Genomic DNA, 72089 nt, shown 5'->3' with positions numbered 1-72089 from the left:
CCCGTATTGGATATCAGCGATGACGGTTCCAAAATCTATTTGGCCACTGGCCATGAGGTCCATCAATGGGACTTGCAGTCTGATCAAGTGACACAAATTGGGCCACTCAACGCAGGAGTTAGCAGTTGTCACTGGATTAAGGCACCTAACTATGCGTGTCTTATGACTGGCTCCTGGGATAAGACTGTAAAGGTAGGAAGTATCTTTTTTAATATATCTACAATATGTGTTGGTGTTATTTTCGTTTTCAGTTTTGGGACCCCCGAAACCCGTTGCCTATGCTTAAAAAAGATACACCCGATCGTTGCTATGCAGCCGATGTTTTTTATCCCTTCGCTGTAATCGGATGTGCCAATAACACCATTATTACATATTCGTTGGACAAAATGCCAACAGATTACATATGCTTTCAGAGTGGATTAAAACAACAGATGCTTTGCATTAGTTTGTTCCGAGATAACACGGCATCGCCAGCTGGCTTTGTTGTCAGCGGCATTGAAGGTCGTAGCTCCGTTCATTACCTGAAAGGACTCAATGACACATTTAAGTTCGATTGTCATACCTCAGAGTGCAACTTGGGATATGTGAATATATACGCAGTTAATGACGTAAAGCGTCATCCCCTAAATAATACGCTAGCTACTGCGGGCTCTGACGGTATATACGTATTTTGGGATATGCAATGGCGCAATAGGCTATTTGATAGTCTTCCTAAAGATCAGCCACTGACCAAGTGTTGCTTTAACTCTGATGGACGCATTTTTGCCTATGCCCTGGGCTATGATTGGTCTAGTGGTCATGTATATTACGATGCTAATAAGCAGCCACAAATATTTTTGCACCCTTGCTTTTCGTAAACAAGTAAAAAAGCTGGAGTTGTCCATTTTTACTAAAACTTAATATACTGAAAAAAAAATATTCCGAGAGATATATTTGGTATATCGATATAGAAATGTATATACATATAATACAATATATAATATACCAGAGTGTCAACCAAAACAACTAAGACTCGACAGCAGCAAACGATTATTAAATAATTTTTAAAATTTTTATCTGATTGCAGATTTTTAGGAAATTGTTTTTTTTTGTATGTACAAAAAATCGATTATCGGGGGCTAAAGTGGGCGTAGCAAAAATCTAAAATAAATTTGATTTGCGTGCAAAAATTACGAGTGCTTTAGAAAAAAAATTAATATCTTATAGTCTCCGAAGTCCAGGTATTCATTCAGACGGACATGGTTATATTATGGACGTTAATCAAGAATATATAAGACATATATGTGTATATTTTATGGAGTCGTAGCATCGTCCTATTGTCTAGTGGGCATAAAGTCAAAAAAAGCCTTCATCCCTGTAGGAAGCGAGTGTGAAAACAACTGCATTTATATTTTCATTTTCAGATAATCGGGAACTTTTAGATTACCATCTGTGAGCTTAAACCTTGGCAAAAGAATGATACTTCACACTTTGTAGTTCTGCAAATGGCACAACATAAGAACTGCAGAATGATGTACAGATGGCAACAATGCGCGGCGATTACGAAAGGCGTCGACTTGTAAATGGAGCGCAACTTGGCTAGAATCGCGTGCCAAGCGCGATAATGAAACAGAAAAGCCAGTTTCAGACAACTATAGTTGCTAGACGTACTTTTATATAAGTAAGTCGAAGCCAATTGTAAAACTTTGGCAGCTAGCCACAGGAGTATGCAAGTTTTGGCAATCGGTTCTGTTGGCCAACTAATCAAGCTGGAATTTGAATCGAAAGTGGCAACAGACTCAGCAACATAGTCACAGCCAAAGCCAGCGATGCGTGTAACTTTTTCAATTAATTTGGCTTAATATGAGTGTGAGTGTGTGAGAGAGAGGGAGAAGAGTTCTTAGTTCTACGCTGGCTGCCTTAACGTATTTACGGCTGAGTTATTTCAAAAATGTTTTGCATATCAGATTGAGCTGCAGCTTCGGGGTGCACTTAAACGCCTTCGTTTTAATTTAATAAGAGCTTGCCAAGGCAACCAACTGGCAACTGCAATACAAGCACAGCCACTGCATCCCAAATGAATGGAAGCTGAAAGCTACCAAAGCGCAAATGCACAACAAAAATAAATGAATAGAAAAAAACGAAACGAAACGAAAAGAAAATGCCAGCAAACACTCGCGAGTCGCGGCTTTGACTGCAGCTTGCAGTTTCGATTGCGACTTTGACTCTGACTCCGCCTGCCGCTTGTTGGTTGTTGGCTGCTGGCTGCTGGCTGCTGCATGTCAAATTTGAATTTAGCTGCAATTTTTACAACTGTTGCAAATTCGCCGTCATCTGAAAATGCATCTGCATTGGAGCCGCTGTGGTTGGCGGTAGGTGGCGGCATATGGATGTAGATGTGGATGTGTATGTGGATGCCTGAAACTGAACTGGCGGGGCAGCAAGCAGTACATGCGGCAACATGTAGAATACAGCGTGCAGCATGCAGCATTCAGTATGTGAGCCAGTCAGACAGTTGGCAATTTGCATAAATTTAGATTAGTGACATCTGACGTGAGCCTGCGATACGAGTGAGAGATGCGAGATGCTGTGAAGGAGCAGAAGCGACTCGGAGGGAGGGGATAGACATGATGCAGCATGTGAGCGGAAATATTAAGTAGGCGACTGCGCGATTGCCACCTCCTAATTCTCAGTCTAGATTAGCTGGCAAGTCGGCAAGCTGCCTGGCAATGACAATGCATATGATTTATGAACTAACTCCCTGGCGATGTCTCTTCTATGCTCTGCTCTGAAAATCAGCAGCTCAAGTGGAAAATTAATCGTATGCAAGCTCATTATGGCCTTAAGTCGAGTGTTTCTGGGGTAATTGTCGCCAAATATCTTAAATTTGCAGTCCCCAGCGTATAGAGTTATTAGAGAGTATTAACATGCGTACAAGTGTACTTGATTTCATATTAAGAAATTAACGGAATCTTAGTCGTAGCTATCGATTTTTGTAAATCTTGACTTTTTTCTGCCTTGTCTTACATCGTTTCTGTTGTGCGTCTTGAATCCGCGCTGAAACTAAGCATAAAATAACTATAAATTCAACTGCTCAGTCATATCGCCCATTTTGCAGCTCTGAATTTCTAGTCCAACATTTGTCAGAACAGTTCCCATGACAAAAACATTACAACTCAACCTATAATTTATTCAGCTAAATCCTTTCGCCAGCCACTTACAGTCTAAGAATAAGCAGCGAAAATAAATTAAATGGAAATCATTTGTCTTGCTCAACAAAATATCACGCAAATGGGCAAACTGCGACTCCGACTGCGACTGCTGCGGCAAGCAGTGAGCGGACGATGTGAATATTCCCGTTCCCATTCCCGTCGAGCACTTGACAGCCAAGTCACAACAACAAGTGGCAGCAGCAAGTAGCAGCAGCAGTAGCAAAATTTGCATAAAGAAATAATATTCATTCGTGCCGTGTATGCGCCAAAGGATGACAGCATGTCAAAATCGTCCTTGACGGCCAAACGGCCATCCCAAGTGACAGAGGATAAAAGAATTTCACAGCGAATGCGGCATAGCATTAGATCAAGTCAGAATCTTCTTCCTACATAGTAGCCAGCTTAAAGCAGTATCAATCTTAGCACGAAACTGGCTTAAAGACGCACGAAAGTATGCAAGAATTTCAAACATTTCCTCTGTCCGCATTTAACTTAACTATATACAAGAGAGAATAATACTAGTGGGCAGGCCTAGGCCGAACAGTACGAGCAGTATTTGAATTAAACATAGCAATTTCAATAGACACGCCTCCACTCCGCCCAGCACATAAACAAGAAGAACATCATACGTAGTACAAACGACGCGACGTGGCGGTCGAAACTATCTGAAATCTCAGCTAACCAGGCAAAAGCCCGATTAACAAGATTAAAAGCGCCATTAAATGCTTTGATTCGGCTACAAGTTAAGACCACGCAACCGCAGATACGCAAATGTTGCTGTTGGGCTTCGTGTTACTTGGCTTAGGTTTGGGTTTGGGTTTCGGTTCTATCTGCAAAGCAACACACCCAATAATTTATCCAGTCAGTGTTGGAGACCGAAAGTTGTTTGGCACTACTTAAAGGAACACATGTTTTGTGGCAGAGGCAGCAGAAGCATCACCTCGCTCACTTGGTTCACTGGTTTGTTCAATGTATCCGCTGGATACACGGACCACGAGTATCTGCAGCTTGTTTAAACGCATATGTTGAATTCCTGGTTAAGACGTAAATTACGTTAAATTGCTGTTAAGTAGAATTGTGCTAGCGGGCAAACAAACGAAAACACCACACATGCACATACGCACACGCACACATACACACACACTCATACAGGCACACACAAGTTGCCAGAGTTAACTCAGATACATTCTGCGATACAAATGTATCTTTGGTGCCATGCGCCGGTCTGCGGCGTCGACTGATTTGCGTGCCTGAATCCTTGCGTATCCTCACTCTTTGGCGCACAACGCTTCGCATGTTCGCTTGATTGATTTAGGTTGGGTTAAGCCCCACGGGGAAAACCGAACGAAACCTGCACACTTAATCCCAATTTGCCAGAGTACAAATCAGTTTTAGTTATTTTCCTTGGCCTCCAAAACTAAATTATACATCGACTCTGCACTGCACTGCACGTGGCCCGGCAAACAATTGTGCCTAGCCTTAGGATCGGAGACGAGTAATGTATCAAAGGTCATATCCAATTTTGTCAGACGACAAGGGTTAAGTGAATCTCCTAGTATGGATATCTTCAAATTGATTTGTTTTCTTTTTTCTCTCATGAAACTCGCAAATATAAACAGGCGAAATATAAAAGCAAAACAGTTATGTGAAATGTAAATATTTAAAGATTAAGGTAGATTAACCAAACAACTTTTTCTTATTACATGCAGTTGTTTATTTGTAGAATTTATTTATTCAATTGGATTGCATTTACAAACAAATTCGACAAACTCACAAATGCTTTATTCACAACTAAAATACTGTAAATTGCGTTCGACTTTAAAATACCCTATAAACCAGCGACTAAATTATTGATATTACTCATTTTAGATTGCGCATGCTAAGTGTTAATATTCCATTGCATGATTTGGATGCTAGGTATTCAAATTATAAGAAAATTAAATAATTTCAAATTGCATCGCATTATTTCAACCTTTTGATCCTAAATGCATTTCGTTGTAATTTCATTTCAACATTTATAAAATAGCTGTGAAAATGTTGATAAAATTTTAATTTGCTTCTAATTTTGTACAATGTGCGAAACAATAACCAAAACAACAACAACAACGAAAAGAACTCGCTAAAATGTGAAGGATGAGATGAATTTGAAATGCATAGAATATATTTTTAAATAGAATTTATTGCGAATTTCAGAAAATTGCCATAGTCTAGCATTAAATGTAATTAAACCCGAAAACAGCAACAATAAAAATGAAATTACCATTGTAAAATTGCATTCACCGAAATAACAAACAACGACTGGGACAATTGGCAACAGAAACAATGACCAACAAAGAGCAGGCAACACCAACGACACAAATGAGCAAAAATAATTTTATGGTCAATGCAGGCGGCGTTAACTTGGCTGCGGTTGCAATTTGTGAAAAACTTTCGAAATGGACGGAACGGGTAGAGAGGGAAAGCCAATAGGCAGCAAAAGCAGCAGCGGCAGCAGCAACTAATTTAAATTGAAATTAAAATTGATTGTTTTTTAAATGCGTCGCATTGCCAACGAGGCACGTAGCCAGGCGTTGACCACGAGTTGAGCCACCCACAGTTAGCAACGGGGCGAAGGAGACTTGGTGGCATGAAGGGTTTGGCATGCGTGTAAAACCGTCAAAGCGTCGGCGGTGGCGGTGGCCACGTCACATGCAACAAATACCAAACAATGCAATGCACAATGCAACATATGGAGGCTCGAAATGTGTTGCAAGCAAACAAATCCGTTAACAAATGTTGCCGGACTTCAGTGAGTAAATGCAGAAGGAACTGCAACTGGACCCAAGCCTCAGTTTGTCCCAGCATCACGTTACTTCAAGCTCAGACTTTCCCTACAAACCAAACACACACATACCGGCGTAAAGGCACTCAATTACATGTGGAAATGTTGTTTGTGTGGTTGTCACACTGTTTGCCTTGGTGGTTGTTGTTGCTATTGCTGTTGCTGCTGCTTGCAACGGCTGTCGATGGTGGCACATGTGGCAAGCGGTCTCTTATTTATTTGTAGAAAATTGTTGCTAATTTTGCACAAATCCATATTGAATTTGCTGTAGTTGCCACACGTGCAGTTGACTCGCCGATGCCTTCCCCACGCCTCGCCTCCCCTTCGCAGAAATGTGGTAACCATAATTACCACCACCATCATCATCGTCATCATCGCCACACTTATGGGCACACCAATATGGTCAGCACACAAATCTGGCATTGGTCACCCGCTTAATTGGACGCTACGCTCAATTAACTGACTCATCGATGTCGCAGCATTGTCTAATCTGTGCAACTGGCCACGCTGTCACTTTCATAATCATTAAGCATATGCAAACAAATCATATAAGCAACAAAAGCAAGCGTTAGGAGTGTATAATGAGGTGGGGTGAAAAGTTTTTCTGATAACTATACTAAAACTTTAATATTAATTTGCTTTAAGCAATAGTCAAGTAAAATCTCCTTCGACAGGCAAATTTATGAAATTCTTCGTTCAACTCCAAAATACAAGACTTTAATCAGTTATTAAGTTTTTAAGAATACTACTGCACTGTTTGGCTCTTATTCAAAATGGGTAGCGGTTATCTCCAAGTCGAGCACACTCGACTAGCTTTCTTACTAAGTAAGACTTACTTGTTTAATTTGTGCAACTAGACACGCTTTCACTTTCATAATCATTGAGGATGCCATCAAATCATATAAGCCACAAAACCATAATTAAGTGGGGGAAACTGAACTTAAGTGTTAATATTTATTTGTTTTAAAATAAAGTCAAGTGTAATCTCCTCAATTGTTGCAGAGTCTATGAAATTCTCCGTTCAACTGCATAATCAAATACTTGAATACATCATAAATTTATTTATTTTTTTGTATTTACAAATATGTATTTCCAATAAATGGTCAACTAGTTATGCAACATTTATTATTATTATTTCCTCCAATATTATGTGGCATAAAAAATGATGTATATATATTGTGATTTATTTTGCGTAACAATGTTAATTTATCAATATAATATTTGAATACGTCAGCAATACGACATTTTGTTAGCAAACTGTTAATGATATTGGAAATTGCAAAAAAACTGAACTGACCTTCTACTAAGCTGAACGTACTCTTTAAGTTTAATCTGGCTGCTGCTAAAGTGCTCTCCTATATAAACATCATCAAAACGCAACTGTACAACTCTGCTAAGCAAAAAAAAGTTGCTCCTTTCTTTAGATGGTGAGCTACATCAATAGTTTCTTAATAATTAAAACTACGCTAAAGCAATTAATTTTAAATTTCAGCTGCCTACGAGTGCTCCACATAGTATATAGTATACGGTAAGGTTGGATTCACGTCTGTGACTGTAGATGTCGGTGCGGTTAGAAAATATTAAACATCAGGAGAAGTCTGGCAAATGTCACTTAAAAAATTGAAAGGTTGCGCAGACACCCCCTGGGAGCTAAAGCAGGCACTGTTGGATTTGGGAATGGGAATGGGAATAGATGAGATGCGGTGCGATGCAATGGTGTGGGTTGTAATGCGGTGAGAGCAGCAGGCGAACCTGGGCGATGGCACATGGGGCGTATGCGCAATGTTGGCAAAGGCGAAACTTAATTAATTTGAGTAACTTGGCAGCCGGCCGGTTGGACGATTCTTCTCTCTCTCCCGCTGTGCACCACTCGTCGACTGTTAATGTTGCTGCTGCTGCCCGGCCCGTGGGCGTCTTTGTAGCGCCGGGTGTGGCATGAATTCTTAATGCATGCTGTGTGTGTGTGTATGTGGGCGTGGTCGCGCGTTTGTAAAAAAGGGCTGCGAAAGAAAGAAATAACTGGAACTGACTATGTCAACATAATTAACTTTGAAGTGAGAGCTCCGGCAGACAGCATGCAGGCCAGAACAGTCCAAAGAATCCTTCGCTTCAAACATAAACAAAAAGATACAAAAAACAACTCATACATAAGTAGGAGTACTCATATGTGATGTGTTTTATGTGCCAAAAATGGCAAAAGGTGACCAAAAAAAGGAAAGACCCCTGAAATGCAAATTACTGCGAGTGTTGCACATAATTAATTTAAATGCATTTTCTACCAAATGGCGAGCACCTTTTTGCACGGTCTAAGTGTGCGCTAGAGATGGACGAGGACATAGCATTGAATATTAGTTTATGCTGGATAGATAGTCGGGCATCACTTAATGGACTTTGCGATATTCGCATTGCATTGCATATTCTATTAAAAAAGGCACTCTAGCACGGAGAACCAATAAGTATACCCCCTACCGTAGCCTACAAGGGTATTATAATTATGTTATTGCATTATATATGTATATATTCTTGATAAGCGTCAACGGCCGAGACGAAATATGTTCTTCTTAGAGACTATAAAAGATAGAGCTATCGTTTTTCCGAAACACTTGCTATTGTTGCATAACAAGTTAATTTTAGATTTTTTTTTTCCGCTCCGGAAAATCGAAAACCTTGCTAACTTTTGAAAATATAGTCATGATTTATGGTTAATACAATAATACATAATACAATAGTAACTACAAGCTTTATGATTCTTGAAAATTTAATTGGGATCCCATCAGATAAATTTATGGAAGTTATTCGAAAAAATGTAGCTTTCAGTATATTTTAGTGTTTTTTTTTTGTATATTAATTTGATATAAACAAATAAATACAAAAGTAATACTGCAGTGTTTTGTTTTTATGGGGTATCTTACAGTCGAGCACTCTCGGCCGCCGCTTTCTACATTTTAATGATATGTTAATTATGAAATTTATTCTAAAAGAGAATTCAAAAAGAATACCGCATTGTTGAGTTAATATTTTTTTAGTATTCATTAACTGCAACTTACAACTATGTTTTTGATTGACTCCCATGACAAGTCAGCGACAATCTACAGACAGCTTATCAGATATATTTATAGAATCTGCACAATTTCATCATTCCTAAACGAAGCAGCAATAGAAAAGTTTTGCATCATATCAGCTCATTTCAATTTACCTGCACAAAGTTTTTGATTGCCCAATTTGCAACAAGAATGCAATCAGAGCACCTCCACTTTTGCCACTCAACATTCCACACATCCCAAAGGACCACATTTTGAGGATTTGGCTGATGTTGTATCTTAAGCAAAACTTAAACAGAGAGTTCACTTAAAGTCCAATTTGCTGGTAAATGTGGCTGAGATAGAGGTGTTCACTGTTGGTACACAAGTGGCCACTGGCCACATGAGTCTCGCTCTGTCTGGAGCATTTTTGGTTCTATCTCGAATTGCCGTCTCCTCCTTCTTGCCAGCAGCAACTCGCAGATAATGCTCAACAAAATAAATGGAAAAACTGACAACACTCTCGGGAGAAAGGGCGGTGGTTAGCAAGTAGGAGCAGCCGGGAGCAGCACAGCAAATGTTGACGACGATGACTTTTAAATTGTTTTATTGAGGTGCCAGTGCTGGTCAGAAAGTTTAGCAAGTGCAGAATAAATGAGCATGGAAGTCCATTTTCAAACATTACAAAGCTTCTCCAGCACCCAGTTTCTGCTGCATCCTGCATCCTGTCATCCCAACAGCTCGACCGTTATCCTGACCGTTACAGTTACCGTTACTATGTCCGCATATGTGTCAGGCATACAAAGTCAAATTGCTTGCAGACTGCAGAGCACCCAAACTCGGAAGGGGGACAAGAGCCAACATTTTGTGCCTGTCACGTTAAACTTATGGCTGTTGCCTAAGTAGCTGGCGTTCAATATGAGCGCTGACATGGCCAACAGAGAGCTCCCCGAGAACATTCGGTCACCAAATATGCTCATAAAATGTCGCCTACCTCGAAGGATCGGGATGGGGCTTTAAGCTGCTGTCAATTGGCATTAGCTGGAACAAAGTTCCCTCTTGCTAATACGCTTGCTGCCACAGCTAGCTGCAACGTCATCCTCGTGCACTGGGCGAAATTAGTGCTACGTATCTGTTGAAACTTTATATAATGAAGTTTTATTTTTAGATTTATTTTTTACTTAAAACTATTTTTTTACGAATAAGTTACTATAATGTAAAAAAACAATCAAAGCATTTCTCTCAGTGCAACTATTTCACAATCAACTGTAAAGTTAATGCCGTCGCCGTGCAGATTAAAGCTGAACCATTTCAGGTAGTCTGCTACCGTGACCTGTTAGTACCTCGTATTACCGTGTGTGTCCTATTAGCTCAACTGATTTCAGGGAATGCGCTGGGTAATGCAGCTCAGAAGCTGCGACACGTGTTCACTGCTATTTGAGACTTGTGTCTAAGGAGATGGGTTCGTTGTACATATTGAAGGTGCGAAAACAAAATATTAAATGCTATACAATTAAAGTATTTATTATTCATTTATCAATTTAAAATCAAATATTAATAAGTAAACATCGAATATTAAGAAGTCTCAATTATACTAATGAATTTCTGCCTGCTCACAATATTGGCTTAAAATTACAAGTAATAAAATTGTACAACAAATTTGTGGCCTAGTAAAGAGTTTTTGATATGTTTGATTTTTTTCGAGATTATATTTATGAGATTCACAATGTTGAACTTTTAGATTTTTTAGTGTCGAGTAATCCCTTTCCAGCTCTCTTTCGACTATGAGGCTTGAAGCTCTCGCTTACTAATTTCCCTATCGGTCTTTTTATCCTCCATTGATTTGTGCCTTCCTAACACCCTGGGACTTAACTTATTGCAAACATTCTTTTCGATTCCAGTTTGTTGCTGCATATCTATTCATTTGGGAAGCAAATAGCTTTGTTTGCGATTGCAGAATGAAACGTTGAAAGCCAATTAAAAGGCAATCATGACGAGATGGACGCGTTACAGTTGCGCTCAATTAGCCGCTGTTCCAAATCAATAACTGCACCACAATAGCTGCAACAGTGACTGCATGGCCAATGACTAACTGTAACTGGCAGCGGACCACTGACAACTGGGCGACTCTGCGCGACTGGTCTACTTGCAACTGGCAACTAGCGTGTGGCAACTGGCGAATTGCAAGCAGTGACAGTCACGGCAGCGGCAACGGCGGCGGCGTCAAACGAGCGCTAACAAAGATAAATGGCTGAAGCCACAAAATTGATTTGGTTGACAGATGAATTGTGGAGTCAGTTCGAAATCGGATGAGTTCTCATCCTACCCTACAAAGTGGAAATACGTCAAAGCTAAAGAACAGCAGCAGCAGTAACCTAAATCTATAGGAATATCAGTAGTGTGTAGTTGCAGAAGCAGCATTTAAATGACAGCAGCATTTGCTCCATCGGTAGCAGCAGCATCAATAACAACAGCAACAATAACAACAACTGCAACAGTTGCTGGTCAATGACAATAAAATCAAAAGCATATTTTTCAATCAGCCATTGAATGGCAGCAATATTTCGAATAACTGACAAAGGGGCAGTAAGGGGGGCGAGTGGTGTTGATGTGGGTGTGTCTGTCACTATGATGAGCACAGTACAATGCAGCTGCAGCAGATGGGCAATCGGGCAACTAGGCGACCAGGCGGCAGCATTCGAATATTGAATGAAGCACTTAAACGCGTTTCAGGCCGCTGACCGTCCAAATGCAATTACGCATACGCCATGGATGCCCAACGAACCCAGCGACTGATGCTGCTGTTGCTGATGTTGCCGTTGTGGCCGTTGCTGCTGCCAATTGACACTTTGACGCATAAATCAACTTTATTGTTTATTGATTTTTATGTTTGCGCTGCCCGGTTTTGCGTGTCATTTTATTAAATCTTTGTCGGAGCCGCATGCAACCCGGACTTTCAATCTTTTTCACAGCAATGTTATTTCACTCCCCGGGTCCACAATCTCACGCCGCCCCTCCCAATAGACCCTCTCCCTTACATTGCTATTTATTTGAATTTATGCGATTTTAATGAAATTGGTTCATTGTTGGCAGTTGAACGCATCAATCGCAACTATACTCCACTGTCCTCTGGCCTATACTTTGGACATGCTGAACAATTCATAAATCGATTAAAGATGTTTCTGAGTTCGTTTATTCTCTGGCTTTGTTTTTATTTGTTTGCGTCAGTTTGCATTTATGTATATACATATGTATGTTTTATATTTGCGTTGTTGTCGTTGATGGCATTTTTGTTGTTGTTTTTGGCAACCCAAAATGTCAGACCTCCCATAAATAAAAAAAAAGTCTCGTTTGAACAGATTTTAGTCATCTGCATAAAATCGTTCGTAGTTCAACTGCACATGTTAAAAGCTTAAAAGAAACTTTAAATAAAATAATTCAATTTAACTGCAGTAAACTTTAGTTTTTAAAGAACATTTTGATAACAAGAAACATCTCCTATGTGACCATTAAATATTCGGTGTTGTTAATATAAATATTTTAATATCCGCTACCCATAGGTTAGAAGGGTATTATAACTGTGTGCCGGAAAGAAGTGTATGTAACAGGCAGAAGGAGGCATCTCCGACCCTATAAAGTATATATATTCTTAATCAGCGTCAACAACTGAGACGATCTACCCATGTCCGTCTGTTCGTATGAAACACTGGATCTCAGAGACTATAAGAGATAGAGCTATAATTTTCGGCAACATTAGTTATGTTCGCACGCACATCAAGTTTCTTTCAAATTTTTGCCACGCTCACTTCCGTTCCCATAAAAAAAAAAAAGTCGCATAACAAGTGTAATTTTAAAGCTAGAGCTACGAATTTTGGTGTATACAATAATACTAATAGAATTTATGATTCCTGAATTTGATTGCAGTCAGATAAAAATTGTGAACGTATTAATTATTATGGGCAAAAACGCCTACTTACTGGAGGTCTTAGTTGCTTTGGCCGACAATCGTATATATTTTGCCGTCTATGGTATATTTTGAATGTGGTACTATATCAATATACCAAATATATCATTCGGTATATTTTTAGTATTTTTGTAGTATTTTCGGTATATTTTGAAAATAATATCACAATATTTTGCTTTTATTCAAAATGGGTAGCGGGTATCTCACAGTCGAGCACACTCGACTATAGCTTTCTTACTTGTTTTGCATACATTGAGCTCAATTAAAACTTTCTCCAATAGAATTATTACACATGAACATTGATAGTATTTTTTGGCGTTTATTCTTTAAAAAATGCATGAATCTACTTTAAAACTGAGTAATTATTTCTACCCTTACGTAAATCCCGTACAAAAGGAATCGAGCATTCATTCGATACACATCAAATGTATTCATGGGAAGAGCCAAACAGCTGACAAGCAATGCTTTGATATAATGGAAATTCCCTAAAAGTTTCCTCAGCTGCCAAGTCAAGAAACTTTTGCCTAAAACGTGGCAATGAAGCTGGAGACTAAAAAGAGGCAGAGTTTGTTGAAAGTTCCCGGCGATGGGACTGAGTTTAGTAGATATAAACGCAGTACAAATTAAAATTTAAATGAGCTGCCGCGAGTGTCCTTTGGATGGCAAGCTGCTTGCCCAGTCTCAGTATTGACACGTGACAAAGTCGCGAGGCCAATAAAAAATATTTACAATAAGCCAAATGCCACGTCCCACGGAAAGGCGTAAAATGTTGGAAACAATTTCAATAACTGTTTGGCAAAGCACAGGAAACAACGCCAATAAGTGATAGATGGCAAGAAAGATACTGCAGAGAAGATAGACGAGAAGAAAACTTTGACAGTCGACCCAGAAGCAGGAGACGATGCCAAACTAATAATACAAAATGCTAACAGCGACGTCAACGACAACGGCGACGCCGATGCCGACGTCAAGGCTAGGACCAGCATCGTTCGAGAACGCCAGCTAAGCATTAAATTGATAAAAGCAAAAATGTTGCATTTAATTGAAAAATGCTTTCAATGAATTTTGCCAACGCGCACGCAAATCGATTTCAGTTTATTGAATATTTGTATAATTTTTGTATTTGTTTATTTGTTGTATTTGTTGATGGTGCAAACAGGCCGTTAAATTGAAATTGCCACGAGGCCAAACAATTAATTGTGTTTTTATTGAAAAATGTGTAAGCTCGTTAAATACTTGAAAATAAATAAAACAATACTAATTAAATATTCCTGCATATTCCTGTATACATAGATATAGATATATATATATAGATATAGATATAGATATAGATATAGATATAGATATAGATATAGATATAGTTATAGTTATAGATATAGTTATAGATATAGATATAGATATAGATATAGATATAGATATAGATATAGATATAGTTATAGATATAGTTATAGATATAGATATAGATATAGATATGGATATAGATATAGATATAGATATAGATATAGATATAGATATAGATATAGATATAGATATAGATATAGATATATATATAGATATATATATATGTGGAAAAGTCTTTAATATCCTTTTCCACTCAACTCAGCACACACAATTCACAGTCAACTTGATCTGACCCCCTTTTTGAGGCCAAAAATTCATCAAGTGAAATCAGAAGACAGTGACATGTGACAGGCTTGCCGCCGTTGACCAATGCTGTAGTGCCACCCACAGTGACCACAAGTCAACGAGGTAATTTGCATGCAACAACAATCAGAACAAGAAGGATATGTGGACTGAAACGGTGACGGAATGCAGATTAGGCGCTGATTGCGTGAGAAGCGTGTGGTGCCAAGGCGGAGTGGTTGTGGAGGGGAGGTTGGATTTTGCTCTTGTCGGTCTTGCTGCTTTTGGCAAGTGAATGCACCGTAGACGCACAGTAGCATAAACAGTACTCGATGCCATTGCTCGCAGTCTAGGGTAAAGTAAAAAGAAAACTATAAAAAAGTAAAATTCGGCAATGCTCTGGGAACCAGGATACCGCATTCCCAATCACATTGGCAACGGCAACGGCAACGGCATCACCATCGCAATCGCCATGGCCATGGCCATCGCTGCATGCGTTACGCAAATTGAATTCGTTGGCCGAAATTTATGCACCGTCGCGTTTGCTGTACCCCCAGAAAAGAGACGCTGATGAAACTCGAACCGTAGCTGTAGTTGTAGCTGTAGCTGTGGATGCAGACGACTGTGGGGCACAGTTCGATATCAACAGCGAAGCATTCGCATTCGAATCGCTGTAACATGCAACATGCTACTGGCAACTTGCAACTTGCAACTGCGAAACGCGCATCGGGCAACTGCGGCCGACTGTTAACTGAGAAATTTATGCTTTGTTTTGCCTGGCAAAACATGCAACATCAATTCTCGTTAACTTTTCATGCACGGTTGGGCCTTGCTACATTTATAAAATGGACGCACTCAATTCTTTGGGCGCCGACTGACCGAGTGATCAAAAACGGAAAATAAAAACAAAGCCATGTGCGAAGTGTCCAAAAATTTAATACACATGAACTATATCGGATTTTACTAAATATTGCATAGCCATTTGTTTTTTATTTATGTTAGGTGAAACAGAATCAATAAAAAATATCTGAACAACAAATGGTAAATTGTATCTAACGGGGAAAGGAAATAAATATTTATATTTTAAATTGAGAACGTTGAGATAAATTAAACTAGAATTTTATCATTTGAGAATGCTATCTTCGTTTTCAACAGCATTCATAGCATGATTGAAACAGCAATAACAATTTCATATTTCTTGACTAGAATGTCACCCTAGACAATCCTATCTTCGATAGCTTTCCTGTTATTTATCTATTTATTTTCAAAACAATTTTGGTGAGAAGTGGCAGATTTTGGCATAGATGGTAGATTTGTTGAAAAATTTAACTTAGACCAACCCACTCTTTCGTGATGATGACAAATATATTCTAAAATTAATTCGGAAATATCTCAACGCCTTGTAGCGATTCCTGGGTTGAGTCTAATCGGCTTTAGGCACAATTTAGCATTGCGTACAGTCGATTTGTTGAGAACATAAACCACAAATGCCTTTGATTAAAAGACATACAAGCAATGAAATATAAGGAACTGAACTCTGTGTTTTGCTATGCATAGAATTTGGTGCTTTGGTGTGTGAAAAGACGGAGAGTCTCGAAATAATATGCAAAACAGGCCCTGACCTTCGTGACAGGGCGCTCAACGACACCTACAACAATTGCGAGGGCCATTCAATAAAAATGTAAATTAACTTATCAATTACAACGCCAAACAACAATAAACTCCATGACTACTACGGATAGGGAAACTGGCAACTGGACAAGGCAAGGGAGGGGAGTATACAGGAGGGAAGGAAGGAGAGAGGGAGGTACTGTGCGCGTGCCCCATACAAATTTTGTTGTTGGCTATGGCGGCGACTTCATCTTGTGGCCACTGTTGAGTGCCAGCGACGGGCCTCTTAACGATTCTCTTATGCAAATCGGGCCACGTTAAAATATTCGTGCTCATAATTTTTATTTCCGTTATTCAAGTTTCAAGATTGTATTGCACACTTTCTGGCATCGTTGTCGCCTCGACAAGGATGCTGCTGACCGAAATTCTCTTCATTTTTAGCCCCAAGTCCTTGTGCCACCTTTCCTGTTGTCGTTACGAAAATTTGCCTTGCTAATAGACTGAACTGGGGGCCAAGCAAAGAACTACAAGCACAGACACCGTCACAGGCACAAACACAGACAAGGCCAAGTCGAACCTGCCGTAAAAAGTTGAACGCCTGTCGGAGTCGCAGTCGCAATCACACTGTGCCGCGACCTGGGAAGAAGGAGCAACGCAAAGATACAGCTAGCGCGACAGCGTGAGGACTTAAGAAGGACATAAGTTACGACTGTCGGGGGTGCATTTATTTTAATATTTTGCTGATAACACACCGCCAGATATCTTAATTAGATAAGTGCGCTGTTAACTACACCCTGAACTTGTGGAATTTGTACATTATGTTTGCTCACTTGCCTTGCAAATCTAATAAGCTTTAATATTATTTTGAGCTTGATTTTATCAAAGATCAGCAAAGTGAATCTAATGATTAGTATATTACACTCTGATATTCATTAGCTGCCTTAGGCAAAATCGAATATATTATATGTAAGTTCGTTTTTTACTTCTTATTGTTTTCCTAAAGGTGTGGAAGGAACTTTGACTAGGTGAATGTGACTTCTATTAGAGTATTTATAGTCTTTCTTTAAGAGATTGCTTTCTTAAACGTGTGGACCAGTGAAAATGCCAGATACATATACTTATCATTTAAGCCGCCTACACACCGACAGCATTTTCACACAATACCCAGGCAACACATTTGGTGTAGTCTGGAAATTGAAACATCACAACGTGCATAACCATCATATGAACATAATCACAGGCCGCCAGCAGTTGCCGCAGACAGGCGGCTGGCTGGTTAGTCGAAGTCAGCTTGGCCAGGCAGTGACTGGACATGAACTGGATGATTCTGGGTATGGTGATGTTCATGGCAAAGGCAATGAAGATGGGAATGGGAATAGTGGTCATGCAAGCGCATTTTCTCATACACATAGTTTGGTGGAAAGGCTTTTCGGCTGGGCCAGACAAATTATGGGCACGATTGCGACTACCACAACGACTACTTGTTGGATCCAGAAGAGCTCTTAGAAAGGAGACTTCCAACTGGTGCTGGCCACTGCTGTTGGCTTGGCGATAAGCATTTGCGTGATTAATGAAATTTGATGCCATAGCCAGGAGAAGGGCACCACTAAAAGAAAAAGAGTTGTGAACCTTGTGGAAGAATTAGGCAGGCACATGTTAGCGAAAGGAAGGCTCTCTAGTAGTTAAGCCTTGCCCAGTCCCCCTTTCCTGTGCTCTATTCCATTCCACAAACAATTACAAGCTGGCTGACACAATCGTACAAAGTCACTGAAGAAAGGGTGGGCATGGAGGCAGCATGACTTATGGTCATGGGGGGCATGTACACTCAGTGGGCGGGCCAGCTGCTTGGTTTGCCAAGCATTGCGTTGTGTTGAGTCCTACTAGGCCTAATTGGCTGTCTCATACTCCAATTAGAATTCGTAATCGCGCACGCTTCGCCCATTTGAATTTATATCGAAATTTAATTTAATTAATAGTGCCCCCAAGTCGGTCGTATTCAGAGCGATACTCGGAGCGAAACTCTTGGCCAGGTGTTTATTGTGAGCACTTTTCCTTGGCCACTTCATTGTTATTGGCCAACTCGCCTATCGCAGCGGGAAGTGTCAAAAAGTCAACTCAATAACTGTTTATTTTACTGGCATATTTCCAATTTCCATCTGTGGCCTACTTGCAACACGCCGCCTTGTGCATTGTGGCATGCGCTGAGCTATGGTGTGACTCAGGGCCACTCCAAGAGGTGAGTCGACCAACGGACTTCGCTCAGCTTGGCGAAATTTGAGCCTCTCTTTGCATGTTGGCCAATGTTTTTGCTCTTATCGCCAGCCGAACGTCGGTAGTTTATTTGCCCACTCAATTTAATTTCCCTTTGGTGTTTACATATCTTAATACTCATGAAACTTGCACAATCACAAGCATAAATTGATTTAATTTGTGCAAACATATAATATTGAATATGGGTAAAAATTTTTGATTTGGCAGCTGTAGAATATAAACATTTACTTTTATATTATTTTCTTAGCTCATCGTAGGAACTATTTCAGCTTTGTCAATATTAGATAGAGCGAAACCATTTTACCTATGCACTCTCTTCGGTAGCCTTCACTGTCAATTTATGTTGGTGACGTTCGTTGTTTGACTTGGTGGCAGCAGCTTTGCGGTTTGCTGCTCTCCAGGCTGCCCGCCCACCTGATATAGTGATCGATATTCCCAGCAACGTTGCGTTATCTATAACGACTGGATACCTCATACGCCTACATGTTTTGGGTACACGCCCATTTGCTACCGTTTAGCCAGATTGATTTCATGCCAACCACTGCACGACTCGACTTGATGATCATTTCGTTGGCGGTGCATTTCCACTATACGGTGGCAGCACCGCCCACATCTGTGAGTTTTCCCTCTGCTGTTGCGGCTGTGGCCCATCAATCAATTTCGAGTGCGAGTGCGAGGACGAGAACTGCACTTTACTTGCTTTCTGGCAAAATGGTGAAGACAACGAACGAGGTGTGCGAAGGGAGTGGAGAGGAAGGCAGCTAGTTGGACCCTGAGCGCTTTTGGTTGTTCAAATTGTTGCGGCATCATTTTTCATATCCGCTGCTGCCACAGCTACAGTAAACACAACCAGCCACAAAAAGCCAGAAAACAATATCCATTCGAATCCGCTTCGAAGCCAGACGCATGGAATTCGAGTAGCAGCTAACAGCGGGAGCTGTTTGCAATTGAACATGAAGTAGTGAACTTAACCTGAACCTGATGCTGCTGGTCCTGAAGCTCGAAGTTCGCAACTGTTAGGCTCTGAAGCTGATGCGAATACGTGATCGCAGTTTTGTTTTCGCTCCTCTCCGTTTTTTTTTTTTATTCATTTCTTTTGTCTGCACCTTCAAAAATCGCTTTGTTTTTATAGTAACCAAACTATCCGCATGCCATTCACCTGCCCCTCTCCAACATACATATATTCCTCTGCAGAGGGGCAGCTCCATTTGCTCGCTGTGCGCAGCGATTGTTTCGTTGCGCGCGAATTTGTTGCAATTTCTCATTGTCAGCAACGCGTTCGCCGGTAAATTTTGATTAAACGCTCCACGGGAATTCACTTTACTGGCCGGTTTCGCCGTTTGCGTTTCGAGTTACTCTTCCATTTGTTTTTCTCTTCATCTGTTTTTTGTATTCTTTACGTTTTGTTGGGTATCCGATAGCAGGACCCCTTGTCCTTGCCTCTTTCATTTGAATTTGATAAATGCTTCTTGCGGCTGAGCGATATGTTATGCAATTTAGGGATTTGTTTTTCGATGTGATACCGCGAAATAAAACAACGAAATTGTTACTTTAATGCATCGCCTGTGTAAAAAATGAATAGGGAATTTTCAAATCATTTAGGTTACTTTAGCTGATGCGATAAAAACTGCTTTGTATTTATCTGTCCAAGTGATTTCTTAGTTACGTTGCTATTGAATGTTTACCCGTATGTAAATATTATTGAATTACTTTGATAAGAGTAAATTTAATTGAGGATAATTAATAAATATTGCAGTATAATAAACAAATCAATCATTGTGAGTGTAGTGCAAACGCGATTCATAGAAATTGATTAACAATTCTGGAGCTCTAAGCTTCAATTCTTTGGCACAAATAAAATCCGGGGTCTTTCTACCCTTAAATCTTACGGCAAACACCAATTGTTCTTCGTAGTAGAAGCCAGATACAATATAATCCGGTTTTTGATTACGATTAAATCCATGATTTTCCGTAAGTAGAGGTTTCTTATTATCCTTTAACGACCGAACTAAAGACCTAGCGACTTGAGTGGCAACACTTTCTTCCGCCTTCGCTACAGTTGATGCCGCGTTCTTTCGCGGGCGACCCTTTTCATTGGAAAATAAATATGAAAAACAAAATAAGTTAATAAACAAAAAAAATACATACACGCCGTTTTGGTTCAACAGGTGCCTGAAATATTGGAGTCTCAGCGGCTCTTCCATAACTATTTGATATGGACATGTGATCTGGAAACGATATTACAAATTATGAATTTACATTAACAAATTTGAAGTTGAAGGACCAAATATGTAAGACAACAGCTTACCGTAAGCAGAGTTCGCCATTGGTTTCTGATAGGTAGCTTTATAACCAGCATAAAGCTACGTGTGAAATTGTTAAATTAATACTTGGACTTTGCTTGCTTTTCATTTTAACTTACTTGATTTACACTTGTTTTCTTTGGTGGCATTTTCCCTTAAATTAATTTTTCTCACAAAACGTGTTGACAACACAATGCCCGAAAGAGATGAGAAAAGTAAATTCTAGATTTATCGATAACAAGTTGGTGACAAAAAGTAAAGTGAGCATATATTTCGTCTTATTGATCCGATACATTTGCAACTAGAGAGCGTCTGATTGTTAAAATTGGAAGTGTGAAGTTCACATTGTGAACTTGCGAAATCCGATTTAATTCTCAAGCTTATCTGGCAAAAAGCGTTAACTCTTAATCGTAAAGGCCTACAGTGTTAGCACATAGTACCTCATTCATATTTATCTTATCCATTAACCGTAAATAAACCATTATACATTTAGTTATTACATTTCATAAATAAATTAAATTAAAAATAATTATTAAAATTAAATTTTGTACATTCCCAAAACATTATATCATTCCCTGATCCTCCAACTCGAATACATTACACAATGCTAGAGATTTCGGAAAATTTAGGATTGATTTTAAATGTATTACAATTTCTTATAACTTATTAAATAGCGATAAGAACACTTATATATCTACAGTATACAATTCATTTTAGTTTACCTTGTATGAAAAACTTTTGTTCTCTGCTAATTTTCAAACCAACAGCAACCTAACTTGTGTAGAACGCATTAAAGAAAATTGATCTGGAAGAATGTAAACCTTTGATAATAAATAATTAGATGTATGTATATATTGTTACTTAAAAAAAAAACAATTGAGTAAATAAATGAAAAAATAAATTTAAAATAATAAAGCAATGCTTCTTAGCATCGAAATATTTACACAAGCTTATACCACCTCTCAGCATCCGCAGTATAGGGTGCACAAAAGAGGCCAATGAAGTAGATCCGATTAAAGTGCAGCGCGTGGTTGCCGAGACAGCAGAGACCCAATAACATGCTGTAATAATAATTTTGCTCCAATTAATCAGCGTTAAATCAGCGAGCTGACATCAGCCGACGCGATGCCTGATGCGATTTCATTCGATATAAACCAATTGGCGCCTTTGTTTTGCCGATTTTCCTTTTGTTTTTCATTATGTTGTTGTTGTTGTTGTTGTACCCGCTGCTGATGCGGATCAATGTCTGGGAAAGCGGCAGATGCCCAAGTCTATGTCGAGTTCCATTAAGCTTAAACATTAAAGCACAAACATGAAAAGTGAATTTCGTAATTCTATCGAAACAAAGGAAACGTTAACATTATTTTTAATTGAATTTATAGATCATGGTATCTTTATAAAGAATTTAAATTAAAAAGCTTTAAATTACTAGTTTTTATGTATATTCTAGCTATGCATCTCATAGAAAAGTATTTCAAATATGTACATATAATATAATTCTTAGTTGTTTATAAATTAATAAATATTATGCACATCTCTTACTCACAAAATAAAGATAATATGTGAATCGAACGAACATACGTGAATAATAAGTATGCCAATAACCAGATTGCAATTGAGTTCAACTCCATCAACAGCATTGACATTTGATGTGCCTGAAGTGTTTTTGTTATGGAACCTTTGACTTGGGCTTGTTATTTTCTTTTATACCTTTTTGCGCTTTTGTAAATACTTTAAAATTGTTCGGGAAGGGTCGGTTCTTGTTGCTTGATTGTTTTCGATTCGTTTGAGCAACTGATTTTCAACTTAATTGCTTCGTTGTAGGTCTGTCTTTGCCAACGGCCATCCATCGAAGATCCATCCTGAGTTGACTGTCTGTCAGCCGTAGGTGGTCTCCATAACGAGGTAATGAAATGTGAGTTGAAACTAAATTGTTGGCTCAGCAGTGAGTCAGAAGAAACTGTCAAAAGCAACATCTTCCACTTGTAAGAAGAAAAAACAACGAAAGAGGCATGCAAATTGTGCTGTAATTGCTGTCATCATTCAGATAAAGTGTTTTTCTTGCTGTTGAACATTTGTAAATGCCAGCGAAAGAACAACAAAAATACATTAGCCGACAATTTGCTCAAAGATCTTGTACTATATATCGAATTTCGATAATTGAGAAATTGGCACTTGCCACTTGTGGATATTATAATTAATATTTATAAAATATAAGAGTAGCAATAAATTCTAATGAAAACAACACATTGAAGATAATGGTTTGGAATAGGTGATTAGAGTTTCTGCATTTGGAGAGAGCATTAAGAAATACACTGATCATGATAAATCAAGGAGCTTTCTCGGTTATACAAATTAAGACAAAGCACTTTATCGCAAATGTTGCATTTAAAACAATTTTAATGAAAACTGTTTTTATATTTCATTCAATTTCTATTTAATTAGTAAATTTATTATTATTTCTATTAGCATATTTGTATTATTTTTATACAAATTGTTTTTTTTTTAATAAATACCTTAATACAATGGCGATGCCTGCGCTGCGATGAATCGATAGCGGTCAAGCTATTCATCTCTAGAAAGTGTATGTCTCACGTCACATTCTCTAATAAATCAATTGAGCTTATAATTGTTACAATATATTTATAATTCTATAATTAACGCCATTTACAAACGTCGCATAGTTTTTTTGCCGTCTCTTTAAAATAATCCTTTGTGAAGCTCAAATAAAGTCAGCAACAACGCAAAGGCAAAAAAGAGAGAAATAAAAAACGTGGAATAAAATTTGTTGATACGGATCAGCAATTAAGTTCCAGTTTGCAACGCATTTGGTTTAGTCGCTCGTACGTTGGGGCTTTGCCTTTGGATTTGCTAATTAACACATCGGTAAGCTCGTGTTGGGTTTAATTAATGACGCCCATTGAAATTTGCATACGATTGTGCGAAATGTGTCCTTCTGGTCTTGGCCAAGAACAGGTTTTCGTTTATATTTAGACCAAAAAGTAAGATGCAGCTGCTCTTTTATGGTCTTTAAAAGAGCACGTTTAATTTGCTGTAAATGCAGCAAAAATCCAAAGAAAAAACCAGTTGAATGCGTCGGCAGTGGACCAAGTCAACGGACCTGACCCTCGTGTGTAGGTGTCGTTGTCATCAGTTGTTTGTTTCAACTTGGCCTCGACTTGTCAATATCACTTACATCATCTGATTCGATGCACAACTAGACTGACGACGAGCGGTGTGGTCCCCAAGACCCGAGACCAAATCTAAGCAGTCCCATGTCACTGGCCACTTGCCTGTCAGCCAACGGCGCCTACGGTTGACACTTTTTCGCGCCGACACGCCCGCTAATCTGCTCATGCATATCATCAGCAGACGCAGCAGACGGAGGTCGAGTACCCGGCCAAGCCAAGTGATGACTTGACACTTTGCGTAGCGGCCCAGCTGGATGCCAAGAGGCAATCTGTCGCACAATAATATTCATATTAGACCTGAGCCCCAGCGAAGATATCGCTTACAACTTGTGCTCTCAACTGGTAATTTCATTAACATAAGTATATCTATGTATTTGTATTTACAGCTCATTAGCCCGATAGATCATTTGGTTGAGCGTTGACACCTCTTTAAGATGTCTGCTTCGAAGAATAACCAGAAGTAAGCCATCGATAAACATACCCATAAACCAATCTTGACACAACTCTGTGTTTACTTTCATAGCCTCAATCAACTGGCATCTGGCAATGACAGCATAATGGTTGGAATACTCTTTAATGATGGCGTCATTATAGCCATCACCATGACAAGCCATCTCATATTCTATTTGGATGATCGCATTTAGTAAGCTCCTTAGTTAACTGTCCAACTTTGTTGTTAATCACTCGATTTCCCAGCTGTTGCGGCAGAAGCACTGGCTACGATCACGACTCATTGGTGGAAGTGGCAACCGAACTGGAGGAAATATCATCGCACACAGTCGGCTACAAGGGAGCGTTGGTGGCTCAAGCATTGGAACTACTCACAAAGAAGTATGAGAATCTCCAGGATTGCGAACTGCTGCTGGCAGGTGAGGATGTTTGTGGCCTGCACTTGTTTACGGTGACTTCCGATGGCTACACGGGCGCGTGCTTTGCAGCCTTGGGACCAGGAGCCGATGTGGCCAACGATTACTTGGCTAACAATTGGAAAAAAGATATGAGCCTACAAGAGGCTGAATCTCTAGTACGCAGAACCATTGCCAAGAGTAGAGGATACAAAGCCAAAGTTGATCTATGCATCGTATTCAAGAGTCACTAAATATCAATGATCTGCATTGTAATAGTTCCTATATGACTGATTATTGTAAAACTTATTGTACCAACAAACAATTTGTATTGGTTGAGCTTGAAGCGAAAATAAATTAGTTGTTGATGCTCAGCTGGCCCAGAACGTAATGTAAATAATTAACAACATTTCTCAGAGAATCGCCTGGGCCTGGTTCTGTACGCTAGCATAGATTATCTGCAGCTTTAATAAACGTCCTGGCTCGCTCTCTTCTTGGCCCAGATGACTATCGCATTCGCTGGAGCCCATTGCAGGTTTAATGGCAAATGGTAAATGCAGAGTAAGCACAAATGATTTATGCGCAAAGGCAGCATATAATTAATAATGATTAAAAGCTGGCGCCCATCAACAGGCCCCAGCAAATGGATTCTCTTATAAGCAACTCGATTCCATGGATGCAGTATATGAAGCACTAATCGCTATGGACATGGGACATGGGACATGGGACGACCAACGCACAACGCACGAATGAACCAAAGCAAAGCGACTTTCCTACGAAATGAAAAGTGGTATAGTCAAGATCAAAAATCCACTGGCGCCCTGGAGACGACCCGCTGTGTGGATTAACATGAATTTATATGTGGCATTTGAATGTTTCATATTGGCCACGAGTCGACTTCAGACATCAGACTGCGAATTGAGAGAGACTAAAAATGGGTCTGTGCGTGACCAGGTTTCATTTTCATTAGCCTCGTTATCCGCTTGAGTCGTGGCCAACGTTGCCAACATCGTGGTGTGTGGTCGTTCCTCCGTTTACAGCACCTGGGTGGCATTATGTTGTCAGAATCACGACTCTCCTCTCCTCCACTGCACGGAGCACGGAGATACTAAATGATTTTGTGCTCCAAATTGCAAATGAAAGATCATTTTTTGCGGTGTCACTATAATAATAACTTTAATAACTTATCATCTTCGATTGCTACAATTATAAGAGACGTTTTTTTGTATTATCTTATTACGCCCAGTTGAAAGTGATATGCGAATGTAAATACACACATATTTAATTTTGTTCAAATATGTAATTAAAATTATCGCAAATTAATCTATATTAACAATACAACACGTTATAATAAAAGTAGCCGAGCTGTTAATTCATACGAATTTTTAGTAATTAAAGGCAGAGACTAGCAGATTTAAATGAAAATTAAAAATAGTCAATTTAGTACAAACACTAAAGGCTTGACTAAACCGATTTTATGATTATACCTATTGTATTAGTGTGGCGAATAGGAATATTATAGCTTTGAAACTAAAAATGTACAATCTTCTATTTATGGTTATGCTGCATATGAAGAGATAAAAAAGAATAATTAAAAACTCATATTTTTATCATCTGAGTAGGAAAGCAGTGTTTATTAACGTTTTCCAAAATTAATTATTTGTATCATAGCGAGTCACGTTTTTCAAGAACCGTCACGCCAAGCTCAGACTGAATTTACTAACACTGCGTTCGTTAAGTTTTCTCTTTATTCAATCGTTTCTTAACACTAACAATATTTTTAACCAAAATACGGCCACCTTTTTAGAAACATTGCCGCATGATCAATGATGCGGTCCTGATGGGGTGAAAGGTTCTACTAAAACAGCGTATAATACTTAAAGGTCATGTTAATTTAACAGTCGTATGTATTTAAACTTAACATATTAACTGTCTGCTTCATGACATATACATAATAACATCTATAGACAGAAACCCACATTTTGAATTTCTAAATACATATTTATCCAAACAATTAAAAGACGATAAACCTATGAGATAGTTAACCGAGAACCTACAACTCTACGTTATTCTTGAAGATCCTAAATCATCAATGTATTTAGTAATGTGAATCTATGAACTCAGACTTCTTGAGCTATACACTCTAAACTTATTCTCTTTAAAGGGCGAAAGAGAAAATAACTTTACATATGAAACTAAATATTTCTTTTAATTGCTTTAAAACTATTTTGTTCGAAAAAATAAAAATATTCCTAATTTATATTATTATTTTCTCTTTTGAATAAAATAGTATTCAAGCAATTAACAAAATTGTTTAGTTTATGTCATATGTAAAGATTTTTCTCTTTGCAAATTGAAATAATCAAAATAGTATTCTCAATTATTTAAAAATGAAAATGTGTAACCAAAATGCAAACAATAGTTACATGTCTTTTAAACTTTTTGGAAAAATGAGGTAAGTCACGTGACTTCTTTATGTTGCATGTGAAATATTAAATGTCTAATAAGTCAATCTACAACGTCAAAAAAAAGCGACAAGCCACAGGTGTTTTGTGCAACATGCGACAATTTGCTTAAAACCAACAAATTCGTCTAAGTTAACGTCGCATTAGGATATTCAATATGCTTTGGTTTACATATAAATTCAGTTTCTGCCTTGCCCTCAGCTTGCAACTGCATCACATATCTGTGCACGATGTACTATATATTCTGGGACATCCGCGAGTTCCGCAGTCTCAGCACGAATAGAAGGATTGGGAGACGCGGGGTTTGGAGTGCGGTGTGGTGTTGTCTGGTGGATGCCGCAGATAAATTTTCATGTTGTCACACCTGTGCCGAGCACGGACATAAATATATATCTGCGAATTTAGCCGCCGAAAGGTGGCAGTGCAACAATTTCGGTCGAAGTAAGATATCACAGGAAGAGGCATTCAGTTCGGATCCAAACCCAAACCCAAACCCAAATGCAAGTCGCCAACTCGCGACGGAGGTGTAAAAAAAAAATTGAAAGGGAAATATTATTAAAATGCCGCATTGTTGAATGTCGCCTGGTGGCAGATGCAGAGGCGACTTCTTGGAACTTGCATCCTCATTGCTGGCGTTTATTTATGGCGAATATTTGATTTTCGAATTTCGCTTTTGGCATTCGTGTCTCGTGCTGTTATCGCAGTGGCATTGACATTTTGACTGTGTGCCTCACCGCGAGGCAAACGCATCAGGCATTGGGGCCTTGCAGCAGAAGTCACTGCATAAATATTTGCTTATTTATGCACAAAAGTCAACACTGAGTACACAAAGTACACAATCTGCGGCTGCTTATCGCTCCAGGAGCGGGGCTTTTGGACGAGGCAACAGGTCGGAGTGCGCTGCAGATGAAAGTTAACCGAAGAGCTGACTGAACGATTTAAGATAGCAAGTAAGCAGAACATGCAAAACTTGATTGTGTTCAAAGATAAAGGTAGAAAGTAGGATATTTGGTATGTAAGCGCTGCTACTATCCACATTACTCATTCGTCTGTAACAAAAAGAATCATACAATTTTAATATCTAAAAATGTAATGAATAAATTTTCACTATTTATTGCACGCAATTCAGTCTGAGACTGTACATTGTTATTTCAGAAGACTTCAGGCTTTAACCCATTTCAATCATTGTCAGATGTGCGTCCTCCATTGTTCAGAGAAATTACAAATTGTGGACACTGTCTCAACAGTTTATTATATGGCGCTGTGGTCAATGCGTCTGGGCACGGGACACCGAGTTGTGTCTACGTTCGATTCTCTTAACTGCCCAATCATAATTCACTCGCGAGGCGCAAGGATAATCCGACATGCTGCAGTCCTCCTCCTCACCCCCTGTAATGCCGACAAACCGACCGCAAGTCTCTGCGTCTGGGAGCAATAATTTAAAAAATTGCTCTATTATTTATTTGAGCATATGTCAATGAAATGTATTTATTTATTCACGGCAGCAACAATAAACAAAATGCCAGCGAAGTCAGCGTGCTGTTAATGAGCATCATAGCGTGAGAAAGAGGGTGGGGAATGGTGGTAAGGGGAAGGGAAAAGAGGGACAGAGGGCGTTGCTGTGGGGACACCGAAGAGAGGAATTGCCGCTGTTGACGTTAATTGACCGCAACCATTTTTTTTTTCTGCAACGTGCAGTAAATTTTAATGAAATTGCTGGCGTGCATTACGAGTTGTTTGTTGCTCACACAAAATGGGGCGTGGCAAGGGCAATGCTGCATCTGCAACTGCAACACCAACTACAACACCAACAGCAACAGCATCAACTCAAAGTGCTGATGACACGCCTGTCAGCGACACTTTGTGCCGCTTGTTGCATGAAAACATTTATAAAATAAAATAAAATAAATATAAATAAAATGTAAATGAAAAAGAACAAAAAATAAAAACAGAAAAAAGAAATATAAAATCATGCAAATTGCCGAGGCTTAATTTTCGACGCCCTGACAAGGGATAAGCCGGTCTTCTCCTCCTTATTGTTGTTGTTGTTGTTGTTACAGTAGCTGCGGTGTTGTTGGCGAGTCTGTTTAATGTTTTGCTTTCTGGCCAGGCTTCCACTTTTGATGTCGCTGCATTTATAAATTAATTAAAAATAAATTACTTTATGTTGCATGTCGAATTTCATTAAATTTAGCAAGCGACAATAAATTCAGCAACAACAACAACATTCTCAAGTAAGCATTGCGTTTCTTTTTGTTGTTGTACGAAATAAATAATAATGCTGCATTTTAAATGCGCCAGCACCAAAAACTTTTCAGGACGGTGAAGGAAAGTGATGTAAGAAATGCGTACAGTGTATTTTAAGTTAAAGTCAGTTCACAGCAAACATCTTTAATAGGTAAATACCTTAATGCTAAGTGAAGTTAGTTTACTTTAATATTATGGAAATTAATTTTCGCGCCGTTTATACTCAAAGTTAGATCGAATAATGCAGCAAAAATACTTATTTAATTGACAAACTTAGCAACCTTAGTCAAGTTTTGGCAAGAAACACACAAAACGGGGCCAAGGAACTTAGTGAAACAGTGATTGGGGATGGGGGCTGGGTGATGGGTTCTTATCTAGAATTGAAAAGAATTTAATTAAGCACGCAGGCTTAGACGTTGTGAATGGCTTCTGCAATTTGCCTAAAACTAACAAACAGAGTTAGTTAGGCAAACTGAGCAGAGTTTGGGATTTTGCCGCTGGCTAATTTCGAATTTAATTTGAGAGAGAGAGAGAGAGAGAGAGAGAGAGAGAGACGTTGCCTGCTGACGCTGACTTGTCTGACCCCAAAGGTTGCACAGTAAACAGAACTTATTAAACCGAGGCAATCGGCATGCCATAAGAGACTGGGGCTGCTGTGGGCGTGTCAAGTTTGGTTAAGTGGCAAAATAACAAAGACTCTCTCGAACTGAGGACTTGAAGTGGTGGAGACTGCGAAAGGAAATTACACTCTTTGGATGTGAGTTGTGCCTGGGTTGGGTTGTGCTAGCTGGACTCGACTTGCAACAAAACCGCAAATTAGTTGGCTGCCTCAGCGGACCACAGATGGCACAGCAAACAAGGAGAACAACAACATCCGAGCTGCGAGTTTGCCCTCAATGTCAAGCGTATCCACATGCAGCGCAGCACTTCTACACTCAACCCGAAAACCAAAGCGAGAGACAAAATAAATAAAAAAAAAATGAATATTGTTGGCACTGCCGTCGCTGGAGGCGTCTTTCCTGGAAACTCAACAAGAGGCACAAGAGACAACAGTCACCCCCACGAATGGCAGCGGGTTCTGCAGCCTCTTCTGCAGCCTCTTCTCGCAACCTCTTCTTATCAGCTCCCGCTGCTTGTGCCCCACTTCAAAAAAATTGACGCTTGCGTCGCTCTAAATCGTCGTCAACGCTGTCATCGGCGATGTTCGCTGTTTGCCTCGTATCGACTGCATCAGCATCTGCATCTGCATCGCCATCGTCACTGGGATCTCATCCATATGTACGTGTATGTGCACTTAGATGCCAGCGCCAGATAAGCTCGCCCAGCCAAGTGACCGACGAGGCGACTGCCCTAAACTCTTCCTACCATGGCAGTGACTTTGGTTCGTTTGCGTTCATGTGTTCGCTTTGTTCATAAATTATAATTTTATGATCACGAACATATTCGTGGAATATGTTGGCGTTACCAGCTCCATTGTCGCCACTGCTGTCTGTCTCCCGAAGCGCGTTAAATATTAAAGTGTCTGCAGCATAAAGGAGAGAGTAAGAATGAGAATGAGAGAGAGAGAGAGAGAAGAGACTGAAAATTGGCTTCGCTTGGTGTCTTTTGAGCAGTGCCATCGCAAGTCTGTTGCCATTTGTGTTTACACTAATTGAAGAACTCGTCGTGCACTTGGACACCACTCACTCTCAGTCTCAGTCTCAGTCACAGGCGCTGGCTTCGTCACAAGCATGGACACTTTAACACCAACTCCCAACTCCAAGCCCTCCAATCAATGTCAAGCGGCTTCCGTGGCCTGTGGCGCAGTCGCATTCGCAGTCGCCTCCTTCGACACTGTCTTTGGGTTTAATCGTAAAAATTTTTTATTGCCCCTGGGTTGGGGTAGAGATCTAGCCTAGGCTGAAATTAGTTTGTTTAAGTTTGCCGACGGAAACTCAATGGAAAATGACGAGTCTCGCGCCTTTATTGAGTCTCGTAAATCAATTAAGTCCGCAGACAGCTGAAGTTCAAATATTGCATTATTTATGCCTTTTAATTAGCATACTCGAACATTACTTTCCCAGTTTGAACAAAAGATATTAATACTAATTCAAAGTCCACCGCCTGATAGTTAAATTTGAGGCGTTACCCATAAAACGGACACAACAATAGAATAGAGTTGGAGCTTGTGTGCCAAAGAATATCTTCCAAGTATATCAAGCGTTGCAACGATATGTAAATATTTTTATCTTGAAAAAATATATTGTTTAATGCTTTCCTGGATTTTATTATGTCATCGACAAAGTTATAAATGATAAAAATGGCAGCTTCCTCATTTGCCTCAATTAACAAATTATTGACACATTAACAAGTAAGATAGGACAGGGACTTAAAAAATTTGTAAAACAATGTTGGTCTACGTACAACAATTACAAAATTGTATTTATTATTATTTATACATAGTCTCTAAGCACCAAGTCTTCATATAAGCAGACGGATATATACTTTATAAGTTTGGAGATGGCTCCTTCTGCATACAATACATAAAGATATACACAAAGTTATAATATTCATCTACTCTATGGCAGCGTGTATAAAAATATGATCAAGTTTTGGATATCTAATAATTCAATAGCTGTTATACAGGTGCGACCATTCTCACAAAATATCCCGCTAATTTAATTTTCCAAACAAAAAAAAAAAAAAACAAGTACAATATATATTTCATAACTAAAAAAAAAAGCCAGTTAAAAAGCTACAGTCGAGTGTGCTTGGTTATAAGATACCTACTGCCTTCTCAAAAAAAGCATAACAGTGCGGTAATATTCTTCAAAATACTAAATTACTATACCGAAAAATGTCAAAAAAAATAAATCAAATGTAAAATATTTCGTATATCGATATTCTATTACATTTTTTTTTAACCACTCAGTGGTGCTCGAGTTGAAATCCCGATCGATTTGTTATATTTTTTTTAGCGGGTATCTCACAGTTTAGCACACTCGGCTTTTGCTTTCTTACTTGTTAATTTTGCAACTGTTTTGTATGTTATACTGTATATTTTCTGTTAGCACTAAGTTGGTCAAAATAATTTTGATACCAATAGCAACTTTTAATAAGACGTCCAACTTTGACCTCGGATTGTTTTCATTTGGTAAGAAAATGTGGAATAATTAAAATTTATTTCCAGTTTAGTCCTTTATTAATTTGCGACAATTTGTTTTATGTTTCTCCTTTTAACCTTGCATGATTTCCATTACACAACAACAGGGCCACACATTTTGCTCCGTTCATGCAGTTTAATTTGAATTTGCAGCGCATAATGAACTTTAGCATGCAATAAAATGAAATTTAATATTACTACTATGTACTACGTGACTGTAGACTACGACTGTGAGGCGTCCTTATGGTTGTAGTCCTAATTAGTTCCTTCCGCATAATTGTGCACAGGCAACGAGCAATTTTAATATTTAACTGCATCTGCTAAATGAATTTATTGTTGTGGTCAGCCCACAGAACATTTGCCATTTTTGCTCCTTTCGAAATGGTTCATTGAATTTATGGGAATTATCGAATTTCAGCTGACAATTTCGCAAAATCAATTGCATTACATTAGTTACTCAATTAATAGTCCAAGCATACAAAATCCTTTCTAAACTTTTGTTTTCAATGCAATAAATCTCCATTTGGGAAGTAATGACAAAATCTCTGCTCGACTGACATCCTCATATTCATCATCATCATCATCTGTGCCAAGTTACAGTTGGTTGCTCGTTCAATTCCCTGAAAATGGTTGCTAAAAGTTGAGGAAAATTAGCAAAAGCGTCAAAATTGTGCCAGCGTGAAAATTAGGATTAAAAGTTGTAAAAGTTGGCAAGCAGCTAGACAAGAAGAGCAATAAACTTTTGGATTCAGCAACAGCATTAGTCAAAAATTAAATAATTTCTTTGAATATGCAAACTCTCAAGTATTTACATATGTATCTACAAATGTGTGTTTGTCTATTCATGAGGGCAAAAGTATGATGAGAATTACGTTATAAAGTGTTAAATATATTTAATTATGGATTACCTATCCGTAATATTGTTCAATTGGAGCTCTTGTCAATACAACACAAATCCGTCTTAATTGCAGTTGCAATTCAATTCACACCTAAGAAAAACACTTGAAACTAAAACCACAATCACCACAATTCTATAAGCACTCTTCATCAGCCATGACACAAATTGCAATCAACCCTTGTTTGTGGTTTACACGAAGTCCTGAAGTCCTTTGAGTTTTCTGAAAACTTGCACTCGAACTTCATTTGCGAGTGCGAAATTATTAAGTATCTCAGCGACAAATTTCAAAGTGATAGGCGGTTTTTTTGATACCCTGTAATCCTTGAAAACAATTGCAATCATATATGCAGCGAAAGCTCAGCTAACTATTGTATTATTCTATTGGCCATTGATACTCTTTTTTATTTGATGTACTTTTGACTTCCGAAAAAGTTTTAAATATTAAATACAACAATTTTATTTCTATTTCTTATTTACTTTCCTTTTCACTTTCATATTTTTTTCCATAATTTCTTACTTAGTTTTCACTTCCATGATCATTCGGCCAAAAGAGTTTTCATTTGAAGATACACATACTTGATTTTAATTTAGTATTTAGAACAGGTTGCAAGAGGGTAATGGGTATCTTTGGGCTAGTGATCTTGAATAGAACTCCCGCGCTTGTTTTTTGTGTGCATCGTGTATTTTATTACAAAGCTTTATGAGAGGGCCAAACGAAAATCTGCTCGAAGCGCAGCGCGGCGAAATTAATTAAAAACGCCCACATTTCAGCGATAAATCAGTGGCGGATGCGGCGACGACGACGACGACGACGACGTCGAAGACCGAGGGCAAGATTAAACGACAGCAGCAGGCGTCGCGACGGTCACACTCACACACTCTTGCTCACGCACACACATGCGCTGAATATTTGAAGTGCACGTGCGGTGCCATAAGTCGCCCCTCAGATGCCACGCCCCGTGTCCAGCGACAAGCGACCGGAGACCGACAACTGGCGACGAGCCGTGTTTGCTTAAGAGCCACTAATAATCCATTGTTGGCTTTTGTCCTTGCCGCTGTTGTTGCAGCTGCTGCCGCCGCCGTCGAACCGCAGCAATCGAACTCAGTGCAGCCAAAAGAAATTGCATGTTCAACAAGCAGCTTTAACAGGGTTGCCACAACAACAATAACGACAACGACAACAACAAACAACAAACAACAAACAACAACTGCAAGTACGGCTATAACAGTCACATTGAACTACGTTCCTTTTTTTTTTTTGGGAAAACAAAAGTTTGTTTATTTTGCTTCCCTCCAGATTTTATAAGTCGCAAACAGCTTTTATGTGTGTTCCACTCGGTTTCTCGAATGCCAGAGGATTCCCGTACTCCCGTAGTCCCTTTGCTGCGCGTTTTTTGAGTGCATAAAATTTCAGATTTATTTATGTTTCAGTTTTGTTGCGGCCTCTTCTCCACTTCCCCTCCACCACACACTCACACAGTCGCGTTTTCTTCACTTTTTGCATATAAAATGTGTTTTAAATTAAAAATTTACTTGCAAAAATTTTCGATTTTATTCTTCTTCATTTTTTTTTTTTTTTTTTTTTGTTGGTAAAATAAAATTTATGCAGATACTCTTAATGCTGACAGTGCCAGAGTTTCCCCCCAGTCTTTGGCGCCAAGTGGCAATTTGGCAAGGCGACCAGTTCTTCAATACTCGCTCTTACAGTGCATATCATAAATATTGGGCCCGGCTTGTCTCTGAAATTGTTGACGTTTTTATGAACGACGCAATGTCCAGTGCGTTGGCCAGTTGAACATTCGAAACGCCAAAAAGCGGATTAAAAGCTGTTCGAAATCGGGAACGAGAATGAAAATGGCATTACAATTGGTTGAGAGCTTCGGAGTATTACTTCAACTATGGATTTTAGCAAGCGCAGTTGAGCAAAAAATGATGGTTGAGACTTTAATTTATTTTCTTTCAAATTAAATTAGGCGTTAAAGTCTGACTGAAATCGCGGCCTTCATGAAATCGAAACATCTATTAAAAATAGAATAAGTAAAAAATTAAAATTGTTCCAAGCATGGGAAATATATAATTATAATTAACGAAAGAAAAATTAAAATTGTCCCAATAGAAATACTACCATATTGGATTAATTAAATATTTTTACAAGATGTAAGTAAAGTATATTTTGAGTATTATATTATTTTTCAATTGTTGGAGTTATTCTTAAAATATACCAAATTAATATACCGTAGGCTGAAAAAATACCAAGGTCTAAAATCAAGAACATTCATCTTACAAATGTGAATTCTTGAAAATAGACCACTTTAAGAAAAATTTCTTAAAATTAAGAACATAATTATAAAAGGTGTCAAATTTTGCAAAATAAGAGCAAAAATTCTAGATTTAGGTGGCGAAATACTGAAATCGATCGAAATTTCTATAAAGTTTTTATCTTGATTTGAGTGTTTTCAGTTATAGTTCAGTTAGTTGACATGTCGCGAAGCATTCTCTAATGCAGGGATGAGGTCCAGGAGCTTCAAATGATGCGCGCATTGATTATAAATATTTCATAGTAACGTGATCAAAATACAACTGAACTAAATGCGTCCTAATTTAATCATAAAATGTTTAAAATAAGTTATTTTAAAAAACAATAAAATATATCTTTATTGGATCTAGTAATAAGATTTTTGGTCTTAAAACTATAAGATTATTTTTATTAATAAGAACTTGGGTATTATGTTATATTAAATGTTCATACAAGCAATATAAGTTTTCTAACATTAGGATTTGGATGTTCTGGTCGCACTTTTGAGATCAAAATTCTCAGTACTAAGACCAAAATCGTGATTTTAGAACTTTATTTTTTCTGTGTAGCGGGTTAAATTATTTCTACTAATGGATAGGCATTGGTTTTAATAGAAATACATTACATATAGTTCCAAAAGAAATTCATTTAGAAAGATACACAATTCAGCTATATTTTTTACTGGCATAAAAAGAATCTAGATTGATTAAACAATTTGTTGACATTAAGTGACTAGCAAAAAGGACAATCAAAGGCGATGAGTTAATTTCCATTTATTTTCAACACACAAACACTCTTGTCGAGCTGTCACGTCAGATATTTACACACATGTTGCCTCCTGGCTGAGATTGCGTTATGTAATGAAAATGAAACGACCTTTTGATATACGATCGATATGCATTTTAAATGTTGTGTTAAATGGCGTATTTAGCGTGCTCACGGCTAAAATTATGGGACAACTCCATTCGAGGCGGTGCAGGAGGTCGTCGTCGTGGCGCAAAGAAACCGCGACGATAAATATCCAAGTGTAAATGGATACGAGCGCCAGCGAACCGGCAAAAGAGCCAAAGCCAAAGCCAAAGCAGCTAGCCAAAGCAATGAACTAATAAAGGACAGCCGTGACAACAACAACAACAACAACAACGACGACTATGACGCCGACGCTTTATTAGCTAGACATTGTTATTGTTATTATTGCTGCTGTTGTTGGTGTTATTCTGGCTGTTGTTGTTGCTGCCATTGCCTGTTGGCCACAGCATTATGTACGTACGTAAGCGCGCGCCGCAAATGCGTTGCCATAAATTTCAAGCTTTAGAGCGGCAGCAGCAACTTAGACGCAACTCCAACAATGTCTATGAAGACGTCGACAACGACGTCGCGGCGACGCCAACTGCGTCGGCACCGCTAATGAAGATCAACGATTGGCGGATGCCGACGTTGCCGAGATTCCAGCAACAGCAACAACAACAGCAAAAGCAAAGGCCAAAAGCAAGAACAACAACAGTTAATGGCAACGATTGCAGGCGGTCTTCACCTTTCGTACTCAATGTGGGTGGCCACATTTCTATGCGCTGCGCGCAAATAATTCATAAATTTCATTCAATTTTTATTAAACGCAAAATGTACGAGCAGACAAGAGGAGTGGACGGATGGGGGGAAAGGCTGTAGCTGTGCGAAAGGAAGTGGGTGGAAGGTAAGCAAACGAAAAGAACGTACCGGAAATCCGCTCATTACGCAAGGCTTGTAATTAATCTCGAAAAGAAAAAGAATTTATGAAAAAAGTTTTGAACCCGACTTTGTGTGTAGGGGTCGTGCACCTGTTACACGTAGGATTTGGGATCCTCATCCGCTGCGCTGCGATAGGGTTTTACTCCATCTCGATTTGTGTGTAAATATTTGCAAATGAGTTTGAAATTAAGCTGCTGATATTAATAATGGTATTGGAGGGGTCCCCGATGCCACGGATGATACTGGGTTGCACATTGGTCAATCGGTCAATTTCCAACAGTCGATTATCTTAATGATGCAAAAATGTAATGCAGATAGTTTTATCATGTTATTTAATTTAAATACCAGTGAGATAATGAAATACATTTGGTAAAAAAACAAATCTTTACACATACAATAAAATATTATTACTAATTATTTTTCCATCGCATTGTACACCCTTCTGAGCCGCTGTTCATTAATCTTCTTTAATCTTAAAATACAAAAAAATATATTTTTAATTCAAGAATACAAAAATTTTCAATGTGAACTCATTAAGTAAAAGATCAAACGTTCTTAAATTTCAATTTTACACCCGTCTGAACCAGCAAAATAAAATATGCAAGATCAACAATAACGTCTACAATAACCCACTGTACATCTCGGGCAAAATTTAGTAAGACAGTCAAGAGTACGCGCCACAGATTGAATGGTCCGGACCGGCCAAAGTAAAAAATACAAATAAATTATTATAATTCTGATTCTTTTCGTTTTTTTTACGCCAACGTGTTTCGCATGTCAGCTCATGCCATCCTAGAGGACCAGATCCGGCTGTCATTCCATTCCAATCCCAAGCATCCAGAAAATCAGCTCGCCCAGTAGAGCCAGCAGCAGCAGCAGCTGTAAGTTGCCTGCCGTACTCCCATTCCTCCTTCATTTGCTTCTAAGCTGTGCGGGCGACACTTGACTGACGCTTGTGCTGGCGCCATCTAGCGGCTGTTGGCTGTGCGTGCATAACTTGCGTTTCATTATAATGAGATTATCCCTTTTGCTTGTAGCTGTGTGTGATTGTGATTGTATAAGGATTTCTGCGCGTCTGTGTGAGTGTGAATCTGGCACATTTCCATCTAGAGAGCTGCAACAGCTGCTTGTGTTTTCTTATTTAAATTATTTCTCCCTTTTGACGTGTTGTTATTTCTTTCTTCCATCTCGTCTTACGCTGTTTTGCCATTAGTTGCTGGGATTTCGATTTGCCTTTATTTAGCTAACGCAAATAACTTTTATAAGCACAGTCAACCCAAACTTCCATCTTACCAATAAAGCAACATAAACTTCAAAAGTGATTTCAATGCGATTTGTAATAAGATTTATTTATTAAGTATAAGCATAATTAGTTCTTGAATATTTTAAACTACTATTATAAAGATATATTTGATTTTCATGTCATGTAACATGTTTCTAGTTCTACCTTTTTTTATCTTAAATTTGTTGTGATTAGCATATTCATAATTTAAAGCCAAATCCATTATTTCATCAATTTCAATTGAATCGAATAGCTTGTAACATGTCAAACATTTCGGGACCCTGAAGCACCGCAGGGCAACCTTCATCATATGGAAAAGTTGTTTAGCATGTACAAATTATTATGCAAAAATGTGTAAAACATGTCGACAAAGTGAAAAAGAAATATGTAATGATATACAATGTGTGTATATGTGTTTTCTCATTTCTTTAGGCTTACGGATTGAAATTGATTGGGACAATGCGAGTGATGCGAGTGAGGGCAAGCCCATATTTGAAAACTAATTAGAGCCAAACGACAATGGTAACAGCTAACAACTGTGAATCGTGTAATGTGGCTCATTACAACATCGTTTCATACCAATACAAGTGTGTGTGTATAGACCTCACTTCATGACAAAGAAACTACAACAACAGTGACAAATTTAGGTGTGAGCTCAAAGCTACACACGATAACTACCCGCATTTCTAAACCTTTAGCAGTTTATAATTTGTAAATAATGTGTTATTGAGAAAATTTAAATAATTTTGGATTTACAGAAAATTTTTGGGATATAATTGGGGATCAAAGACTTTGTAGAAGGATCGTTAATACGCGACAGCACTTTCCCAAGCATTAGACTTGATGCATGATCTAGAAGCGTCTGATGTGTCGGCGGGGTCGAATGAGGTTTACGGTTGGCTTGGATTCAATTCTTGTCATCCTGTTTTGTCTATTTAGTCCCCTCGAAATCGTAAAAAGATTTCGGCGAACACTATGCGATGGGGCACAGGATAACCTCAACTGGCGACATCGGTTCGGTATTCATACGAGCCAAGACATCGTTGATATCCACCAGTTCGCTGAACAACCTTTGTATTGGCCAACAAACAATGAACGCGTATTATTTTGCCGCGCCATAGTTTTGCCGTGATGCCACATTTATTGGTATCGCCAGAAGCAGACGCTCCTTTTCGAAGCGCACCAACTGTAATTGGGAATCGTTGCGGGACAACAACATATCTTTCGTGATCTGCAGAAATTCCGCGGGTGTTGTGTATTTACCAATTGACTGACACGTTCGTCACGACAAAGGCTGCCGCAATGAATTCGGCCTCACTGAAATTGTTATCCCAGAGTCATTTAAGCTTCCACATATTGAATCTGGATATCACATCCTTCCTTGGATTGTGCAGATACGCCGGTTTCGGTATTATTTTACCCCTCTTTTCGGAGTCATCGATATATGTGGAATTGCAATTGCCCGTCTCCGTTGACTTCACGCTGACAATCTCTGGCAATCTCATTAGAAACAGCATTCCGACTTTTGAAAGACTCTTATTATCCTGACTCCAGTTGTAAAGTTCTTGGCATCTTATCCGTAGTTTGATTTACCGGTTCATTACATTTCGTTGTTACCCGATAATCCTAAAAATAGTGTAAAAAGGGAATTATAATAAATTTGGACAATCAATTCAATCGAAGTTGAGCTGAGTTTAATAAAGAAATATTGAAAGTGAGGAATGTGAAGAGAAAGAGACAGAGACAGAGAGAGAGAGAGAGAGAGAGAGAGAGAGAGAGAAAGAGAGATTGACAGAAGGAAGAGAGATACGATTATTCCCGCTGTTTGGTAAATGTAAAGATCGTTAAACATTATTGCCCGATACATAAATTATATGCGACTTGTGAGTGCGTGAGAGCTGCGTGGGTACGATTCAAATAAAAAAGAAAAGACAAGTGGTCGCTCCCCTTTAACCGAGGAGTCCCCTTCTCAGTCACATAGCTCTCTGATCACACACAAATGACATAAAAATGAACAACAAATGAAATGAAAGAAATGAGAGAGCTTTAAATGTAATTGTTGCTTTTTCGGAGATGAATATTTAAATGGCGAAGCCAATTTAATTATGTGTAAGACATTTAATTGAAAATTGAAGAGAAGCTTTTCAGCCTATGCCATACTGCAAAAGAAATGTTCATGTAATTTTGTTCAGGTTGATGGTCTTTAAGCTCAAATAAACTGTAAAGTATTTTCAGAAAATGAAAATTAATCAAATTTATACATATGTATATAAACACATTGCTTACTTTCTAAAACTATTTTTTCTAAATAGAACACCACGCAAAAAAAATGAAAAATTATTGAGATGATGTGAAAATTGAATCCAGAAGACAAATACGAGAATATATTCTTAACTCTTGCATGCTTTAATGTAAAAATGTGTAACACAGATTGCAAAACCTCAAGTGTAAGTAAACCATACATTTTTATTGTTGAAAAGGAACGTAAAAATAATCGTGTTATCATTGTTTTTTTTTTTTAAATTTAGTTGCTTTATTCTATATTGCTTTTAACATTTGTATATATTTATTTTTAAATATTAAAGTATATTTAAGACGATTGAAGCTTAAAGTCTGGACAAACGACATCATTCTGATAGATTATTCAGTTTCATACCAATTTTTTTCTGTGTATCAGTGCCCACATTTCACTGCTGGTGTATTGCGTTTGTTTACGTTATGGAAATGTGCATCAAAGAAATGATCAACTATCAAGACTTGTATACTTTTTTCCTCCAACAACAACTTGAGCTAACATTAGTTTATCAATTCCCAGACCGTTGACTGGTTGACACAAAGTGCGTGGTCGTCGTCATCATCGTCATCGTCGTCGTCGTCATCAAATGACGAGGCAAGAAAAAACGGCCGCCACAGTTGCAGAGCTGCAGAAAGATAAGCATCTTTTATGGACCGCCGTGTTACAACTATTCAACAGCAACTAACAGATACTTATTTGAGTGCCGTGTGTCTGCTTTTGCCTTTGCGAGATTCAAATTGAAATTCGAATGAAAATAAGTAATTCATTTCGCTGCGGTTGGCAGCCAAAACTAAACGGAGTTTGCAGGGGGAAGGGGGGATCGTTTATCTTCTTGCTCATTAAATCATTCAACTGTCAATCAATTTACTCATGCACTGCACACTCATACCATTCGTCTCGCATTCGATGTGCTCTTCATGAGCTGCATCTATGATTCAACTCGTTTGCTTGCGCAGTGGATTCGCCTCGGATCCCCAGCTTCAAGTTATAGACAGTCGTCAATTGTCTGTGCGGCATTTGGCCAAAGGAAATGCATGTCTTTCATTTGGCCTTTGTTGGCAACGCTTTGGACCAACCTCTCGACATCGTGTAACGGTGCTTGTCCAACACAATTATTCACATCTACTGTTTAAAACTGCACGCATTTCACGATTGTCTCTCATTAAATGATGTATGCGAGTATAGCGGTAAAGCAGCAATTGATTTCGAGCGGAAAATTGTGATATGTATACTCAAATTTAAAATTAAATGAAATTCAATTTGTTATATTGTACCAGAATAATTATGTATTAGTTTTAAAACGATTATCACTTTTTTGTACAATGATTGTCTTTCGATATACAATTAATTATTCATTGTTGAATAAAATTATTGATATACATATTCGATTTATTAGTAACTGATTTTTATTCCGCTACCCGTAGAGTTGCCAATCTGGCATATTTGGTATTCTGCGGTATATTTTGAATGTAATAGTATATGAATATACCATAAATAGCCTTCGGTATATTTTGTACTCTGCGGTATATTTTGAATGCAATAGTATATGAATATGTCAAATACAGCGTTCGGTTAAAATTTAAAATTAAAAATTTTTTTTTTTTTGTATATTGTTTTGCGTTAATTGAAAATGAGTAGCAGGTATTTTACAGTTAAACATATTCGACTGTAATTTGTTTCTTATAAAATATATGTATAATTTTATTTTATTTTTTTTTTTTTTTTGATTTCAATATTATTTTTTCAATACAAAAAAATTCAAATAAGATTATTATTATTATTATAGTTAAGCATATTTCATAATGCGGCTCTTCTTTCGTGCTTAGCTTCAGTTTCACCTGTGCAAATTCCAAGATTTTAAAAAGCAGGTATGAATAAACAAATAATCCTTTTGAAATCATAGATATACGATATGAATATGCATGGAAAGGAGGGTTCTGCATAACTCCACAGTTTTCATGTGATCAACAGTTTTGAATTTCAGTAATGGAAGTCTTTCATGTGGCTTGTGCCACCTAGGTTGATGTTGTTGGACTGCGTTTAGCATAAGTACGATTATTTCCATACACTCTTGGACTTAAGTATGCTGTGCTCTCGCATATGTTTTGTATCTCATAACATGGGCATGCCAAAAGTGCTCTGGTACCTGTCAACCGATTCAGGTTAAATCAATCAAAACGAGAGTTGGAAAAACGAAACCTGTCAACACGGTTCATTGTTTGCATGCGTCGCGTTTAATGAAAGAACCGCCCCGAAACAAAACAAGACAACAACAAGAGAAAAAAAAAAACAGTACAAAATGAATCGAAGCGAATGCGGGAATGGAAGAGGCGGTGGGCGTGGCACTATTGTAGATTTATGCGCGTATTTCACAGATACTATGCACAGCCCAGTACGAATACTCGTAGAACTCAACTCGTCGTCGCATTTGCCATTCGTGCAGTTATTTGCATTTTTAGTTATATCCATCTGGTGAACTATTGTCTACGGTTCATACGGGTGGTCATTTAGCATATTTTGATATTGAGATTTATTGACAAGATAGAAGCGTGTGCAACGTGCCGCATTGTTATGCCTATATCGTCGTTGTTGTGCTGTGTTGCAGCTTTGTCGGCAAATGCTGCATTTGACCGGAAACGTTCGAGGGAAGCACTTATTATGTCAAATACTAGTGAGACTCACAATTAATTTAGTTTTGAGCTCAACTCGTATCAGATTACAAAACCCAAAGTTAAAGAAAGGGGCGCCCACTTAAATAAGTTGACCACAGAAATCATTTGAAGCTCAGAGCGTGCTGCATAAGGCAATGCCAAGTGGAAATCTAGATGTATCTTTGGAAACCCTGCAAAGCACGGAATGTGGTCGCGTCATTGAAATGTGATACGTGGGGCGAGGAGAAATACAGAGTAACAGGGAGAGAGAGAGAGAGAGAGAGAGAGAGAGAGAGAGAGAGAGAGAGAGAGAGAGAGAGGGCCAAGTGATCGCTGGCTCAACCGCAAATTGAGGAACCGCTCACGGTTGCCAACTTCTAGGGTTTCAGCTGCCAGTCGATTGTTGTCAACTTGCTGCGGTTGAGGTCTTTGGCTGGTGCTCAATTTGTCAGGCAAATTGATCGCCACTTGCGAAGTGGAGCTGAAGATTCGCATGCGGAAACAGAAGTTCAAGTTCAACTGAGTTTTGCCTTCAAATCCGCTCATGTTGCAGCCACTTCGGTTCAGTGCATAGCATCGATTCAGACATTTGATTTCGATTCGCATCGGTAATGGAATACTTTCACGTATCACGATGATGATCCTTTTCATTCCACTGTCAATGCGACGGCGCAGCGCGTTGAGTCATTTAAAATTCCAGGGCGCGCATTAGCTGCCAAACTGTCAGTGCGACACCTAGCGGCCAACACCTGCAAACTGCAACTGTCAGTAGCACACCATCACGTGATGTGCCTTCTTTATGGCCACTTAAGTCCAGCCACTGACAGTTGACACTCGTCCGCTGCGTGGGTTTGAGCAACCTCTTCTCGCGCTTCCAAGAAATTCGCCTGGGTGTGCTGTGAGTTTCAAGTCGCTATTTCTCCTACTCTCAACACCCTCCTAACACTTTGCAGTCCCATAACTTTGTCACTGCTCGCTACCATTTTTAGACGCATATTGCACCCGTTCATTCGAACCTGGGCGAATCGACAAATTTATGGTATCATAGTTTCGAATTTTTCCAAAATACTCTATAAAATCTAAAGTTGATCTTCATGTATGTCAGTTTTCTTTTTTGTATAATTTGCATTTATTTATATACAGATCTCTTACCTTACTTCGAATACAGTAAAAACAAAGAACAGAAAATTAAAAACAATAAAGTATATTTTTTTATAAATATACTACATATATTGTTCACTAGAGCTGACGTTTTCCAAGTTTTTAATTTAATTTTGCGCATTAAAAGATTGTTCATTATTATACGAGTATTCTTTTACTCCAATTCTCTACACAATATAATTAGTGCAAAAATTCTCTAATCGTATTATTTTCATTGCGTTATCCAAGGATCTGAAGAATCCTGTTTTATTTTAAGTATTTAACTTGAAAAATAATTAAAATTTTTGTTATACCTTTATTGTGACGTTACTAATATTTTTGATTTAAATTTTCCTCCATATTATACATGAAATCAAAATTATGACATATTGTCACATTAAAATGATAATAAAACGTTAAAGATCAGTCAAGTTATGTGGAATCTATACCCTCTTTATTTGTTGATTAATTTATTTTGTTTAATCAGTTAGTCTTGATGGTCGGTCGGTGGAGATGCCTTTACTTGAGAGGGTATCAATATGTAAGTATGTGTGTATCGCATTTTCTTTCTATTTTCTTGACCATTTTCAATGCAGTCCGTGTCGCGTGGTCCTCCATCAGATGTCAGTTGTCAACGAAAAGTGCCACCCAAAAATGAAGAGAACCTGTCAAGTAGCTTGTTTACGGGACCATAATGCAAATGTGATCGAACTGGAGCCAACTGACTGGCCTGGCCCTGGTTAGACCATCGTGTGGGGCTCTCAGCTGAGCTCTTTCGGCACAAAACTCGCACTGCATTACCCACTAACCCAGATGTTCTGCTGCTCGAAAGTGAGACATCAAAGCAGAGCAGAGCAAAGCAAAGTTCAGGCAAGAGCTGGATTTGTTTTCAGCCACGTTTTCAGCTATACTGACTCTTGCACTCTGGCATAAATATATGAATGTATTTGTATTATATACAGACGAGTATGTATGCATATTTGTGTGGTGTAAGCACACATGCAAGTGACTTCCCCTCGCTATCAAACTGTTTCCAAAGAGCCAAAAAAAAAAAAAATAAAATAAAATAATGGGGCATCGGGCATGAGGATGCAAACAAAACCTAACAACTGGCAGAGCTGACAGTAGCCAAAAAAATATGTCATAAAAAGATATGGTCTGCGTCAATATTGACACAAGAGCAGAAGCGAAGGGCGAACAGGCATGCCACTAACCAAAGCAAAGGTAAAGGGAAAACGGGAAAATGAAGGGAAAGCGGAGCAAAGGCAACGCGCTCACCTGTGTGGCTAATAGGTGGCACTGTTGTCGGCATCGTCGTCGTCATCGTCGTCATCAAATCTGTAATTTTCATTGTTCTGTGGTAAATGCCGCAGGCCAAGCTCCAACACTCCATACTTTGTTTTGCCGCAGACCAATGCGAATTGTCGCACTGTGGAATACGGAAAAGTTCATGGTGGGAAAAAGTTCGAAATTTAAAGTACAATAATATTTTTCTGAAATCTAGTATAGTATTATAATACATAAAATAATATGTTATTTCCATTCATTTTTGTAATTATTGGTCGGTTAGTCTTTAATAATTAATAATTAATACTTTACAATTTTTAGGAAATAATTTGATATGGTCAAAAATGGTTGCTGCTCTTGGGTCTTAATTGCTTTGGATGTCAATCTGGTATATTATATACTCTATGGTATATTTTAAATGTAATCTTATACTCATATACCAAATATAGCTTTCGGCATATTTTTGTATTTTCGGTATATTTTCTGAATAAAACCTTATTGTTTTGCTTAATTAAAAATTAATAGCAGATATCTTACAGTTGAGCACACTCGACTGTAGATTTTTGAATTGTTTTTATTATCTTTTGCAAATTAATTATTGATTGAATTACTTTACTTTTTGCATTAGCTAATAAAAATGAATTTTTTTTTTGAAATTTAACAAAGTCTAGCAATTTTGTCATAAGTAAATTTGTTGTTTACATTGCTTTAATAGAATATTTTTATATGATACGTTTTTTAAAGACATTTAATGTGCTTACATTAAAGCAGCAGACAGTTAAATTTATGTATATTTTGCTTATTAAATGGAATACCCTTTCAATGAAATTAAGCCTAAATAATTTATGAAATTTTACCAACAGCACAGAAGCCTTTTACAGCCATCTACTTAAATGTATTCCAAGAATACTGTCAGTTAGTCGAAAAGCATGAAAGGGTTTGGTGGAGCTGGCTATCAATTTACTTAACTATGTTTAAACAGTATTCTTTGTAATCCTTCTCTGAAGCAAACCCGCGCCGTATGCATTATCTGGGAGTATCTGTTACGGCAACCCGTATCTTGGAATTGTAGCTAATGTTGGCGTAGATATTTTTGTCTCCCTGTTTTATAGCTCCTTTGACATTTGCACTCTATGCTTAAATATTCAATGGCTTTCCCTCAGTCCCTCAGTCATTTGAACTGGCTTAGGTTAACCAAGTTAAATTGTGCTATTTATATACCACGAAAATAACCCAAATTCTTTTATCACTGGATAAATATTTATGTTCCCAGCGGAACCACAAGTAACCCCCGAACATTCGATACGCCCATAAACAATGAAAGGGAGACGAGACCAGACCATAGCAGACCAGAACAGACTATGTTGAACTGACTCCCAACTGCCCACTGTGCCCACAGAATTGTCTCGTGTCACATATGTGGGGTAAGAGGGGACAATTGTGAAAAGGGATTGAAATTGAGAGAATTGGCATTGGGGTTGGGGATGCAGATGGAGCTAAAGCTGAAGTTGAGCTTTAGCTCTAGATTTAGGGTTGTTGGAAAACTGTGCGAGAGTGTTGAACAGATGTGGCCTAGAACCAAATTGTTGTATGCTAAGTTAGTCGTCAGCTGCTCTGCATTTTGGTGGGAGGGGCGGATAGTTATCCGTCCAGTTGTTGAATTATTCAAATTATAACGTTGCCTGAAATAAAATGACTGCATGCACGTGCATCACAAGTTTGGGGAGGAGAGATGAGTGGCTGGATTGGGCGGAGGTTTGAAACAGGTAGTTGTACTTTATGTGGCACGTTGTTTTATATATTTGTGACAATCTGTTGTAATTGCGCTAATTGCAATTCATTATTCAGAGTCTCACTTGTTTTCATCAACATTATAAGCATACGCTTGTGTGTGTGTGTGTGTGTATGTATGTGTGAGTGTGTTAGTGAGTGACAACGTTGCCGCTGCGAACTGACAAAATGTTGAGCAAAATATCCGGAGGATATGTGCTTGTTGATTTCGCTTGAGACTTTGACATTTTATCTCCGCACAAGCTGCGGGGCCTTCGAAAGGTGGGGGTGTGGGTGGGGCTGGTGAGTGCGAAATACGACTAAATAAACAAACATACGGATACCCAGAAATGATATTGCCACAGCTACAACGAAACATGGAGAAACAGATACAGATAGAGATACAGATACAGATACTTATTATTAATAATGAAACCACGTATTTATTATTTCTTGTGTGCGTTTGTGTCTCTGTTTGCTCGTGTTGCTTGTTTATTTATTTTGTATTTTATTTGCACTGCCACATCATATTCATCTCTCACACACACACACACACACACACACACACACAGACTCACACTCCAGTTGTCTGTCTGTTATGCTGATAATTTCATAAAAATGCGTAACTAGACTCAGTCTACAAGCCAGCACTTGTATCATATTGGATAATATGGAATATCACTCCTCTGGCATGGATGGAATTTTCCAACGAAGCGCAGCTTCTGTCATTCTGCAATCACTTAAAATAAATACAATACAATCAAACAGAGTTTCACTCAGTATTAATTTTATTAAGTGCTATTTCGCATTCTTTTACGGATCGGGGCTTCCGTTCGGAATTCATTTATTTTTATCCTACCTTTATTTCATATGCTACTTTCATTATAATTAATTTAATAATTAATAAATATGCTCACACAAAATGTATTTATATAAAAAATACATATTAACTAAATAAATAATCTTAAGTTTTTTTTGTACTTAAACTATATAGCAAGGCAACCATATATAAATATTGATATCTTTGTAGAATTAATAAACAGAGTTGATAACTTTGTAAGGATCACTTAAAGCTGGTATGATGTACCATTATATTTGTACTATGTAGTGTTGGTTATAAAGATAACCCTTAATTATTTATTATATGGGATATATTTATAATACATTTATAATTTAGTTTGGTTAAAGTATATACATAACTAAATACTATTTTATGCTGACGGCTGACTTTAATTGACTGCATGCTGTTGCTGCTTTTGACTACTTCGGTCCTGTACTGATAACGAATGCTTAGTGGTTATCGACTTATTAATGTCAACCCATACCTAAGTGTCTTTTCTAGCCTAGCCTCCACCTCTGTTATATGTATGTATGTAAGTATTTACCACATTTGTTGCACTTGCTAATAACTTAGAAATATGTAGGTGTATATAATATTTTGTATTATGGGTTTAGGAAGTTTTTGTGCCATACCATTTAGCAATAAATTGTCGTGTAAGGAAGAGCAACTTTTGCTGGTGTAACAGGTTTCTTTGTCAACTCTTAAAGTGCTTGACCCAATTAGCGAGCGCATCAAGAATTTACCCCTCACACACACACATTCACACACACCCGCACCCACACCCACACACATTCAACAGCTGCATAAATTTGGAAGTTTTGCACAATCTTGGGGAGAAACGGCAGGGAAAACAAAATGAACAAGTAACTAGCGAGCGAGCGCAGAGCAACAACAAGTTGAAGTCAGAATAAAAGAAAGTACAAGGTGAGAGAGGAGAAGAGGGCGAGAATGGGGTCTAAATAGTTGTTACACTAACTTAACCTGATTTAAATATTTTGCTGTTAATGCTGCGCGTCTCTTATAGTTGTTGTTACTTTTGTTGTGTAGTATTTTTGTTGCTGTTGTTGCTTTTATTGTTGTGTTGTTATTGTTGTGCTTACTGCTGTTGAGCATCATCTTGTTATTTTTTGGGTTTCTCGCGCTTCCCCCCTTCTCACTCGTTTTTTCCTTTTCACTCGCTGCTGCAGGTGCATCAACACACATTTTGCTTCTTAATGCTTGCGCACTCGCATAAAGTAGCACACGGCAGGCGTATGCAAAGTGATGGAAGCGAGGGGATGCGTGGGAGGAGGTGAGGAGTGCGCGTGGCCGTGTTGCATTTTGTATTCAAGTACAACGAAAATTGTGGTAAATTAGTAAAAATATAAACGCATACAGACATACACTCACACAAACACAACCACAAACAAAAAGGTGTGCGCAGTAAAGATGAACAGCAAAGTAGGAGAAAGAGGGAGAGGGATGAGCAGGCTTGTAGGGAGGCAAAGTTGGGAGGCGGTTTAGGAAGGTTAAGGTGCTCATCTCAGCTAGCGGGCAAATAGGGCTCTGGCCGCTGGGGCTCTCGCTGAAGTGGCCAAAGTGAAGTAGCTGCTCATGAAGTACTGCGTCTCCGCGGCTACCAACCTACGCAATTAAGTGACGATGATGGCGATGACGATGACGATGACGATGACGATAGTGGAATGAGGAATGAGAACTAACCGCCAAGTGAAAGGCCCCTCTCTGTAGGGCAACTGGCAGCACTCTCTTTCTCTCTCTCTCTGCTTTTTCCTGAGTTACACTCTCTCTCTCTCTCGATTCACAGTTAACCTTCTTTGTTTGCTTTAAAGTCGCAACAGAAGCAACAACAGAAACAGCGACAGCAGTTGCCCCCGCCTACCTTGCCATGCCCCTGCAGCACTTCAAAAACTGCTTCAGCTTCCAAAAGCCTTTCGGTAACTCTGCTTCCGGCAACGTTTGTTTTTCAACTGAATTGCCGTATTACAGTTGCAATACGAATTTGGATTGCTTCTCATTGTTAATGATGCTATTTCATATAATATTACATATATAAAATAAAAGAAACTTAATTAATTTTAAATAATTTATATAATAATATGTTAACTATTAAAATCAAACAAATGTTTTAGTCCTAAGAATATTTTAATATACGATTTAAAAAAATTTTACATAAGCAAGCAAAATAATCTTTTTTTTTTTAATAATTTATTCTAATAAAAAAAAATATTTTCTATTACAAAATTATCAAAATAAATAGTTATTTCAGATAAAATAAAATAGTAAATCAATATTTATTAAAAAAGATATTTTTTTATCTAAATAAGCAAAATAAAAAGCTATAAATGTGTTTTTGATATAAATTAAATTGTCAAATTATACTTTTTGAAATTGAAATGGTGTCTTAATTCAAATAATACATATAATAATACAAGTAATTCCTATATTTTAAATTGATGTAATGATATTAATTTTTTTTTTTAGATAATATTCTCAACAATACGATTCTTTATAATTTTTATAATCATCTAGTTTTAAATGTAAAAAGTAACTTTGCTATTATTAAGTAATATTATGTTCATACGCTCTGAGACCTAGAGTATCATATATTCGACTTAGAGAACAAAGAGTGGTTTACTCAGTTTCTTGCCAGCTACCTCATGTTTGCATTTACCTTGGTGGCTGCTCTATAAGTGGGTTGTCAAGTACTCTGCCGGATCTGAAGAGAAGTTGTAAAATGCGTTTCATACCCGAAATGACAACAACACCAGCAGCAACAACAACAACAACAACAACAACAACAATGATGACGAGAACGATAACGACAACAACTACAACGACAATATAGTTTTGTAGCTGCAAGTGGATTTTGTGAAGAAATAAAGTTGAGAAAAGTTGCACACAAAGAAAATATTTTGTTTACCTTTATTTGATTATTTATTTAAATTTACAAACGTCTGTGCTCAGTAAAAAGTGCAGCAGCAGCAGCAGCAGCTTTGAGTAATTTCGTCATACGCACAATGCAAATAAATGTTTTGTCTAATCAAGTTGAATTTGACACTTAGGCGACTCTTTCTAACCCACAGATGATTTGAGAGAGTTCTGGCTAGAGATTAGATTTTCAAATTTCAATTCATAAGGAAAATAACAGCGCTTAACTTTTATAGCAGCTGTTCAAATTGATAATCCCCCTATATTGCCCATCGCCCATAATCCTATGAATTTGATGTGGAATTTATGCTTAGCTTTATGTGATCTCATGATCTTAAAACAGCTGAAAAGCCAAGCTGGGACGGTCAATGATGGCTCATTCTTCGGCATTTATTTATTCAACTTTATGTTATCATCTTTTGTGGCAACGAACAATTCTGAGCATCAGAGCTTTAAGTCTGCTTCTGCTTTGCGCTTTTCTTGGCTAATGCAACCGATTAACTTGGCTGAACATTCAGCCACGGTCTCAAAGCGCCGTGAAAACTGAAAGTGGCTGCGTGGACCGTTTTTGTTTTTGTGTGCGTATGTTTTTTTATCTGCCCGATAAGCCATAGCAAGTGGCAAGCAGCAACATCACCAGTTGATGATGTACTACATACATGCATATATACGAAGGTGTGCAAATTGCGTGGTCGATTTATGGCCGTATTTATGGCTGATCTCTCCATAAGACGTAGCTTAAAGCGATCCAAGAAATCCGGAACAATGCGTGGCGACAGCCAATAAACACCCACCCAGCCACCAGCTTTATGATTAAGGTGTCAAAATTTGTCTCGATTTAGTAATAGTATTATCAGATACTTGTATGCTTTCGATTTTTATATCCCTTGTTAGGTAATTTCCACACTTGATAACACTATCGATAATGGTGATTTTACTCTCGTTTTTCTTTTACATACATATATGTCTTTCATTTAAAGTTTAAAGTGTGATCTCTGTGTTTATAGCGCTGATCTTATGATGAGGCACTATGAACATGTGAACGAAGCGACTCGCAATAAAAAAACTCTTCAATTTATGCGATTTTAATTTTTGTGCACATTTTCAAAGGTAGTCATAAAAGTGTTTCCTTCCACCATTGAGAAATGAGAGAGAGAGAGAGAGAGAGAGAGTAAGAGAGAGCTCTTGACAGGTCGACTATAAAATGGTAAGAAGCCGAATAAATATTTCAAATAGCCATAAATATCGTTGATTATACTAACGTTGCCAATGTAACCGAGAGTACCGAGCCAATCTTTTAATTAAGGCAATAAAACGGAAATCGACCACGTAACCTAAGGAAAACATAAACTTTACATTAAATCCACTTAATGTTCGAACAAAGTGCCATGAATGTCTTCTTTATCGCCACGTGCCCAGGGCCCAGGGCCCAAGGCCCAGAGCAGGCCTGTGAGCTGGATGCTGGGTGGACTCTAGACATCATTGCTGCCCATTTCCACAGTCCTCGCCAGTTACCTGGACACCTGACTATTGCCCGTTTCCTTCTTCTTTCTGGCTGAGTGTTGGGGTGTTGGCTGTTGGCTCTTGGCTGTCAGGGGCCACTCGTCACATAGACACACGACTGACAGGTTCTAATTCAAAAGCGTTGCCACTCAACTGAACAACAGATGGGCCACATTCTCGTGCTGCACATCGCCATAGCCATATTTGATTTTTATTAGCCGCTCTGCTGGCAACGTGGACATCAGAACGCGTCAGAAATTGGCGCCTTTGGCATTTGCTCTTTGCCACCTAACTTTTGCTCATCAGTCCTTCGGAACCATAAAAGCGTCATTCCCTTCATCTCAGTGCCATCTCCGGCTCAGCCGCGACCGTTTGTAAGTATGTATAAATTAAATATCTCGTACATTAACGCTCGAGTGTTTATTTTAGCTGAGGGCCAAAGCGAAAGCCAACGTCAAAGCTCAAACACTCAAACGCTGGTCGAGTAGAAAACTCATTAAATTAGCAATGTCGATTTTAATGTCCATCTCAACCGATTCCCAGGGCTGAAGGACAAGCGACGAGGCTAATGAATTATTTACGGACGTGTTGTTTGACATTTCTAGAGGCGCATGGACTTTTGGAAAACTGCAAATAGATGGAACACATGCGATTGTCCTTTTATTTATTTGCGAATTATGTTAATGGTTAATTGAATTGGGGGATGCTAAGGGCAACCCATTTCCATTTCCACTTCCATCATACGTAACAGTTGCACATTTGGCCTTCGTGGGGTGGAATTGCTCCTCTTAGAGCGTAATTGGAATCAACTGTAAAGTATTCATCAATTACCAGGCATTTACAATTCGATGCATTAGCAAACAACTCACGTAGTCCCAAACAGCGGGTGGTGGTCAGCATCAGTATCAGCATCAGTGTCAGGCTTAGCCTCAGTCTCACTTTCAGCCTCAGCTCGGGCTCAGGCGGAGTGTGGTGTGTATGACATTTACCTGGTGGACAGCATTTCATCGTGACCTAATGACACTTTGACTAATTGAAAACTGTCAAATCGCAAGTCAAATACTGCCCAGATCACGCTAGACATTGCCTCTAACTCTGACTGTCGCTCGTTGTGTGTGGTTTTCTTAATTGAATTAACTCATTAGCAGTAAATATCCGTGCGTCTATCTATCTATCTATCTATCTATCTAACTATCATTGTATCTGTGTGTGCACTCGAATGTCGAATCTATGCAGCTGTCTTTACACACACTTGGAGAATTTTTCATGTCTTGTTGTTATGTGTCATTTGTTTAACATTTGCACACACAACGAGTGTGTGTGTGTGTACTGCAGTTCGTCTGGGATTTATTAATGACATTTCAAATTGAGGCTATAGCTCATTTAGTTAGCACAATTTCTGTAATCTCTATCTCTGTCTCTCTTCAATTTGACCACGTTTTGAGTGCTTTCCAATTTTAAGTGGTTATAATTTGTGCATTTCGTGTTAGCTGACAGCTCTCAGCTGTAGATTGAATATCTTTGGTTGATTGTAAATTGCCAGAGCGATTATTTATTTAGAGAGTCGAAAACAGAATCCAGCACTAATGCAGCTGTCAAATCAATTGAAATTAAATTGCACATAGAACTGCAGTTTCATATGCTAAAACATTCTACACGTTCGTTACAGCTGCTCTTAAATTAATTACAAAATTTTTAAATAACAAACTGAGGGCGTATCGAATTTTCTCTTGCTATTGCTGATTTTTTATACTCACTATGCTCACTGCCCATAGTATTATATAGCATTATAAATATGTGACTCAAGTAAATGTATTCAACATTCTTTATGGTTCCTACTAATTTTGTTTGTGCTAAGATACATTTTTTGAAAAGGTTTTAATGAAATTATATAGTATAGCAAAAAACTTCAGCATTTAGGTTTTAGCTAGTTTGGTTTGGTTCTGACATATTTTGTACCCTATGATATATTTTTAATGGAATAGTATTTTTTGTAGTATTTTTTCAGTAAGAATAATTGAATAATTTTGATTATGACAGTATAGTGATATACCAATTGACGTTGGTATATTCTAGTATTTTTTCAGTAGGAATAATTGAACAATTTCAATATACCAAAAATTGACGTGTGTATATTCTAGTATTTTTCTCGGTATATTTTAAGAATAAATTCGCATTGTTTTGCTTTTAGTGAATTAGTGAAAATGAGTAGCGACTATCCCATAAAAGAGCACAGTCTACTACCGCTTTTATACTTCGACTGATTTTGAGGAAATAATATATATTTACAAAGAATCGCTTGATATTATTTATAATGAAGTGTACTGCATAGTTCTGTCTGCTTCTTATATGTATGAACATTCTATTGAATTCCAATGTCTGTCATAAAATCTGTTCACATTATTCACATAAATGAGGTTTTCTTTTATTGCCAGTTGGCTGTGGCTGTGGATGCTCTTGGATACTTCTTCTACCCTCTCAATCTGACACCCAATGAAAATGCTTATACTCGCATGGCCGTTTGTCTGTTTGGAATTCTCATTCTCATCCTGATTCGTGTGTCTGTCTGTCGGTCTGCGGGTAACTGCGGCTCATTCCAAATCCCTTCAGCCCGAGGATTCAGCTTCACTTCAGTGTAGTTAAGTGCGTGTATTACGCCTGCTGGAAGGGGAGCTATAACTGATGATGATGATTCCATTTGTGGTTTGAATAATTTTCATAATTTAAATAACAGCAAAAACGGCTTCAATACTCCGTTTGCCATCGTTTGTCAGTTTGTCAGTCCGTCAGTTAGACATACGGTGACTGTTGGGCTCTCCACCGAAAAACGAGAGTGTAAATCACAACCAAGAAAAGAGAAAGAGAGTGCGAGAGAAAGAGGAAAGGAGTGCGAGAGAGATGATAAATGGAGCAGCGACTTGTTACGCATAAATTTAAGAGGTCCTGGCAAGTGCCAAGTGGGCATTTGGGGCCTGAGTAACTAAGTAAATCCTTGACGTCATGTGCGAAGTCGTCTCGACACTCTTCTTGTTATTGTTGCCTCTGCTGTTGTTGCTCTCGTTGTTGTTGTGTCCTTTGCCGCACTGCCAGCGAAAACAATATTTCATTACATTTACATATTTTCACTCAATTTTCATATTTTCGTATTCGCATTGCATGGTGGATGGGGCATGCGGCATTTGGCATGCGGCAAGGTGGGCCCAGGGGCGATTGTTGCAGCGGCATATATTCGGTGGCTGTGTTGTTGGGTGTTTGGTTGTCCTCGCCCCGTCGAGTCGCGCCTTTTGTTTTTCATTTTATGGTAATTCGCCCAGTCGCTTTCTCATTCTATCCTACTTTTCTCTTTTTTTTGCTTTTGCTTTTCTGCTGTGCATATTGTTGCACTGTGGCGCCCTCAAGTGTTGAGCAGCTCAGTTCATTCGTTCGTTCGCATTTCGTATGTCAGCATTTTAAATAGGCTTTTCATGTTCGAATTTTATTGTATTTTTTTATGCTTTGCATTCGCCCAGTTTTTATTTTCTCGTTTTCGTTCTCGTTCGCGTTCTCATTCTCTTTCTTTTTCTTGTTTCATTTTTTCTCTCTCCATTTTTGCGTTAAGGACCCACTCGCTGGTGTCCCCATGAACATTGGATACATTAAATTCCACAAGTCGTATGCAAAGTGAAACAAGCGACCCAACGCTTCCACTTACACTGGCTTTATTAAATACAAATATTTTGCTGTTGCGGGGGGTTTATCGGGTGGACACTTCGTGATTGTTTGGCCATGTTGTTGTCTTCTTGGTGGACCTACCAATAACCCATCCGCCCTGTGAGCCCCACAACAGAGCAATGCTTCGAGTCAAGGACACTCCACAAGGGCTTAGCGTATGGTAAGGAACGTGAAGATGTTGTCAGAGTGTATCTTCAAATAACATAAAATGTTAAGCAGGTTTTCATAGACGATAGTGTCTTTAGTCTTGTGGCTACAACATTAAAGAGCTATTGATGCTATTCAAAACAATTTATTAATCTACAAAGAAATGTAAGACAAACGCACACTGTTGGTAAAAAGCATTATTTTTTTATTTTTTTTCCATATTCTGTATAGCGTGTATTATTTAAAGCACATGCAATAAACCAAAGGCTTTAAAGAACCACGACATCGAAGAGTAAACAGAGTTGAGCACTAGCTGAGAACTGTTTCAACACATTCATTGCGAACAAGTGGAGAAGTGCAAAAGTCAACAACTGAAAAAGCGTTGAATAAATATTTTGCTCGTCATAAAAAACACGTTTGCATTGTGCAATAATTTTCGCATTTCACACACAACAGCAAGAGAACCAATAGGGAAATGGAAATAAGGAGCAGTCGATTAAAAAGCATTGTAAGGAACTCAATAAAGTAAGAATACTCAACATTCTTTCCAATAATAGTGCGCACAGTAATGCTGATCCAAAATCAAGACATATTCACTGGTATAAGTACATTGCCAGAAAGCAATTATACCCTCTTGTTGTCTGTAGGTACCGGGTATGAAATCCTATATTCATATGCATTCGGTCCTTCTTACATAGAGTGCTTTTTTTGTTGTTGTCCTGGTTGTTGCTGTTGATATTGCGCTGCCAGGCAACATAATCCTTTATAAGCTTCAAACATCTAACATGCGCCAACCAATCGATCCCTTTCGGTCAATTGTACCCTGGGGCTAGCTCTACAAGAAGTATTGTCTTTCAGTGAGGGTCTTTGCTATATACTGTCCTTTATCCTAACCTCTCTTCATTACAGGGTATAACATAGTCGAGTGTTTGGTATTACAGCGGTTTTATTCTTATTTTTTTTAACGTTTCTTCCGGCTGGAACTTAAAACGTACTTCAGTTGCCATTTCCTCAATTTAAGACCCTAGGTCCCCGAATGCTCCCTCCCGTAGTTTGTTGTCCGAACAGCGTGGTACAGCTTCAATAACAATTTCACAAATCTCGTTTACTGCAGAGCTGGCCCTTTGTCTTTGTACATTAAAGCATTTCACTTGTATTATTACTATATTTGCCTGTTTTGTTCAAATATTCGCCTCCACATCGCACGCCGAGCAAAATCAACCAAGCATTCAACGTACTTACCTTGACTAAGTCCTTCATTTTTTCCTTTGGCTAAGAAGTTCGCCCACTTAGAGGTTTCCTTTCGCTTGCTGAAGTGCCGCTTACTGATTTTAATGGTAAAGTATCCGCAGAAAATTTCGTAAGTTTTGATGATGACATTTTGTTGCAAGACTCGGCCAACAGTTATAACCTTGTGTAAATCAAACAGAGCTGTTATCGAACGAAACTGCGAGAGTTCGGTCGAATGCTAAATATCGAACAAGCTTAGATGGAACTGAGTTGTTATCGAACACAGTTGTTATCGGGTAGAGCTTACAGAATGCATGTGAATGTTGAATAAAGAAGAAGAAGAGTCGTTGCGATCAACAAAGAAAAGGAACAAAGGAAATTATAACATTAAGTAAAGACAATTTGAATACTGGAAAGTGCTTGAATAACCATCAGCTGAGACATTTCTCAAGGTAATTATCCAAAAAAAATCAAAATGCGCTGAAATAAGAAATCATTGAAACACTTATCCCACCAGGGAAATGTGCTCGTCGCATCTGAATATGAATCTGTTGTGCACGTGTCAAATGCAGCTAAGCGGAATAATCACGAAAAGAAATTAGAGGCTGCAATTTGCAAGCTATTTCTCGATATTTCTTTCTCATCTGTGGGTCAACTGTCGCTTCCAACTCATTGATTAGCCATTTCAAAAGTGGAAGCTCTAATCGAAACCGAAACCGCAACGCATGCAGCTCGTTAAACCCGGCGGCATTAGGTATAGGAAAGACTAAACGAACGTGAATGCGTCATTCGATGTGCCTAATGACTCCAAATCCCTGCCAATAATAACACGCACACACATACAGACGACAAAGGTGTGTCCAGTGTGGACTTACTGTCTGTCCGGGAACTCGTGTGTCGCCAGTGCAATTTGGCTTCATCGATATGATCGAAAGTGACACTCGGACCGGACAAAGCAGCAAAAATGTTGTGCCTAATTGACGGACGAGGCTCTCTCTCACTGGGGGACCTCACATAGTGTCTGTGTGTCTCTCTGCCACATGTCAGGCCTAAACAAAAGATTAGCAGCACTTTTTCGAGCGATGAAAACGACACGAACTGCAGTCGAAACACTGTCGCAGCATCGCACGAGACGAGGATGTGCTGCAATATGGACACAGCAACTGCAACTGGAACTGGGAGTTGGACCTAGAACTGCAAAAGCGTTTAATGGGTGCAAACAGCGCAAACGTTGCATGCTTCATTCGGGGCAAAAACAATTGTCAACAGACGTGGAAACGTGACCAACGAATTTTACGCACAATTTCACTTTATGCGGCGACGGCGACGGTGACAGCGACAGCGACGACGGCGTCGGCGACTGAAAACAAAGCATACAGTGAGTACCTGGAGAGCCATTGAATGGGTTCTGTGTGTCTGCACATTCGTGCCACATTTATTGTTTAGTATCGCCTCCTGCTGGTGCTGCTGCTGCCACCATCATGCCACCTCCTACTTCCCATATGCTGACCACTCTGCCAACAAACAGCAGAGAGAGAGAGAAAAAAACAAATCCAATTAGGCGTCGCATGTGCGCTGTTTGGCGCTTCAAAAAATCATCGCTTTTTGCATTGTATTCCTCGGGTATTGGATACCATTGTGTAGAGTATTGTGCTTGCTCTTTGTACCTCTGGATACCCCCAATTGGTTTCCTTTCACTTAGCCATAGCAGTCTTAAAGGAAGTGCGTAGCCATATTATGCGCGATTAAACAAACCAGATAAAAACAAAACCCTATGAATCATGCGCACTTTAGGTTGATTTATTCGACAGTTTCATTCTAATCATAAACAATTTTAACTAGTTAACTTAGTCAGGCCAAAGCATGAGGAAGTCTTGATATCCTAACATATGTATGTGAATTACAATAAAAGTGATTCAAGATTTTACTTAAACTATTACACAGAATGAATAACTTGACTGAATGTTTTCGAAATTAAAATGTCAATTTTAAAAAAACAGAATTATGAACTTTAAACATAATTATCAATCCATCTATTTCATTCCCTGTTCACTTTTAATAGTTTTTTGATGCTGATTCAATATTTTATATATCTGTTAACTATAAACGCTTTTTCTCTCTCTAAGCAGACGCAATGTTACATAAATATTTTAGACAGTATGACTGCTGTTGAAAGCAACATTTAAGTACTTCGAGTAAAGGGAATTACTTATTTGATGACACAGCTGAAAGACTTTTCGTAAGAGCACATAAATGTTTGCAAAGGCGCTTAGACGATGACTACTTCAGCGCACTTCAGCGACTTGAACGACAGCAAATAACTGGAAAAGATACTTTGTTGTGACGGTTGCTTTTGCGGTAGGACTTCCGCAGTGACTGACGTCGCCTCCACAACATATTCATAATTGCATTTGCTGTGGGAGACAGTCAATAAATATTCGAATAATTCATCGACTGGGCCATGTTGATTCAATGTGATATCACTTGCACCCAAAAGGTCTATGACCAGTGAGGTTTGTTTGCCAGTTCGTTGAACTAAATTATTAAATGAATCAATAATTATGAGTCAATTAAATTAAGTAATAGTCTCTGATTTAAGCCGATAGATAACAGAAGCTAATGGATTGATTCGGCAACAAAGCAAAATGCAGCCGATTAGATTCCTAATTATCAAAGTATTTCATAATATTATCAATGTTGGTTGGATTTATTGTGTTTAAGATGTATTTACCAAGTCGCCCATTAACATTGCAAATGTGTAAGCATTGTCCAACACATGTTTGCTGTGGCCAATTCCCAGAGGCCAACAGAGACGAGTTACATTTGTTGGCATCATATCACAATTCAGAGAAGTTGTTGTTGTTGTAGCTAATGCTTGCCGTGTGTTGTTGTATGGATATGTTGCTAATGATCATGTTGACACAAGTTGTTAACAGAATAATTTATGCGACTTGTGACGCTTTAAAAGTTTGAGCGAAGCGTGCAAAAAGCGAATCTATTGCATATTTAATGCCAAGACTGTGGTCGGCTCTGGCTCTAGCTTCAGCTTCATCTGGAGCTCCACTTCCTGCTCCTGCTTCTGCTCTCATTCCCTAGTGCACTGCCCGGATGCGCGTGTTGGATAAAATTAAGAGCAGCTTGCTGCCGCCGACTGAGAACTGCGAGTCGAGAACTGGACGCGACGCAGTTTTTTGTCATTTGTCAACGTCGCCAGTTCCAAGATTTTTCCAAGCTTCGGCCAGAGAGTAAAAAATGATAAACGCATTCGCTTATGATGTGTAGAGTTTCATAAATCATCTCAAAGTTTCAAGCTAGCGTGTGTATGTGTTGCTGCTGTTGTGGTGCTTGATGTGGTTGTTGCTGTGGTTGCTGTTGCTGCTGCAATGTTGAAGAGGAGAGATCACGAGGTCGCTTGGCTGGCTGCCGTTGAGATGGGGTCTCCGTCTGTCCCGTAAGGTCGCCACGCGACAGCGTTTAGACAAACAAGTGTCACTGAAGATGATGAAGAGCTGCCAGGCGATGGAAATAACAAACCCAAAGCCAGAGTAAGAGTCAAGTAAGAGACGAAAGCGGCAAGCGAGAAGAGAAGACTGAACAGACCAGAGTTGTCATGGCGATTTATGCTCCGATTTCCAAGCCAAGGGCATTATATAGTTCCTGAAGTCTGATGTTTAGTTCGTAAGGATTGATTTAAGCATGTGTTAGATATTAAAAGAAAAAAGAGTAACATATTCCAGTTTCAAGTTTCAATGCAAACCCTTTAAGTTACAAATGTGAGAGTGAATGTAAAAGCTAAGATGAAATCCAATAACTATGAAGAATACTTAGTTTGTTGAGTGAAGCTGAAAACAGTGTTATAAACTATGATATTCATAACATTTCAACCTCTTGCACAAGTATTCAGAATACTTTAAGTATCCTTCTCTTAATAGTAATTGCCCGTTCAATGTGTGCTCAAAATCAATCAGCTTTCACTTAAGAACCACGATTCCCAGACGCCACTCAAAGCCATAAGCCCTGGGCAACCATTTATTTTTGAAATGCCTGAACAACCTTGAATCGATAACGTAAACTTGAAAGGGCGTCTAATAATGTGCTCAGCATGACAACAGTTTATGGATCTCCTCCAGCTGATTAGGGGAAGGTATATACAAAAGGGGGAGCCATCAAAGCCCAGCTCAGCTTGGCTCTGAGTCAACAATGGACAGCAGTTGCTCCTCTGTCACTGACTTTCCCCATTGCCACTTATGAAATTGAATGTAAACAAAACGAAACGCACTTGTCAAGCGTCCCTCGGCGACAAGCTATACGGCTACCAGTCATCGGCTATAAGTACAGTCAGCTATCCATGGGCCGGGGTTTCGGCCCTCGCCCTCGCCCTTGGGCGGCAATCACCCCCCCCAGTGACTGTTTGACTGACATATCGGCGCCAAGCAGGCAATTAACATGCAATTGTCATAAATTTACCCAGTGCACAGATTATTAAACATTCATAAAATAAATTACAAGCCAAAGCGCATAAATTCCGAATTGATTTTAACGCATTCTGCGTTTTGGTTCGCCAACCAAGGGAATCAGAACAAAGCAAATGCAATGGGACAATGGGACGACAATAATGGTGAGCGTGAGGATGAGAATGAAGATGAAGAGGAGGGTGCGAGGTCGAGGACGAGCGGTGCGGTGCGGTTGCGTAGCTAGTCAAGAGTCTTGTTATTGAATTATAACAATTTCGACCATAATGGCTAAAGGAAAAACATAAATTTAACTGCAAAGTCGTTCAACTTGGGGGGACAGCGGACCAATAGAAAATAGGAGGGAAGATGGCCGCAGCAACAATGCATAGAAATCAATTTGTGAAGTGCGTTCAAGGGTTAAATTTTGTTGGGGGAACAGAACGAGAAGAGCAAATAAATATTGTAAATTGCAGCCAGATAAATTAAGAGCCAACAAAGAGTACAAAGAGACTATTGCACTTCTTGGCATGCAAATGGAAAAGAGGGAAAATGTATGTTATGTATTCGTATTGTTGGAGTATTTAAGAAACAACGAGAATGGATATATATGTTGGCAAACTTGGTGAACTTCAAGGATTGGCAAGCTAGAAAACTTTGACAGAATTCTGAAATATGGAAATAATTAGTATCTTACAATCTATAAACAGACATTCGGTATAGCCATGATTGGCACAATACTACGTACCAAAGTCAAAAAGTCTTCTTTACTTTTATAAAGTTAATATTGAATAAGAAATTATGTATATCCCTTCTTTTTGAAATGCTACATTTCAAAGGAATAATAAGTGTCACAATGAATCATAAGATATGGTAATAGTTATTTTAGCTGGCAAAATTTGAAAATTCCAAGGATTGACAAGCTATAAAACAAGTAATAATGAGTATCTCACAATCTATTAACGGACTTTCGGTATACCCATGATTGTCACAAGAGCTGTTAATAAGTTTAATACTGAACATGATTATATCCTTTCTCTTTTAAATGCTATATGTCAAAGGGATAATTAGAGTCATAGTGCTATCATAATGATAATTAATAAGATATGTTAAGCACTTTGCGACCAAGAAATTCTATCAGATAGAGAGACTTTGCATTGATTACATAACCTCGCTTATGTTAAAGCTGCAAGCAACCAGCGAGCTTTGCAAATGCAATTACTCGAGTGTGCAGCAAACAAGACTCACACACACACACAAGTTGAGGATGCTGTTTCTAGATGTTATTGGATTACCGAGTGCTCTAACAGCATTTTGTCGTATTTCGCTGTCAGAAGTTCAAAAGCTCTAAGCAGATAATTTCGGCGCCTGCTTCGAGTCCGGAACGCCATTAGGAATTCTGTCTTCGCTTCGCTTTGCCTCTCCTTCTCTCTCTCTCTCTCTCTCTCTCACACACATTCTCCATCTAACAAGTTTGCAAAATGAAAGCGCTTTAGTTTTAATTTTTGAAACAGAAATTGCAGAAAATAGATAAATAAAATAAAAACACAAAATGAAATGATGAACAGCCAAAGCAACAACAAGAACATCTGCAATGACGATGACGTTGACGTCGCTTGTCGGCAAAAACAAAAAAGGCAACTCAAAACAGAATAAAAAAAGAAAAAAGAAAAAAACGAAAAGAAGAACAAGAAAAATCTTTTATGACATTGCTGACAATTTATGATGCAAATTCCTCGCAAAAAAGAAATAAAGGATGCGCAGGCTGCTTTTGGTGGGTGCTGCTTTCGGGTGCCTTCGGTTGCAGTGACGACAAATTGTCGAGAAATTGCATAAAAATACATATCAAAATAAATTGTTATGCTGAAATCTGTAATCTGAAGTAGTTGCGGATGCACTCAAAAGATATTTACGAGAGAGCTGAACTGAAGCAAAGGGCAAGCTACAAAAACAATAGAGGGAAAAAACAGTAATACAAAAACACAAAAATACCATTGCGAATTATTTTTCTGTTGATTCATCAGAAAATAAATTGAAATATTCTTGTTGACATTTCACCCAAAAAAAAAAGAAACATCAAACAAAAAAGAAGCAATAAATGCAACAACAAAGATCATGAGAATGCTGGGGACTGTTGCATGTCATTGCTCTACTCTGTTTGCTCTGTTGATTTATTTAATTTACTAAAACTAACAGCATAAAATATTTGATAATAAAATCACGTTCACACGCCTGCGGCCACAAATCAATTGAAACACGCATCAACTGATAGAGCAACCAAACCGAAACAGCCCAATAATCCAACAAACAGGCAACCAACCAACCAAACAGCTAACCAACCAACAACTTACCAACAAACTAACCGACCACATTGACCAACCAAACAGTTCATTAAAACTTTTATTCATGCTCAATGCGAGGATGTTTGACAAAAAATGAGTCCCATTTTCGTGGAACGCGGCAACCACAACCCGAAGCTGCCAATTCACTCTGACGTTTCGAGGCTTGACCCTTTCTGTATTGATTTGCCCCGTAGGCTAACTAGAAACCAATCCCAATTGTTCTCATAACCCTCAACAGAAACCTCTCTATGTGTGCGGTCAAAAACTTTAAATATCATTTGTCAGTTTTTCGTTGCAATATAGAATGAAAAAAAAAGAAAACAGGGTTCATATTTATTTATGGATATTTCAAAATAAATATAAACATCAACAACACTTACCATGTGTGTTGCGAATAATCCATTTCACAAACTAACCGGAAAAAATGTCGGGATAACAGCAGGAAACGTCAACGGCAATAAAGCAGATGTCATTAGAACCAGATATATGGTCGACTAGGTCGAGGGGGGTCTGAAATCAGCACATCGCATTGCCTATGACTAATGTTTACCATGTTGCGTGGGAACATTGGTATTTAACCACACTGTGTGTATAAAAGAGGTTTCGCAGAATCATTTAGTCATTTGAGTCTTAACTGTTGGAAACTAGCTAGCAATATGTATTTCTAAATAATAATCAATAATCAAATAATTACATTATAGGTAGGTGAACATGATAAATGGGTTTCTCTTCTGGAGTAATCTAATACAACAATTTTATTTATGTATGATACAACAATGGATGATACAACAATTTTTATTATGTATGTATGTATGTAGATCTTTTCTTAATGTTGTGTAATATTGTTTGCTATAGGCCATGTTTTTATAGAATGATTTGCAGTGATAATGATAATAAAATTAAACGAAATCTGAGCCTATAATATTTATATGAGATCGATTTTACTACAAAGTTAATATTCAAAATAATGTTGTATAAATTAAGTGAAGCTTAAAAGTGATTTTTATTCGTATTGAATTGTACTTCCTAATCAAAAAACAAACAAGTTTTAAAAACAAGTAAATGTAAATAAATAAAACTGAATCGAACTATTACGAATTATTTGTTTTCTATCTCGTATACTCTTTGGTTTTTTTGTGGCGTTTAAATCAACAACAGGAAATTAATATTGACTCGACTGTTATACAAATTGAGTGATTTAAATATATTGCTGGATACCATACCCCAAAATTGATATGCTTACACTTTTCGGCAATTTTGCTTTGTTACTCATTCCAAATTACATATTCAAAAACTTTATATCGCCGATGTCGATTAAATCTTATATGCTTTACTCATTACAATGAGTTAGCAATCATTTCCATGGCGTGTATTGGTATGCATTTTATAATATCCTATCAAATATTCCCAAATTTTTATGTTGATGTTCAAAAATTAATTTATCGCCTCCAAATAAAAATGAACCAAGCCAAGAACAACGAAATCGAGGCGAACGATCAAGGAATGCTAAGAACACTTTTCGATTTCAGCATTTTAGAGTCTTTCGTCATATCGTCAATGTCTGCAGATGCGTTGCCTGAATTTAAATGCCTCAATTAATTGCGTTTGTCACGGGAACTGAGGTCGGCGGGACAGGTTCTGGTTTCTGCGTTCTGGTTGTGGCTGTGGTTGTGGTTTGGGGCTCGGGGAAACCTAAAAAACAAACACTTGGTGGAAAAAGAAGAATTAATTGGTTTTTGGACAGCGATGAAATGCATTTAATTCCGCATTAATGGAAATACATGTCAGAGATTGTGTCTGTGGCCTCGCACTTCACGATTGCCAATTGGAATTGAATTATTTGAAATCTTTAAAATGGTTATAAATCTTTAGCTATCTGTGCGATCGGTGTCTGGTCATCAAATGGCCATTAAACAGTTGCTGGCCCAATCATTATCCTTGTCAATCCGATTGAGTTCAGGTAGAGGCCTGAAAATTTTGTCTGGAACACCCATACAGAAGGCAAAGTAATGAAGAACCCAGCATCGCCTTGGGATCCCAATTCTCTGGGCATTAATTATTATTATTCCTTCGATATTGAATACCTGTTTGATTCACGATTGTGATTGTGTGTGTTAGCGTGTAGGAGGATCTACAGATCGAACTAGTCCCTTTGCGGCACTCCTCTTCTCTCCTTTCCATCTTCCTCTCTCTTGCTCTCCGTTTTTACATTTTCGTGTCAGTTGACATTTTGATTGTGTCGCCTTTTGTGAATTAATTGAGTCTCTTTTTGTGTCTCTGAGCCACCAAAATGAAGTCGTTTCTCTGGAATGCTAAACACTTGCAACCACTCTCTTCTATACAGCTTAACTTCGACCCTCAAGCCAGCTTGGACCACACATTGTGAAGTCCCAATGGGATTCCAATTTGGTGCCTGACACACGCAGCTTAGTCGAATTTGAAGAAACCATCTCTATTAGTCAGCCAGCTAGAGGCCCTTTTTGCTTCATCAATTATTATTGATTAGCGGCATTAACAGAAATTATTATTATGATGATAATTCGCATAAAATTATTCAGTTTGCACCCGCAGCTAAATATATTTTAGTTATGTAGCTGCAGGTCAGAGATGTGCTGGGCTTTTGTATTAATTCGCTATAAATGTTAAATGTGGTATTCTTGATAAATGATGGACGACTTAATTGCTGCTTTCAACAAAAAATTTTTCGGCCTTCCCTGTAGCATCTCGACAAATATGTTGACGAGTATGTATGTAACGAAGACAATATGATGATAGGAGAAGGAAGTATCTAACTACATATCAAAATTGTAAGACACCCCTCTAAGTTTATGAATTTGTAGGCAAAACAAAAGATCTTCTAACAAAGCATATTATACATATGCTCATATATATATATTTCATATAAATAAACATGCATTGCAAATAATTATAGAGAAAAGTTCGTTCAAAATTAAAATAAATTAATCAATGTTCTTGTATTAAAATTACTGGTATAATCATTTGAAATGTGTTCAAATTCATTATATTCTTAAATTATTGATTTAATTATTTTAATTGGCGTTATTAGGTTGTTAGAATAATACAATTTGTTGCCAGAGCAAATTAATTAATTTATTTTTTTGCGCTTTGTCGTCTAAAACACGACTTTAATAGTTAGTATATAAAAATATACTAAACTAAGGTGAATAAAGAAGAATATATATTTTCCATATTAATATATTTTTGTTTTTGGGGTATTCAAGTTATACGTACTTTACAATGAAATACTCTATGTAAAAATCTCTAGAAATTTTTGTTGCACACAGGTCAATTAAAATTTTTCGGATTTTATGGGTAGCTAGAAGTTTTTAGATTGAAGAGTAGGCATTGCTTTCATGTCATAAGCTGCTTGGCAGATGTCAACTCTACAATTTTTACATTAGATTTAATCGCATTTTTTTCTTTCTCCGAGACAGTTCTAAGCAGTGAAAATTTTCATTATGGGTCGTAATCGCGAGGATCGACATCAATCTCGTTCTCGTTACCACAGTTCACAATCTCAATCGAGTTCGAAATCGTATTCGTACTCAAAGCAAGAAGAGAAGATAAGGACTCGCAGGTCTGGCAAAATATCCGGCTGGGATATACCTCCGATGGGCTACGAGCATCTGACGCCAATTCAATACAAAGTCATGCAAGCGAGTGGTCAGATTGCCTCACGAATTGTGCCGGATGCGCCGCCAACTGGCGAATCGGCGGCAATTGCGACGGTGACGCGACAGGCGCGTCGTCTATATGTGGGCAACATTCCATTTAACACAAGCGAGGACGAAATGATGGTGTTCTTCAATGAACAAATGCAGAAACTGAATGCTGGAGCATATCTCGATGGAGATGCGGTGCTTACGTGCCAGACAAATCTGGACAAAAACTTCGCCTTCCTCGAGTTCCGTTCCATGGATGAGGCGACCATGGCGATTAGCTTTGATGGCATCAATTATCGCGGTCAAGCGCTGAAGATACGGCGACCACATGACTATCATCCTGTGGCCTCGGTGTCCACCGTAAGTTTCGAGGCGATGTTGAAGGGATCACAGCAAGCCACAAATCTGGCAATCTCTGTCGTGGTGCCGGATTCACCGCACAAAGTGTACGTGGGCGGATTACCCACGTGCCTGGGCGATGAGCAGGTTAAGGAGCTGCTTATTACCTTTGGCCAGTTGCGTGGCTTCAATCTGGTTAAGGATCCGGCTGGCCAGAGCAAGGGTTTCGCCTTTTGCGAGTATCTTGATCCAACCATTACGGAGCAGGCCATTGCTGGACTCCATGGCATGCAGCTGGGAGATCGCAAGCTCGTCGTACAGCGTTCCTTGGCCGGGGCACGCAGTTTAGCTTCCAATCAGTTGCCTGTGCTGCAGGTGCCGGGATTTCCTATTGAGAACCTCACAAGCGAGGCCACCGAGATTCTTTGTCTGCTGAACATGGTGGTGCCCGAGGAGCTGGGAGATGATGAGGAGTACGAGGACATACGCAGCGATATAAAGCAGGAATGCGCCAAGTATGGCAAGGTGAAGAGCCTCAAGATTCCACGTCCCACTGGAGAATCGGGTCAAGGTGGCTGCGGCAAGGTTTTTGTTCGCTTTGAGACTGTAGAAGATTGCAAAAAGGCTTTGAATGCGTTGAGTGGTCGCAAGTTTAATGAACGCATCGTGATGACATCTTTCTTCAATCCAGACAAATACAAGCGCAGAGAATTCCAATAAACTGAGATTTTCTTGACGAAGTGCGATTCTTATTGGTCAACCCATTCCGCAAGGTCTTTCGTGGCTCTTGATGCCGCACTCAATTGAGTTAAGAACTTGCTTTTAATGCTGTGATAATGAATTTAATCCCAGCTTTGTTAAAAGCAGGCTAAACAGGAATCAAATGCAGTGATTGAGTTGTAGATATCCTATAATTGAATGACAGTTATTATAGAATTATAGTTTCAGTTTCGTTTTGCATATACACAAGTTGCCAGGCTGTTTTTACTATACCATTTAATTTACGCTCTGCAGGGTATTAACATGCCCATCAGACCTATTCAATGCGCTTCATTGCGCTGTTGTCATATCATCTGCTTAAGCGCTTTACTTCCCCTCGCTTCGGAAAGCATGCCAGGACACGCCTTACTCTGTTTTCCTTTTATTTTTTTTTTGCGTTCGCCTGATTCAATTAGGCAGGGGACTTAACGTGCAATCCTTAAAGCCCCAAAAGCTGCTACTCCACACAGATGCTTAATTAAAATTTTAGAGTTGCGCCTTATCGCTGGCATTTCTCACCATATTCACACCTATCGCGCAGCTCGCCTGTCTTCAGAACTTGTGAAATACCTTCGGCAGCCAACTCATTACGGCCAAACAGCACAATGTTAATGCTTTTTCAATTTCCGAACTCGATACCCGACACCAAAAATGCGCAGACAACAACCCAGCAAAGAGGTTGAGTTTAAGGTAGCAGCTTATCATCACAACGAACGGTTGCATTTTCTCAGGTTCGAGAGTCTTGTTTTTGAGGCCGACTCTTATCTTTATTTTGGTCATTTGCCGGACAGCCCGTCATCAATAATGAAATGCAGGCGACGCGTCGAGCGAAGCTTTAATCGGCCAGCGATTTATCAGTTGGGAACGACTTTAGCTAAACGCTTTATCGGTGGACTTGCCAAGAGCGAGAGATAGCAAAGCATAAATGTGGTGAACTTACGCAGCGATTGTTGCGACTCCATGCTGGACACAAATTAATTCAACGCCTTGGATTTGTCATTTTGAGGCTTTCAGGTAAGATATCTTTTGAGGCTTGATAAAAGCGGCAATTGCCGCCGATGCTGTGACTCCTCTGAAAATCAATGCTTCGATGGGTAATTAATAAACGCCCATAAAGATGCGGATACAATAAAAATTCCAAGCGCTGGAACTGGAAAAATCGTTCGGCTTTGTTTCGTTTTCGGTTTCGGTCACTGAGAAAAGGGTTCCTTTCATCGATGTTTTTATGAGCTGCAGCTGCTACATATGGCAAGGGATTAACTGGTTTGGATTGTGTTGGGGATCACTTTATACCCCACAGTTTATTCTTTCTCTCACATTTTCGGCTTGTTGATCTTTTGGTGTCTTAGGTTAGGGCTCTGTTGGAGTTGTGGAGTTGTCGCCCGCACCGCTTTTTTATGACTTGAGCTCAGGTCGGATGTTAGGTAATCGACGAGATAAGAAATTAAGAAATCAAATCCATGACTCTCGATAGTTGAGTGAACTCGACGAAATCGACGAGGCTTCTACGCATCTTTAATTGCATTCTCATTCTCACTCGTATTCCCCTTTTGATTACCCATCTCGTTTATTGTGTGCGGCGAGAATTTGAATATGATGTAGTAGATAATTATGGGTTACAGGATGAACTTGATTCCGAGGGCGTAATCTCGATGATGGCCATTAAAAGCAGCTACCTACGGTTAAGACTGGACAACCACTTCATTTCTTAATTTCGAGTAGCTTTTGTTTCTCTCGACTCAAATAGCATTTTGCGATTCGGGTTTCTATTATATTTTGAAATCTCTATGCTTCTCATCTAACGGCCCGTTAATGAATACTTGAGAGGCACCCACAACAAGGTATTCGTTTTAACAGCTCGAGATATGTATCTGCATTTAACTAAATGTATCTTTTAGTTGCCTGAATAAACAAATTAAGAAATCATCAAAAATTTGTTGTTCTAATGATCAACAAATTTATCTGATACACCAATATCTGATCAATTTGTATAGTTTTAATGAAGAAATATTAGACAGAATCCATAAAAAAAACAGGAATATCGGATAGACGAGTTTTAGGCAAAGCTTATTCAGTTAATGGGCGAAGTGATACAATCGTCAAGTGAACTTTG

The 72089-nt window shown here is 38.6% G+C and overlaps 5 protein-coding genes across 5 annotated transcripts in view; 3 read left to right on the top strand and 2 right to left on the bottom strand.

The window, feature by feature from the left end:
• LOC117569202 (protein Rae1-like) overlaps positions 1–857 on the top strand; it is a 941-nt gene extending 84 nt beyond the window's left edge. Inside the window, exons 1-2 of the mRNA XM_034250270.2 lie at positions 1–192; positions 252–857. The exon at positions 1–192 is cut by the window's left edge and continues 84 nt beyond it. Coding sequence (XP_034106161.1) covers positions 1–192; positions 252–857 — 798 coding nt within the window. The remainder of the gene's footprint in view (positions 193–251) is intronic.
• A 19358-nt stretch (positions 858–20215) lies between these two features.
• Positions 20216–21039, bottom strand: LOC117569630 (uncharacterized). The gene is made up of 4 exons (XM_034250868.2): positions 20924–21039; positions 20810–20864; positions 20650–20729; positions 20216–20588 (listed from the first exon to the last, which is right to left on the bottom strand). Exons 1-4 carry the CDS (start codon positions 20951–20953, stop codon positions 20271–20273), a joined length of 483 nt encoding a protein of 160 aa, XP_034106759.1. The 5' UTR covers positions 20954–21039; the 3' UTR covers positions 20216–20270.
• Positions 21040–23410: 2371 nt separating this feature from the next.
• On the top strand, positions 23411–26163 carry LOC117568719 (uncharacterized). The gene is made up of 5 exons (XM_034249536.2): positions 23411–23690; positions 24382–24455; positions 24519–24638; positions 24692–25401; positions 25457–26163. Exons 2-4 carry the CDS (start codon positions 24430–24432, stop codon positions 25092–25094), a joined length of 549 nt encoding a protein of 182 aa, XP_034105427.1. The 5' UTR covers positions 23411–23690; positions 24382–24429; the 3' UTR covers positions 25095–25401; positions 25457–26163.
• A 13032-nt stretch (positions 26164–39195) lies between these two features.
• LOC117571735 (uncharacterized) lies at positions 39196–58578 on the bottom strand. Its single transcript, XM_034254054.2, is given in 4 exon segments — positions 39196–39889; positions 39892–40172; positions 40174–40524; positions 58415–58578. Coding segments are annotated over 3 exon segments (579 nt in total). The 5' UTR covers positions 40416–40524; positions 58415–58578; the 3' UTR covers positions 39196–39833.
• Positions 58579–68580: 10002 nt separating this feature from the next.
• Positions 68581–70186, top strand: LOC117571527 (splicing factor U2AF 50 kDa subunit). The gene has a single exon (XM_034253706.2). It carries the CDS (start codon positions 68675–68677, stop codon positions 69935–69937), a length of 1263 nt encoding a protein of 420 aa, XP_034109597.1. The 5' UTR covers positions 68581–68674; the 3' UTR covers positions 69938–70186.
• The last annotated feature ends 1903 nt before the right edge of the window (positions 70187–72089 follow it).

This window comes from Drosophila albomicans, chromosome 3 (genome assembly GCF_009650485.2).
Source record: "Drosophila albomicans strain 15112-1751.03 chromosome 3, ASM965048v2, whole genome shotgun sequence".
NCBI lineage: Eukaryota > Metazoa > Arthropoda > Insecta > Diptera > Drosophilidae > Drosophila > Drosophila albomicans.
This window is presented reverse-complemented; position numbering and strand designations above follow the sequence as displayed.

What these genes read in the sequence shown, in the direction of transcription:
- LOC117568719 (XM_034249536.2), top strand. Translation starts at nt 24,430, where the DNA reads ATGTCTGCTTCGAAGAATAACCAGAA. An exon ending in GCTTCGAAGAATAACCAGAA is followed by an intron (nt 24,456 to 24,518) that starts GTAAGCCATCGA and finishes TTACTTTCATAG; the next exon opens with CCTCAATCAACTGGCATCTG. An exon ending in TATTTGGATGATCGCATTTA is followed by an intron (nt 24,639 to 24,691) that starts GTAAGCTCCTTA and finishes TCGATTTCCCAG; the next exon opens with CTGTTGCGGCAGAAGCACTG.
- LOC117571527 (XM_034253706.2), top strand. Translation starts at nt 68,675, where the DNA reads ATGGGTCGTAATCGCGAGGATCGACATCAATCTCGTTCTCGTTACCAC.
- LOC117569630 (XM_034250868.2), bottom strand. Translation starts at nt 20,953, where the DNA reads ATGCCACCAAAGAAAACAAGTGTAAATCAA. An exon ending in AGAAAACAAGTGTAAATCAA is followed by an intron (nt 20,865 to 20,923) that starts GTAAGTTAAAAT and finishes TTTCACACGTAG; the next exon opens with CTTTATGCTGGTTATAAAGC. An exon ending in AATGGCGAACTCTGCTTACG is followed by an intron (nt 20,730 to 20,809) that starts GTAAGCTGTTGT and finishes TATCGTTTCCAG; the next exon opens with ATCACATGTCCATATCAAAT.